Genomic DNA, 71,037 nt, shown 5'->3' with positions numbered 1-71,037 from the left:
TGCCGCGTTGTACCTGCATTGTACCTAATTTTTCAACTTTGACGCAGTCAGCAAATCCATTAAGGTTCCCTTCAACTAGCAGCTAGTTTACATGGAGCTACACTGCGACAAATGTTGGAAATAGGTGGAGGCTTCAAGTCAGAAAGTGCTATTTTGACAGCCATCAGAAAAATACACATGAATATTTGCTGTTTTCTGTAGTAGATGAACACAGGACTGCAGAGGGCTAGGTAGACTGTGATGAGGAAAGAGTTCTGTTGGTCTATTCACTAACGGCCGGACTAAGTTCAGTTTTATAAGTATTAGCAATATGCAGATTGGAGAGAGTTTGACAAAAACCTCAACATAAAACAATACTAGCAAAGTCTCTCTGAGGCATGAAGGTCAGAGGACCAGAGGTGTTTCGTAGGGAATTGAGAAAAACTAAATACAGCCAATAGGTGTTTGTTATTGAGGCTGGCTGTTAGGCAGATCCTACATCATAGAACTGCCATTATAACACACTAAGTTACAGCAGGAGCACATATAGATAAATGGATATGAAGACAGAATATATGAAGAGATGATAAGGTAATAGCTGAGGGTGATTACCATAAGCACATATGAAATCCCATTTCTTCCACAACTGCTGCTGAGTATGCAGAGCTGACTACATCTAACACCTTCTTGAAGTCAGTTCCCACGGTGACCGGTAGCTGGGTTACATATAGTTACATATAGTCAGACCCTGGGAATAGAGAGCAGGAGGAGGTCTCCTAGAGCCTGTGGCTTCTGTGATTGGTTGTCAGGGCCGTAGGGAAAGAAAAAAGTGCTGCTCTGGGCCAGCTAACTCCCAGTGACTGTGAACCTCTCCATCTATCTGTAGAGAGAGCAGGACTGACAGAGAAAACCTGCTTTTTCCATTAGGGCTTGATGCCTGTCCTTGCGGTCTCTCTCACTCCACCTGTCTCCATCTCTATCTCTGTCTCTACCTAGATGGGGATTTTTTTTGACCCCCTCTCTTCCTTATCATCCCATATGTTCCTCTCTTCCTTAAGCATCCCATATGTTCCTCTTTTCCGACACCCTTCTTCTAAGCTATCTGTTCTTTCTGTTGTTCGCCACTGACCCTGCCTCAATCCTGTCTCACTCTCTCTGTGTCTCACTCTCTGTCTCACACACACACACAGCTCCTAGCATGGCCTAAACACATCCCTCAGGGACCGTACAGTAAATGTGTAAATGAGACACTCCACACCAAGTGCTGTGTTTATCCGGCCTGTTGTTTTGCTCTTTTAAATAATTGACAAGGCTGCGCTGGTGAAGACAGGGACAAATCTGCCAAACTAATATGGCAGCCAGAAGTGCTCTAGAACCGAGCACTATCAATCCCCCAGCAATATAGAATCGTTACTACACTGACAGATCATAAATCTTATGTAACCCCGGCTCAGCAATATAACAAGTACACTCTGCCAGCTTGTTCTGCTTATTGTTTACTCAGTACAGCGAGGAGAGGAGGACATCTGTTCTGTAGTATTTACCCTCTCCATTCACTTTCATTCACCAGCATCGCTATGCTGTCAGCCAGGGTTTTGGGTGCAGGATCCGTGGCCATCCGTGGTGGGAGGGGACGTTGTTTCAGTAAGAGTTGGAGCTGTCAGGGCAGACGTTCCTCAGTCTGCGTCGGGGTGGAGGCGCAGCAGTGTTCCCTGTCAGACGGAGGCGTCTTGGTGTTCTCCTGGGCTCCCTCGGGAGCAGAGTGGTGCATGATTGAGACCTTGACTGGGAGCAGCAGCTCAGACACACAGTCTGCATGGCACTGACTATCTATTAGCCTGACAGGGGCTTTTTTGTCCCTGTTCTTTCTCGCTTCTCCGTTATTTTTTTTGATTGGAAGCAAGTCCCAATGCAGGCCCCTCTTTGAGGTCCCCAGCCAGCCAGTCAGCCAGTCAGTCAGTCAGTCAGTCAACCAGTCAGCCAGCTGTAGTTGAAGGGAGAAAGCCATCAACAGAAGTAAAAACAGTACAGTCTCTCTGCCAAACCAGTGCCTGCATGCCCATGCTTCACATACAGTTCCCTGTGACACCTTCTGTGCAGCCCCAAAACAAAACCTCCAGGTGGATGGATGAGAGAAAGGGAAGCAGTTATCTTATCTCCCCTCCACCGGTATTATCTTGAAGGGACTGTAGTGCTGTCTTAGCACCGGTGTACGGGCAGCAAGAGGCCTTTTGCTGGGATGCACAGCTCTGAGCTCAACAAGGCAGATTTGTGTGGAATTGTAAACAGCTGCTTTCCTGCTCTCACCTCTGCCACGCTCCTCTGACCTTCAGCCTCCACTCTGACCCGAGGGAAGCCCAAGACCCCCTGCTCCTGCACAGAGGTCAAGGTGCTGCTGTAGTCTGCTTCATCACCGAATCGACCCCCTCCCACACACACACACACACGCACTTACACACACAGACACACACATACACGCACAGACACACACATGCCCAGACGCACACACCGTATGCAGCAAACAGCATCGTTGTCACATAGAGCCCCGAAATCCTAACCCAAACTTTCTAGACCATACTGTATGGCATAGCTCTGCCCAATTTCCCTATCGTAGATGTTCTATCCCAATCTAACCAAGCCATCGTGGCACAGCATAGCCATGCCAAAACCATCTTATCCACTCTACCTAACCCAGCTCCGGCCAGCTACATGTCTGTGCTTTTAAACAATTACTAAACTAATGAACACCCTTATCTTTACCTGACAAAACAGCACCTGTTACCTTTGTTGTTGTTATTGGTGTGTGTGTCTGTGTGCGTGTGCGTGCGTGTGCGTGCGTTGTAACTCAATATTGCTGATGCCAAGGCAGGGCTCTACGCTAATGTTTTCACCAAGGAGTACCAACTCCTTCACCACTACTGTAACGGAGCTAGCTGCCATAGCTGGAAAATCAAACCTTTCCCGAACCCCGTGGGGAAAAAAAACACCTACAAAACTCAGCAAGGAATGTTCTTGCTCCGGCTTTAACTTATGGATATTCGGCAGCATTGCCACAACCGCAGAAAAACTTTGCTCGCATCTTTCTCCGCCGCCATTACTGAACTACTCAAACTAGTGCACGACCTTAACGTCATCGTTCTCAGCCACTCCCTCTGTTCGCTGATTGGACCTACAAAAAATTTGTTTCTGAAAACCGACTTCAGAGCCTAGCTCCCAGACCTAGTACTGAAGCAAAATCCAAATTGAGCGGAAATACGTAAGAGGGAAGAGCCAGGCTACCCCAGACCCAACTTCCCGACCAAAAGTTTTTGTGGGCGGGGATAAATTGGGCAGGCAGCCAGGCTAGCACATACCTATTTTTAGGCGCACGTGCGAGTGAAATGCTTTCACTGTAGAGCCCAAGGTCTTAATCAGCTGCCCCCAAACGGTGGCTAGGGAAAAAGTGAGTTAGCACCACGCTGAGCTGGAGTCAGAGAGCTTGTTAAGAGGAAAAATATTTTATATGGACAAATTGTCAAGCATTTTCTTTTGTAGCAGCATGAGCAAGAAATCCTGGACCAGGACTAGACTAATCAGGAGTGATGTCATGTATTAAAGCATGCTGGTAAACCAGCAGGACAGCCCCACACAGGTGGGTGACCAAGCAGAAGTTAATTGAAAAGCATAAAACCGCAATCTTTGGGGCCCTGTTGTCTGATCCCTAATAAGGTCAAGACATAATTCTACATCTAAGACTGCCTTGAAACAACTGGTTGGGATTTAAGTAAAGCATAAAAATATTTGTGAGTGTGGAACCGAGTTTGGCCCATATTCTATCATTACTATGACTCCATCTGTCTTGGTGCCCTTTCCATTTTCCTTATCTCCCTCTCTTCAGCATTCCAGCTGTATGGGCAAAACATGGACATATCTGGACTCCATATTTCATCATCCATACTAAAATATTTACAAGACATTCTCAAGGAATAATGTTCTATCTAGTGTATTCAAAGAACATACATTCTATAAAAAAAAATACTGCAAAAATAAAACTTAACTAAAATAAAATGTCAAATTGTTTGGAAGCTGGATCACAGCCCACCAGGATTAAAACCTCGATCCTGCAAGAAATCACTTGTCTGCGGTGTTGGGCTCGTCCCCTAGGTGGCGATGTGAGAGGAGGTGCGGAGAGCGTGCAGTACCAGCAGTTTCACCGCCTCCACGGTGCATACATTAGTGAGCAGCATTAATCTTCACAGGCTGTGTCTCAGCGTTGGGCTGGACCCCCATGGACCCTCCACACAGCCCTAGACCTGGGCCCCCATGGACCCTCCTCACAGCCCCAGACCTGGACCCCCATGGACCCTCCTCACAGCCTGGACCCCCATGGGCCCTCCTCACAACCTGGACCCCCATGGACCCTCCTCATAACCAGACCTGGGCCCCTGCAGAGCCTCCAGCACAGATTACACCCCCTGAACACAGGCATGTGCCAAGTATTACAGCCACTGTTTGCTGTGGCTGTTACGACATACGGCTTTTATACGGCAAGCGTGGGGTGGGGGGGTTGAAGTAGAGGAGGGGAGAAGGAGCTCAGGGATGGAGGCTGGAGAGGAGCGGGAGGCTGGAGAGGAGCAGGAGGCTGGAGAGGAGCAGGGGGCTGGAGGAGGGAGAGGAGCAGGAGGCTGGAGGAAGGAGAGGAGCAGGAGGCTGGAGGCTGGAGAGGAGCAGGGGGCTGGAGGCTGGAGAGGAGCAGGAGGCTGGAGAGGAACAGGGGGCTGGAGGAGGGAGAGGAGCAGGAGGCTGGAGGAAGGAGAGGAGCAGGAGGCTGGAGAGGAGCAGGAGGCTGGAGGAGGGAGAGGAGCAGGAGGCTGGAGAGGAGCAGGAGGCTGGAGAGGAGCAGGAGGCTGGAGGAGGGAGAGGAGCAGGAGGCTGGAGAGGAGCAGGAGGCTGGAGAGGAGCAGGAGGCTGGAGGAGGGAGAGGAGCAGGAGGCTGGAGGAGGGAGAGGAGCAGGAGGCTGGAGGAAGGAGAGGAGCAGGAGGCTGGAGAGGAGCTCAGGGCAGGAGGCTGGAGAGGAGCAGGAGGCTGGAGGAGGGAGGATCCTAAGAGACCTGCTTGCAGCAACGACACGAAGAAGACAAAGACTTTCTTTCTCTAATTCCCTAAAGCCTGTTTTTAATTTCACACCACTGCCAGCAAAGACACATTTATTTGAAGCCGTCTTAGAACCGCAATGCACTGGAGAATGAATCATCCATTGTTTTCATGTCAGACATCTCATAATAAATGAGTTCTGAGTGTGACATAGATGAGAGTGAGAGATGAATCTGAGGCATAACAAACACACTGGATCAATGCTCGGAGTGACAGTCAGTAAAGAAAGACAACCATTGGCCCACTGTAAAACAGTGGATTGCGCTGTGGGTTTGTGTGTGCTCAACAGATCCAAACAACCCGTAACATGCAAACCTCCGATCCACCTACTCCTCTTTGAGCCCAGCGAAGCTCTACCTGCCCCTGAGGGGCCACCCCTTCTCATGGAATTGCTAACTCTCAATGCCAAAAGGGCAGAGCTCGTCCCAGTGGTGGGGAAGCTGGATGGCTGTCGTCAGCACACACTCAAGGTGCCGAGGGGGAGTCGGGCCTGGGATAGGTAGAGCTGTCAGCAGGAGAACACCTGGGATTACTGTCAGCCTGCCTGCTGGACCCCCCCCCCCCCCCTCCCTTCATCCCTCTCTCTTCCCTCACCCCTGTCACGTCCTGAACTGTAAGATCAATGGCGCCTCCATTGACATTGACCTTTAAACTCCAATTAGCCACTTAATCAGAAATTAATTATTAATATTAGGAAAACCAACAGGGCACAAGTTGTTTGTCTCTCGCACCTCATTATCATCCGTTAACGACCAGACCTGCATCTCATTTCCACAACAAAAGGGAAGGAAATGGTGTTTTCTGAGGATTCAGGTGCTTTTTAAAGGTCAAAACGAGCTGGGAGATTGCTGCGATGGGGGAGATGTGTCCCCACCCCCCTCACCCACCCCTTGGCTCACTTTTTCGAATGTCCTCTGGATTGAATCATTCCTCAGCCTCTCCAGGCTGCATTAGTACAAGAGTCCTCAGTAGGGGAGACACTGGCGACACACACACACACACACACACACACACCCCTGGACCCAGGGCCCCTCAGACCTCAGCCTCTAATTTGGTGTGAAATGGATGACAGGTTAGTATGAAAGAAGCTCATGGACACAGCAGTTCATGGAATAAAAAGTGGCATGCACACTAGAAAAAGTAGTTTCCCCCCCTCCTGTCTGCACACACACTAATTATTTGTCATTCTTTGCTGAGTGTCATGGTGTTGAATACTGCCTTGGGGCCACCATGGTAACGCCATCCTACTGAAGAAATGTCCTTCTGGTTTGAAGAATCTCCTTTAGCTCCGGTAGATGAGCTGTTTTTCACTGCCAAAGACAAGGTGTGTTGCATAGCACACTAATAACATGACTCAGAGAGAGTCCATGTAAGTGGCTATGCCTCGTCAATGACCTCTAATGCCTGGTGTTCTGAGCTGGGTCTACATACCACAAATAACCATATCTAGCCTTTTTGAAATCTCACCCTGATACCCTGATTGGAATTAGGCTACAATTACCTACGGGACATATGTGCAGGTTTAGTGTGTGTTTGTGTGCGTGTGTATTACCGTGATATATTTTTAAGTTTCCTCTCCAATAAGAGTGCGGAATGTTTAAATATACATTTTAAAACAAGTGTCAGACTGATGCCTCTCTCTCCTCAGACGCGCCTCCTATTCTTCCGGGAGCTTAGTAAGATTTAAAGGATCAGTCGGAGCTTTATGTTGCTTCTTTACGCTACTTTTCCCGGCCTCCTGCTGGGGCCTCTACCCTACCAGACTGGCACCTGCACGCGCCAACACCACAGAAGTCAAACTGGTCATTACAACACAGGAACACAACCACATAGAGTGATGACATTATGCTGGGGATTAGAGAGAATGACAGAGAGAGAGAGAGAGAGAGAGAGAGAGAGAGAGAGAGAGAGAGAGAGAGAGAGAGAGAGAGAGAGAGAGAGAGAGAGAGAGAGAGAGAGAGAGAGAGAGAGAGAGAGAGAGAGAGAGACCATGGTCCCCACATGAATGGAGAATGACAGATATGAGGGCTTGGTGTCACTTTTGTGCAACTTCATGATGATATCAAATGATATATCTGCCTCGGGGTGCTGTCTGGTCGATGGGACAGCAGCTCCGTCTGGTACATCTGTCTGTCCTTCAGTGACACTGACATATGCAAATATCCCTGACACACTCCTTTGTTATAGTTATCTTAACTAGTAGCCACTAGTAGCCTGTAAGGCACCGGCTCTGGAGCAGAATTATTGTTTGTGGGAGAACAATGAAAGAGGAGGAATAGGGGGGAGGAGGAGGAGGGGGAAGAGGAGGAGGGCGAAGAGGAGGATGGGGAAGGAGGAAGAGGGGGACGGAGGAGGAAGGGGAAGGAAGCGGACGGGGAAGAGGAGGAGGGGGATGAGGAGGGTGGGAAGAGGAGGAGGGGGAAGAGGATGAGGGGGAAGGAGGAGGAAGGGGAAGAGGAGGAGGGGGAAGGAGGAAGAGGGGGGAAGAGGAGGAAGGGTTTTTATCTCTCAAAAGGATAACTTCAGGCTTATTTGATCTGCTCTCCCTTCAAAGTGAGTGGGAGCTTATAGTAGGCTAGGAGGGGTCCCCAGGAGCCCTGAGACACAGGGCCTTGAAGGTGGGCCCTGAAGCTGGGCCCTGAATGTGGGCCCTGAAGGTGGGCCTTGGCAGGTATGCTGGGCAGGGGAGCAGGGGCCTCAGGCCCCTTCCCCTGTACTGCTGTCCTCCTGTGCCTCTGAGCTCACGTTCGGAAAATCTTCCATTCTTGGTCCCTTCACACGACTGCAACGCACTGGAAAAGCAGCAAGTCATGAGCTCCACGTGCTGGCACTCTTTCACATAATTAGAGCTGATTTATTGAATGCGATTACTCTCTGCTACAGAATGTGATTGCTCAAACAATTATCCGTTGTATTTCAATTCGACGTAGATGAATAGAGAAACGGCCTTTGGTTCATCTCATGTTGTATAACTGAGAGTGTGAGTTATCATTACAATATTACAGAATGTAATTAGCATTCACTTAGTCATGTCTTTCTGCCAGTCTATGCAATTATGAAACCTGTCAGATCCACAGTGTTACACCAATACCTTTCTGTACCCTCAGAGACATGACAGAACCATATGTAATACACTGGTGATTGTTTACAATATTCCCCTGTCATTGAGCTAAAAGACTTTGCGGGATTAAAAAGGACTTTTCCCTTTGAGTGAACAACAATATTCTATATGCGACACTGTATGTGTGTGTGTGTGTGTTTGAATGTGTGTTTGCATGCGTGTGTGTGTTTGGATGCGTGTGCATGCACGTGTGTATTTGGTGTGGATGAATGGATGTGAATGTGTGTGTGTGTGTGTGTCTTGTGCGAATACGGTTGCGTAGACTGAGAGAAAGCAGGAGTTGAGCCGCGCTGTAAGCCTGAGTGACATGCACCAGCAATTACAGCACGTCACAGCATGGCAAGTGCAGTGGACCCATCGCATGCCTCTGCTCCACCACCACAGAGCCGCTCTGACACGGCCCCCCCCAGTGCCCGCTCTGTGGCTCGCTGGCCAGGAAAGAAACACTACACACGTAAGAGAGAGAGAGAGAGACAAAGGTAAAGAGAGGGGAGGCGGAACGCGAGAGAGGGAGGGGGGGAGTGTGTGTGTGTGTGTGGGGGGGGGGGGGTGGAACCACCAGCTGAGATTCTGCAGCTCAAACAGGGTAGGGTTGCAGACCGCTAACGCACACACGCTCATGCTCATACACACGTTTTCTGCACACACACACACACACACACACACAAACACAACCATACACATATTGACGCAGCAGCTTCGGTGCTCGGGACAGGGCCCAGAAACAAGGCCTACCAGCTTAGCCACAATATGCTGTTCACACAAAGATCCTGTCTGATGCTACACCTGCACCACCATGTGAACACGTCACAGGCACACGCTGAATGTCTAGACAGATTTCGGTTTTCGGCAAACTGTTCCAGGTTATGCATTGGCTTCCTTAAATATAAACACGTCATCTGTTTAGATTGGCCTTGCATACATGGATACGTGATGTACTGAGTCTGGCTGTGATGAAAGCATCCAGATCATCGCCACCTCTTCACAGTATGATTTAATCACACACTCACAATGTGATGCAAGGAGCAGTGCTTGTCTGACTGTCAGGGTGGACTTTTAGTACTCCGACTGAATGGTACATGTGACACACGCCAAATGTCGGGCCGGATGCCTTAGCCAGCTTCCAGAATGTGTTGTTTCAGGCGCTAAAATCAAAACACCACGAGAACTTTCAAACTTCTCCTGCCAAATCTGACACGTCGTCGTCTGCCTGTTCTGCGCGTAAAAAATGCTAACGAGGTAGTTCACCACAAACCATTTGACGTGAGAAGAGTGAGCAACATGGCACCGTCCATTAAACCAGTCAAATCAGTGACCACAGACAGTCTAAATAGATTGAAACATTCTCATGTCTAACCTGCACACGGTTCCACCCACTGTCTGAAGGAGTGGACTGACATTTTCAGACCCAACAGTGAGCTCCAGGTCCGGTTCTGATAGCCTGTTCAGGGGTGTTTTACATTTACATTGAGCAGACGCTCTTATCCAGAACGACTTACGATAAAGGGACATTCAAGTGGGGTGAAGTGCCTTGCCCAAGGACACAACGTAATTATGCACGGCCAGGAATCGAACCGGCAACCTTCTGATTACAAGCCCGGTTCCCTAACCACTCAGCCACCTGACTCCCTTTGGTGATTTTGGTGATAATGTTCAGAGCATAGTGGCTAGCATAGGGAGCTCATGGTGCAGGTGTCGTCTCCCCTTCTGAGTCACATATAACCCATCTGATGATTGTCTCAGAACAGCTGAGGGATCACATTAGGTGGATTCTGAAGTGAAAGAAGCCGTTAACAGAATGAATAGAAAAAAGGATGACGCTGAAGGAGTGTCTTGCTTAGGGAAGCCATTAACGAAATGAAGAAGAGTGATAAGCAACACACTTGAAAATCCCAACCAGTGGCTATCTGACAGTCAGACAGGTAATGGTGGATAAATAAAAAAAAAGACTTCTCATGTAACTCTAGGCCTGTGTGTGTGTTTGTGTGTGTGTGTGTGTGTCTGTGTGTGTGTGTGTATGTGTGTGTGTCTGTGTGGTCAGAAGTGGTGTATGTCGTGACATGACCAACACAAGTAAATGAATTACAAATCAAGACACAAACTGACGCATGAAGCAAATTCCCGCCTCTTCTCATATAAATCGCTCAAACTCGTTAAAAGAATATTGACGGACTGCCTTCAATACAGTGATCCGCTTTCAGTAACAGCGGGCCACCCAAAACGGCGTTTACAACGACGCCCTTACTTATTTGTGTCTGTCTAGTTCAATGTTGTTGTAGACCATAAGAGCTGCAGAGAGATTATTGCGACCGGGCACACATCATAAACTGCAGTGCGGCATCAGCCGTTAATATCGAGTAGTATTTCATGGTACGAGATAAATATTTCATTTTAGCCAGCATTACGCATCCGGCGCACACTGTGCAACTCAAAAAATCCATGCCACTGTCCCCACACATGTTCATTCCTTCCACGTCTATCACGCGGACAAATCATAACTATCCCGATATCAACACATCCATCATCATCATAAGCTGACACCATGATAGTCGTATTATTGGCTTTGGCGATGTGCTGCGCACCTTGCAATAGTCTATGATGGACTGGCCAAAAGCCTTCGATATGAAGGGTCGAACAGATAGTGAAATCACTTACCCCTTTTGAACATGATGGAAGTCTGGTTTACGTCGCCTCCTGTCCTGTAAGAAGCATCTATTCTTGTATTCCAGACCAAAACAACGCCTTGAAGTTATCAAGAGAAAGTTTCAATTGATTGATTTAAAAAGATTTGTCCAATGTCCCCTTTTCTCTGGTATTGAATAATAAAAAAGGCGATGTAGGTCCTTTTAAAATTGACAACAACCGCTATTCTCCTCTCATCCTGTGAAGTCTGTCAACAGTCCGTTTATGCAGGATTTAGACAACACCATGCATTGCAAAGAGATGCGCGGAAATGATCCTCTTTGAAGCATGAAACCAACCACTTCACTATTCCGTGGCACCAGATTCCTGCTTGGTTCAACTCTTAATCATTTAATAGGCTTCTCCATGGTATTAAATGAACGCAAAAAAGATATCATAATTGTTTAGATAAAACGGATGCAGCCGGTCTCTAAAACACGCAGACGATGATTTCAGAAGGTCGATCTAAAATTCCTTTCTTGGGTGATGAGAATGGATGGATGAGAGGCATATCACAAACGTTAAAATCTCTCATTAACAGAAGTTATTTGGATTCACATAACGTCTGATGTCGGATTAGAAGCCGGCTCCTCAAATCCTCCTAATAATGACTTTGATGATTTGGGGTTTGTTCCTTGAAGCCTCACATTGCATTCTCCGGTAGTTCATCCAAAAGTGTTATAACTGCAGTTACGAAGTCTCTTTCTTATCGACGGAAATCTATTTTTCGCCTCTTCCTCAAGGATGGAGACTTACGACACGCGCTCAAGACAGAAAAAGTAGATGAGGTTGGCTCCGATAACTCATCGTCTGCAGGCTACCAGATCTCCTTCTGCGCAGTTCCGTCCTTTTTGTTGTCAAAGTAAAAATTGTTTAGCCCTTTTAGGCAATGCATTGGAATGTTGCGTTTATCTCTGGAGGACTATTTTAAATAATGTTGTTTAGTTTATTGATATCCGAGGGCTTGCACAATAATTTTACATTTGTTATGTTTTACAGAGTAGGCTATAGGCATATGTAGGTGTTTTTTTCTTGAATAGGCGTTCTAGTTTTAAAAATGTAACAGATAGTCTGACTTATGACTCTGCTGATGTTGAGACCCATGGTCATAATGTTGTTGACATACATACAGTTGAACCGCTCATTTCTTCTTCCCCAACCTCCCTCCCCTTCTCCCTCTCTGTCTCTCTCTCTCTCTCTCTCTCTCTCTCTCTCTCTCTCTCTCTCTGTGTGTGTGTGTCTCTTTGTCTGTCTCTCTCTCACTCTGCAAAAACAGATTTCACAATGATTTCATTTAATTCGGTGTGCAAATGTGTATATCATTTAGCGGTCAATTCAACAATCAATATGACTGTTTGTCCAGCAGACGTTTCCATTTGACCCGGGAAGGTCACAAGAGGAATGCCATAAACAATTGACAGATGTTTAAATATTATACACGTCTCAATAGTAGCAGGTCCCCAAGACAGTCATATACTTCACGCATAATTCAAAACACGATGTTCCAAGTGTTGCTGGTGTGACAGACACATGCGCGCACACACATTCCGCGCCGACGCATACACCATGTAACCTGAATTGACTCGCACATTCGGGAAGGCAGGGATGGGCTTTCAGGCAATTAATGCGTTCTTCATTCTACCATTATCCTTTCTTTCGCTTTTGCACTTGTCTCTATGGGATTAGTGTATGAATACACTAATCATTTATTTTTGTGCATCGTATTGTCATGTAAACAATTAGTCCTCTTTTGGTTCTAGCCTCCACAAAATCATTTCATGATTATCAGCTCTGTTACATTGTACATGACTTGAGCTCTTGCAAGTATTGTAGCAAATAAGACCTTATGAGTCATTTTTGTCACATCACTCCTTCATTCACAGTCGGATTCTCACTGAACAGCAGTAGCACAGGCATGAGGTGAACATGGCTGGGACGAAGATAGTTTATTCATAACTTGCTGATGAGTTATATGAAAAACAAGTAGTATAATATGGTGAAATGATAGCCCTAAGTATTATCAGAGCGACAAATATACAGTAGCCTAAATAAGAACATAACATTCCTGGACAAGCGGTAGTCTACGCCGTTCGACAGTATCAGTGTTTGACTGCTTCGACTACATTCTGCATTTGATTAGCCAGGTCTTTCTGTTTCCCACATGCAAAGTAAAAATGGCATCGCAGAAGGAAACGCAAGTTGTTTCTGCCAAAAAATCCACTGGTAAATAATGTCTCCTTTAAATACACGGGACAAAAACAAAACGTATATGTTGTGTATTAGAAAATGATATGTATTAGTTAACGATATGATTGTTAGCTACCTGCTATTAATTAGATAACCACAGCTAGCTAGCTTGCTGCAATCTTTGACACAGTGGAGCTGATATGTATTAAAGCTACGATAGCACCGTAGAACGTTAACTGCTACATCATTATTTAACTAAAGCTATCTTGGCTAGCTAGTTAAAATAGCAGGAATGCTCATAGGTGCAATTTTGTTTAGTGTTTTCAATTAGCGATCGCATGGATAGAGCCATCAGCTACAGTTTCTTGCTTTGATTCTAAAGTGCTGTGGTTTTTTAATATCGCAAATTAATTATTCTCAGTCTCTTCATTTAGTGACATTATATCCGATTGTTTCTAGGGCGAGGACCACGCAGAGTGGCCAATCAAATTCCCGATGACATTTTGCAGGACGTTGAGTTGCAAGAGGCGATCCGTGTCCTACCTGCAAATTACAACTTCGAGATCCACAAAACTGTGTGGCGGGTGAGACAGGCCAAAGCAAAAAGAGGTGAGCTTACATCTTCACACCCTAAAAGCTGTTAATAAAAGTTTAAACTAGGAAATCATTCTATAACTATTTCTATATCTAAACTTGACTAAAATACAGTTAGGCTAGTCTTCTAATGCCATGGGCAGTAGGTGCTTAAGCACGTACACATCCAAGTCTGGATGAGCAGGTGCAGGGCTTGCAACAAACTTTTTTCCTCACTGTCCCAGTACCGTCCCGAAGTGCAAAATTAACAGTCCCAAACTGAACTTGACCTGTCCCAAAATGTAATGATTTTGACATTCTGACTTGGGTCAAGGTTACTTGCAACATTATTTTAAGTAATCTATACAGTCGTGGGGCTCAAATCAACACATTTCTTGGTGTGGCTGTGGTAAAAATGTTTCTAAAGGTTTAAAAAATGTTTAGAATTTTTTGTTCTCTAAAGGTTTGAAAAATATTTTCTACAGTAAGTCTAGAAAGGTTGAAAATTATTGCGTTTTCTTAAAAAAAATAGGTTTACATCATTGATGAGGACTTTACTAAATTCTTCTGTAGTCTATTGTGCTCTGCTCTGCTTTACTCTACTGTTATAGGGTTCTCTGTTCTCCTCTCCCCTCTCCTCCTCTCTCCTCTCCTTTCACTGTGTGTGAAAAACAAGTTTAAAAAGGTTTTCGAAAAAAAATCAACAAAACGTTTTCCCCCAAAAGTTTCTGAAGGTTTGAAAAAAGTTTTAGAAAATATTTTTGAAAAATATTTTTTGAAAATATTTAAAAAATATATTTTTTGAAAATATTTTCTAAGATTGTTTTTGAAAATATTTTAGAAAAATGTTTTTTGAAAATATTAAAAAGTACAAGTGTCTAAGGGGAATAATTGAAAGCAAGTTTCCCTTTGAACCAAATACTGATATTTGTGCAAAGACCCATCCGTGTGGGTATCCTAGCTTTACCAGAAGGTCAGTCGCTTTAATGTTGACTACACTTTTATGAGAATGTGTTTTGAATCTGTTATAACCTTTATTTCATTCGGTGGTTTGTGTCACTTACCTTGAAAAACAGGAGCAGGTTATAAGTCATTGTTTCGAACATGCAGTAAAATTGAAGGTACAAATCTAAATGATCTCTCCCAGCTGCACAGTGAGAAAGGCACAGTCCTGGCTGGACACCCGGACAGTCCTGGCTGTCCCAAGTCATCCCCTGCTCAGTCAGTTCGGGTTGCTTCATCTGGTCGCAGATATTATCTGCCACAATTTTCTGTCATCTGTCATGTTTATCTGTTCCTGCTTTGGCTTTGAGCCTCTCAGCCTCTTCTTTTTGTGCCCCCTTCTTTTTAATATCTTTTCCCCAGTATTTAGTCATGAACTTTTGTCACCCTTTCCTAACAAATAGGGATTTAAATAGATATTGCAATGTGCCTGGGAGGACTATGTACAAGTTAATCCCTCTTTAGAGCTCCACAGTGAAAAATTTGATCTAAAAAAATCTCACCTTTCTTTTCCTGTTTTGTTTTTTTCTTCATATGACATATCCAGCCCACCAGGTTCAGACTCTGTACATGTTTTGCACAGTACACAATATGTGGAAAAACCTAGAAGGATCTGAACCAAGATGGAGACAGGGCAGGGAGACAATACAAGGAGAAACTGAACCAACTCTGGAGCAACGATGAAACCATAACATGTTTTTACTTCAGGGCTGTGAAATGTATACCGGGAACTACAGCTCTGAAGATTTCCCCAAATGAGCACAGCCAGTAATCAAACAGGTTAGCATACCAGGTGCAATTTTGTTTTCTCCTTGAACTACTACCAGCACAAATGTGCTATGTTTAGCATCTCTGAAACTACCCTGTTTTTCTCAACCAGCGCCCATTGAAGTGGGTCCAGCAGCAGTTGTATAGTAGAGAATTGTAGCAGCCTCACTGACAGCAGGTTTAGAGTAGGGCTGTAGGCCTAGTTCTATAACGGGGTGTGCAGTTTCAGTGAAAACACGGCCTGCAGGCCCAAAGGACAATGGCTTCAGATCAGACAGTTGCTGCACTCAAATGCAATTCCAGTCACACATACACATTTCTCTACTGGTGGCTGTGCACTTGAAGGAATTTGTTTGTGTATTCCAGCGTCTCCTGGTGACCTTTCCTCCCATCAGACGTTCCTCTCACCCACGCAGTCTCTTTAACTTGGACTTTTTCTCATCCACGAGGCAGTGTGTCTCCCCAGCCACCAGTCTCAATCCCAGTTTGATCCCTGTAGGTGTGGTATACACCTAGCAACACTAAAGAACAGCTGACACCAGAGAACAGCTGACGCCAGAGAACAGCTGACACCAGAGAACAGCTGACATTAGAGAACAGCTGACATTAGAGAACAGCTGACATTAGAGAACAGCTGACACCAGAGAACAGCTGACACCAGAGAACAGCTGACATTAGAGAACAGCTGACACCAGAGAACAGCTGACATTAGAGAACAGCTGACACCAGAGAACAGCTGACATTAGAGAACAGCTGACACCAGAGAACAGCTGACACCAGAGAACAGCTGACATTAGAGAACAGCTGACATTAGAGAACAGCTGACGCCAGAGAACAGCTGACGCCAGAGAACAGCTGACGCCAGAGAACAGCTGACGCCAGAGAACAGCTGACGCCAGAGAACACCTGACGCCAGAGAACAGCTGACGCCAGAGAACAGCTGACGCCAGAGAACAGCTGACGCCAGAGAACAGCTGACGCCAGAGAACAGCTGACACCAGAGAACAGCTGACACCAGAGAACAGCTGACATTAGAGAACAGCTGACACCAGAGAACAGCTGACACCAGAGAACAGCTGACATTAGAGAACAGCTGACATCAAACTTCTACGTGGGGTACGTGCACTGGTACGTGGCTGTTAGAGGGTGAAAGACACGTACACTCACACACACACACATGTACACACACACACACACACACACAAACATACACAGATTTGTTTGGTGGCCTGTGTCTAAGCATGAGTGCAGATATATGCTTTAGTGACAACCGCGCAAACAAGGTTCCTCACACACACAGAGAAGCATTTGAACACACACACTTCACACACGCACAGACGTGTACACACTCCTTTCCACACACTGCACACACAGTACTATACGCATCCCATCAGCCTGCAATTGCCTCACCTTTAGCCGTGAGCGCAGATGAAGAGAGCTCTTTGGCTCTGTCAGCAATGGCTGTTGTGAGCTCAGAAACCTTTCTCTGTTAATAAACTCGCCCTTTCCCAGATAATGGCCTGTCTGCCTCTGTCTACATGGGCACATGGTGATCCTTTAACCTTTTATCAGAAAGACACTCCTCTCTCTTTTCACTCTTCTCATCCATCATTCTTCATGGCAGTCCTTCTCTCTCTCTTTCTCCTTCGCTTGGCCTTTCTGTTTGCTCTCCTTTTCTTTTCTCTGTGCTGCCATTAAATACCTTGAAACAGTTAAAGCTCTGCTATTGTGGAATAATGGTGAAACCTCCATCGGGATCTTCAACGTGGCTCATCTATTTAAATATCGTAGTGCAGACCGTGTCCGTGAAAGGCCTTCATGGGTGCATGTCAGGCTGCACGTCACATGGTTCCATAGTGATAAATGGTCACCACAGGTCTTTGTTTCCAGCTTTAAGGTTGATCCACAAAATCTCAAGCCTTTGGGCTCTGTGTGTTCCACACTGAGGAACAGCCTGCAAACCGATACAAGCTCACCCTGAGGGAGAATCAACTGAGACAGCTGAATATTTTACTTCATTTGCGGCAGGAAATGACAACATTTAAAGGGATTTACTAAACAGGGGCTAGTGAAATGTAGTACGGGTTATACAATACCTAGCTATGATTTAATTACATTTTGAGCATCGACAAAAAGGCCAAGTGTTCATGCTGGATCATTTAAAATAAAATAAAAATAAGCCTTTATGTGACCACTGGCCTGACAATGCCCGTCTGTTTCCAAGACAACAGTACTGGATACTCAATTTGTGCAAGCATACTGGTGTGATTTTCAAAAACAAAAGTCCTTTCATTTTCCACAAAAGAATCATCAACAAAACAACATTTTAGGTGAAAGAAAATTACAGACAAAAATCGGGGATCTCATATTGATTTTCATAATGTATTTGTTGGTATGTATGTATGTATGTTTTTTTTAAAATGTATTAATTAGTATTACAATATAATTGTTTTTATAATTCTAGTATTTTAAATATATTCATAAGATTGCAGCAATAGTCATCCACAACAAACAACAAACAGTGTGTCTGGATCTTGTTGAGGTTCCTCCAGAGAAGTTCAGAGAATATCTTGTTTTCCTACGGGGTGTGTGCCGTTTCAGAGAAGCAGATAGGATATCCTCCTCATCTCCTTCATCCAGTCAATCCATCTCCGGCTGCTCTTCTGAAGGTTTTTCTGCATCCTTGCTATCCAGGACATCATCAATTAGTCAAGTGTTTGCTTCAAAGTACTTTCAAGGATGGACTCAAAAGAACCACACACATTTCGCCGCTTGCAATCCCGTCTGTGAGAGTGAACCAGCACAGAAGTCTTGCAGCATTACCTCCCGTTTAATACGGCAGTACATATCTCTCTGTGATCCACCAGTAAGGAGAGGGATTACGTTTTGACTTCCTCATTTCCGCACTGTCATGTCACCATCACGCATGCTGTTCTGGGACGGCTCTTAACGGCACAACCAGCTTCTGCGTCGACACACAAACCAAGCTCGTCTATTTAACTTGAGCCCCGGGATGAAGCCGGCCTATCTCCTCACGGAGGCGTTCGCATCGATTTGTCTCGGCTGGAGCTAGACTTTTGATAAGTTCCACCGGAAGTACCCGTCATTCGCCCCCCCCCCTCCACATCACCGGCAGGACCGATCCCGTCTTTGTGTGGCAGCCTGGGTCCCCATTTCACAGGGACTTTCATCCCCTTTCGCCACACTTTCTTACGCCTTGCCAGGTTCTGCGTTTCCTGATCTGCTAAGACCGGTGATGAGTAGGCTCGCGTCGATGTGGCTGTGTCTGCGCGTGCGTTCCGGTTGCGTAGGTGTGTGTATAGGTGTGTGTGTTTTAATCTGTGGGTGTGGATGGGTGAGAGTGAGACCGAGTGACGGGGGGGGGGGGGTAGCAGGGTGACTCATAAAGCTGTAGGCTGTCATTGAGAGAGACAGGCGAAGGAAGGGGGCCTTTAATGGAGTGTGGAGGGGGGGGAGGTGTACAGACTGACGAGAGGTGACACTTGTACTTTTCCTACAGTGCTTTTCCTACAATCCATCAGATAAACCAGGGGTAATGCAGCTGTGGGGAGAAAATTGCCTTGAAATGTCAGTCTTCTCCTGTCTGGGAGGCATCTTCAGCTAATAGCAGGAACAACAAGCGTTGCCGAGCTATATTAAATAACACAGAGCTGTCACTCCAGCGTGCCTATAGACTCCTCTTGCCCACCGTCTCATTCCTCTCTGTCCATGTCTGTCTATCTGTCTGCCTGTCTGTCTGTCTGCCTGTCTGTCCTCCTGGTTTCCAGTGGCCCTGCAGCTACCTGAGGGACTGCAGATGTTTGCCTGTGTCATCGCCGACATCGTCGAGAGGTAAGCATGCTGCCGCCTTTTTCCTACACGCACACACAAATGCGCACACGTGTTGTAGCACACAGCGATGCCCAAGTGTGATTTGTGAAGGGTCAGAGGGGGGGCGGGGGGGGGGGAGGAGCGGTCGTCCTTGGCAGGGCAGCCCAGGCTGTGGCTTGGCACTCAGACTCCAGCAGGCACTGCCCACCCAGCCCCACCCGGGGGCCAGTGAGACCGGTGGCACAGGCACGGCGAGGCCGTCACAGCCTCACGCGCTCCCAGCAGGAGGAGAGGATGGCCATTATTCTAGTGAACTCCATCTTGTTTTGGTCTGCTTAGGCTGCTGCACGCGCACACACACACACCGACCTGTAATGCGAAGCGTTCGATTCAGAGGTTCTAATCGATTATCTTGGACGTGCTGAGCTCTTGACCTGTCTAAGTTAGTGCATCATGGAAGGATTACACAAAGTACTAGTCCAAAGCACTACTAGGCCCAAGTGTACAAAACACTGTCATCGCACACAGATGTGGAGTTTCATTTGTGTATTCCTGTGGCTGTTTAACCCCCCCAGTCTCAAGAGGGAAGCGCAGGCCTTAAGTGTTTTCTAAAAGGAGACCATCTCATCATTCTACTCTCTCTCAGTGTATTCCTTACATGGGTGTCTAGTCAATACTAATGTTGTTGCTGGGTGCTTGGGGCCAGGGCGAGGGTATATGAGGTGTGGGGGGGGGGGGGGGGAGTCCACTTGGTTTTCAGGCAAATGGGAGAGATTTGATTTCTGACAGGAAACCTGCGTTGCACCGCTGGTCTTAAGCCGCGCCATCAACGGGCCCTCGTGTCGTTGCTCTTTGAAGGCCTCGCTAATGGAAAAGTTGCTGGATTGGCTACTTGGCACTGTGTGCTCCCTGGTCCATGCTGCCTCTGACGAGGGCTGACTTGAGTCTCCCTCGGCTCAACTGCTTATCTCCCTGCTCTCCTCCTCCCTCTCACCTCCATCCATCGCTTCACCAGAGCCATACCTCCCCCATTTAATCTTATCTGCCAATCGCTCCTCTCCCCTCTGCGTGGAGGGGGGCGGAGGAGGGGAGGGGGATGGGAGGGGGTGAGGACGACCAGTGATAGGGCACAGTCTTATCAGCAGGGTCTCTATCAGTAGGAGAGCTGCCTCTTGGCTATCTGGCCCCGAACCCACCCCATCCTCCATCACTCTGTCTGCCGCCCCCAACGTCCACCAGGCCTCCGCCACCATCCGATCCACGCTGATGAGAGCAATTACCGCCTGCTAATTGCTTTTCTCACTGTCTTCTCACCCCTCTCTCCCCTCTCCCTCTTCTCAGCTCTCCTCTCCCTGCTGTGACCTCCATCTCTGGGTGTTCACGAGGTGGCTACAGGTCTCGCCATATGGGCCAGGGAGAGGCAGAACAGCCTGGGTGTTATGCAAGCATCCTGTGAAAGAAAATTCTAGCTGGACTGTGTAGATTTGAACATAGTCAAAATGGCAGTTTCAGTTGAATTTATTTAGCTCGTACAAACTTAAGATTAAACAAAGCACTTTGTGATCAGTCATTACGAAGGGTGTGCTAGTCACAAATTGTTCGCAAGAGTGATATAGAACTATCACACATGCACTGCCTTATATAAACTTTAGATCAAATGGCATTCTATAATTTCAATCAATCAATGTAGCAAACTCTGTGATTGGCTAACTCAACTCAGTGACAGCTTGAAACAATATATCTCCATATCAATTGTCTCACTGTTCTTTGATGTGACATTTCTCTCCAGAGCAGTAGATAATAAAGCCCTAGAAGTTGGCCAGCCAAATGGTCAACTGTCCTTTGTGTGGTCATCTACAAACAATACTTTTAATTAACACAAACAGTGAAACAGGACACAGTCCTTCTCTAGCCAAAGTTCAGAGCAACTGCCTCTTTGACCTCTTACATTGACCAGGGGACAGAAGGCCATATAAGATGCTTCACCCATCCCCCAGGGCAAGCTGCCCACAGAGCCATCAGCACCTCACATTCCTTTGAACTCAACTTAATTATCTTCCCTTCCTGTCTCTTATTAATGAACATAGAAGCTTATAGATTTCATACACATACATATATGCAGATGACCAACATTTCGACCACAATCCCCGTGTCAAGTGTCTTGTGGCTTCTCAGTCCGAGGCGACATGGCAAAATGCTCCCACGCCACCAGCTAAAGACGTGAAGGACGTTCGGCTGCGGCATCATGCATGTCATGTATAATCGAATGATGTTTGGTGAGGGTACGACATTTGCGTGTGCACTGTGTATGTGTGCATGCCAAGGTCCCTTTGCTGATTCCCAAAATATGCAGCGAGACTTCCCGAGAGAGAGCCGGATGGTGGTGTCCAAGGTGGAGGACATGACCTTTGCAGCCTGACAAGATTGACAGGTCGCAGCAGGTCACAGTGGAGGGCCATTAAGCCATTAGACCAACCACTACATGAAAGCAAATACAGGAAACGGGCAGAGCCCCCATATAGAGGATCTTCAGAGGGATTGTTGGAGTGTGTGTGTGTGTACGTGTGTGTGTGTGTGCCTGCCCAGTAGCCTCAGGGTCCAAGGCCAGCGCGCTCGTTGACCTGGCCTCATCTTTGGGGGTGGTCTGAGGTCTCTCTTGTCACAGCCGTGCCCCCGGCACCCTGGCAGTACAGCAGGGTACGCCAGGGCCCAGGTCCATCCCAGCGTGGGGGATGAAGAGGCTTACAGTGGCTGCCCAGTGTGTAAGAAGCTTGGGTGGGATGGGCCGGTAAGCTCTAATGAAGTCAAGCTGCTCTGAATTAGAGACTCGCCGCAATTTAATAGTCTGAAGCGACCGTTATTATACACACCATACAAATGTGTTCCACGCACTCGCAGTCTCTCTCTCTCTCTCTCTCTATCTCTCTATCTCTGTCTTTGTCTCTCTGTCTCCCTTCATCTCTCGCCTCTTATCCTCTCTCTTTCTGTCTCGCTCTTCCCTGATCCTCTCTTTTCTCTTTGTCTCTCTCTCTCATCGCCCCTCTCTCACCCCTCATGGTCACCTGCAGTACAAAGGATCACTTGCTGTATAGTGTGTGCTGTAGTCATATATAGAACACCGTTGCCTTCACAAATGTGGGCTCCCTTTGTTCTTTTAAATTGCCCATGATTGGACCAGCTCAGTTGAGAGTGCTGCTTGCGGAGCTGTGTGGTGCATGGCTCCCTCTCTCCTTGTCATTACACTCCGTCTTCCCTTGGAAAGTCTGCTGACAGCTCCAGAGGAATTCAGACAGCCACAAACTCTGGTTTCACGAGTAAACAACCTTGTGGAGAAGGCGGAAAAAAAAAGAAAAAGATTACAGAACAACAGAAAGAATCTCTAACTCGGACGGGCAAATATGGCTGTGCTGTCTTCCTGCCATATGCTGCGTTGTCTCTGATGTGATGCCAGCTGTCACAGTGCTGCACTGAAGTGATCCTTTGATGAACTTCCTTCAGGACTGACCCTTGTGAGATGGGGGCGGGCTGGGTCTGTGCGGTGCCCACTCATCCGTGTTGTAATCCTGTGGATGGCACATCTTATGTCCCTCCTCTGTCACTGGATTTCTGTCCTGGCACTTAAATGACAGGTGTCCATGCGCATGTGGCACAGCAAGGGGATTTGTAAGGAAAGGCCATGACTGCAGGCTGAAAGACCTGATCTTTTTTTTTTTTTTTTTCGTCACAGTTCTGAAAGTGTGAGATTATTTCTCTCTCTCTCTCTCTGAGGCACACACTTTCACTTTAACACACTCGCTCTCTCACCTTAACACACACGCACACAGACAGAACCATACACACCCAGTCTCTGACACTTACACACACACACCTCAATTCCACCTCCAGACCTCTCCATCACTGCACTTAAGCCCCGCCCCCTGTTGTGCTGACAGGTTCTATTTGAGGCAGAGCCAGGACTCTGGAAACCAGTCAGTGGGAGGGTTTTTATTGGCTGGTGTGCAGAGCTGCTGCCCACGGCCCCCTGGGGTAAATGTCAGCTCTGCCCCCAGGGAGCGGTCCTGCTGGGGGCTAGCTGTGCCAAGAAGCCCCTACGCCATTCTTCCCTCGGCCCGCATGGCACCTCCTAGTGCTCACAGCACAGCTGAACAGTAGGTAGCAAGAGAGCCTGGGTGCGACTGTGTGTGTGTGTGTGTGTGTGTGTGTGTGTGTGTCTTTGCCTTCTGTCCAAACTTTTACATTAGGAACTCAGACTGGGCTCAGTAAGCAACAGGCTCTCTGTCTACACACACACACACACAGATAAAGTTGTCGTCTGACTAATGAGAACCCCTGCTAGCAGTCCCTCACTGTTTACCCCCACCTTCTCAGACCCATAGCTCCCCCTGCTCCTCCTCCTCCTGCTCCTCCTGCTCCTGATCCTCCTCCTGCTCCTGCTTCTCCTCCTCCTCCTCCTGCTCCTCCTCCTGCTCCTCCTCCTGCTCCTCCTCCTGCTCCTCCGCCTCCTGTCCGACCCAAATCCTCTATGAGTTTACTTTTCTGCTCTGTGATGAGAGAGGCCAGCACTCAGACACCGCCCCCCCCCCCCCCAGGAGTCCCTTGACACCTGAGGGGGTAGAATTGGCCCCCGAGGGATGAGGACTGTGGAAGTCAGGATGAAACCAGTCCCAGCGTCACAGGAAATGGGTTTGCAGGGTGTAAAGTGAACCACCCACACCTGTGTCCCCTGGTGACAGCCAAGGCCCTGGAGCATCACCGGCCCGTGTGCTCTGTTATATTGGCCAACCTAAATCACATTTCTCTCCCTTGAATGACTGGAGGCACGAGAGGTGTGGCTGATACACGGTGCGTAATAGAATGTCCTGGCACATAAAAGCTAGGAAATGGCCCGAGCTGTCTTGAAAATATACAACGCTTGAACCACGCCGTGTGCCTCCACTTGACCAAGGCTTCCCACACTGCAGTGTGTCGTGAAGGAGAGGACGAGCCCACGACGGCTTGGACCCCGTCTCTACTGCAAGTCTGCCCTTTCTGTCCAGCCCAGCTTCTAAATGGAGTTTGTGGAGAGGAAGAAACAGTGGATGAGAGAGGGAGGGCGAGAGCAAGGGTGTGAGAGAGCGAAAGAAGGAGAGAGAGAGAGACCGGATAAGAGCTAGGGAGTGAGGGCATAAGAGGATGAGAGTCAGAGAGGGAGGCAGGTTTAGTATCTCATTAGGCCGACACAGGAGGAGCCAGGTAGCCAGTGCCCTGTCGGTCTGACTATTTATGAAGTCCAGCCTTAAATATACATTTGCCCTGCCCAGTGGTGTGTGTTGGAGATAAGGAGGAGTCGGCACTCAAGGTTGCCGGCCCGTTCCAGCGTAACTTTCACTTTTCATCCGCCATGAACAGGCATAATCCTTCTCATTTCGGAGAGCCCTTTCCCCAGCACATGCAGAAATAATGAAATGCCTGCAATTATGCTGCCGTCTCAGAAGGATGTGCGAGTGTTGGATATATATGCGCAGTGGTTTTGTAAGGAGCTCTGGATTTTTTTGCACAGTGCTCCTTTTAGTTGTAATCGTTGTCACCGACGCCGGTATTGTTATGAACACAAAATGGAGGTGGGTGGGCAGCCGCGCTCGTCATTTGCAAGTGAAAGCAAACACTTAAGTGGGAAGATGTTGGTCACATTTTTTGAATATGTTAAATCCCATCGTCTCTCTCACCGTAATGGATGAACCCACGGCGGGGAACGCGTAATTGTTGCACATCTTTTATTCAAATGAGATTTGACAGTTGGCTATATTTCGACAACAAAGCAATGGTTGTGCCTGGCGGGCTGAGACGGACGTCTCTGGTAACGCTTATCAGTCGGACCCAGCCTTTTTAGCAAAGGTCACTCCTTGTTCTCTGCCTTTTTGTGGAGGGCGAGACGGCCTGAAGGGCACCGATGAAGGGATGACCTTACTGACTGAGAGAGCGAGTGGAGGAGAAGCCCGGCGAGGGGTGGGGGCAACTGGGGAAGGTTCTAGAAAGATGGTCGACCTTAGGCAGGCCTTAAGCAGCACGATGGTGCGCAGTCGTGGAGGGATGGATGGAGGGAAGCGGGAATTGAGGCCCTACGCCAAAACAAGCTGTTCAGCTAAAGGGATAGACGTTGTGAGGGTGGAGGAGGACTGTCAAGTCACAACAGTGTGACAGATCACCTTGGAAGGACGGAGGATAGATGAAGGGAGAGGGGGAGAGAGCGAATTGATGTTTTCTATTGCAGAGGAAGTCTAAGAGTGTCATCAATCTCTATAGAGATACGATACTTCCCTGTAATAATGTTGTCTCCGTCATGTGTGTCTCTTTGGGATTCATTGATATACTTACATCAAGTGGGTGCTTTGGGATATAAAGGCTGCAGAAGAGTGGCTTACAGTTTTTGAAACTAAAGCATTGTACATTGCTGTGCTTGCTTTGGTTTCTAAACTGATGAATGTAGAAGATGCTTTCTAGAACATTCATTTAATACCAGGGCAAGAGGTAATCCTCAATGGAATTGTTTATCCACCCTCTGGCTATGCTTCAATCCTGAAATTTCAGTCAGAAATACAAACTGCGACTTTATCTGACCTTGGTCTAGGTCTGAGCTTGGTTTTTGTGTAAACCAGGGTTTAGGTCTGGGTTGTCAACATATTGGTCCGTACAGCATGTTTGATAAGTGGATTCTGTGTTAAACAGTTAACATCATCTGTGTTTCTTCAGATGAGATGACCACAGGTGGAGAATCCATCTCCAGGACGACTGAAAACCTGGAGATGGATTCTCCACCTGTGGTCAGTCGCTTCTGTAGCCACTCACTGTGTGCTCTGCAACAACGCCACACTAAAAAGATGCTGGATCGCTGACCCCCCCCCTCCCCCTGCCACACACCCACACCCCTGATGGTTAAATATGATTCAATCGCACACTCATTTGAATGTGTGCTGAGCAGTTCTGGGGTCTTGTCTTGATAAAGCTGTGGGCTTTTCACATAATGACAGGGGCTCAGGGCATCTGACAACCTGCCCCAACAAATAGATGAGACCCAGTCACAGAAATAGTAGTAATGATCTTGTTTTAATATTTTATTTTGTGTGTGTGTGTGTGTGTGTGTGTGTGTGGGGGGGGGGGGTTTAAGAGATTATCTAATGGCATTACTGAAAACATCTGTCTAAACACCACGACGGCTGCACCGTCGCACGCTCACCGGTCCTGAGTACTTAACCACCGACTCACTCTCTCAATCACTGCAATTAGAGTGTCGCCTCTCCTCAGCTCTCCCTCTGCCGTGTGCTGCTCGTGGGAGATGGCTGGTAAAAATGGTCTGCGCTGAGCAGAGACGGAGACAGGGAGAGAGAGAAAGAGAGGGAGAGAGAGGGGGAGAGAGGGGGAGAGGGGGAGAGGGAGAGAGAGAGAGGAAACGTAGAAAACGTTTAATCCTCCACTAGGGTCCCCCCCTGCCAGATTTCTTTAGGGATAGAGGGAGGAGGGATGGAGGGATGGGGGGGGGGGGGGGGTTGAGGAGTGTATTTTTCTGTGTGCAAAGCAGATTACAGATATCAGATTTGTTAATATTACAAACCCCTGAGCACACAGCTCATCTGCCTGCCACTGTTCTCAGCTGCCAGGGCCCTCTCTCTCTGTGTGTGTGTGTTTGTCTGTGTGTCTCTGTCTCTCTGTGTGTGTGTGTGTGTGTGTGTCTGTGTGTGTCTCTCTCTCTCTCTCTCTGTGTGTGTGTGTTTCTGTCTCTCTGTGTGTGTGTTTGTCTGTGTGTGTGTGTCTCTCTCTCTGTGTGTGTGTGTGTGTGTCTCTCTGTGTGTGTGTTTGTCTGTGTGTGTGTGTCTCTGTCTCTCTGTGTGTGTGTGTGTCTCTCTCTCTGTGTGTGTGTGTGTGTCTCTCTCTCTCTGTGTGTGTGTGTGTCTCTCTCTGTCTCTCACTTCTTTCTGTTTTTCTCCGCGCCTCTCTCCCTGTCTCACCGCTATGGGTTCTTTTCTTGCTTTCCTTTTTTGAAACTCCCCCTCTCTCTCCCCTCCTGTCTCTCTCTCCCCACCCCAGCTTGATACGCCATCTTCATCTCCCATCACTCTTGTATTGTTTCCTACCCTCTGTCATCTTCCACTGTGACAGCAACTCTTCTCACGCTCTTTCATTTTTCTCGGCTCCCAAGTTCCTCCAACCCCCCCCCCCCCCCAACCCCCCCCCCCCCTCCCGTAACTCAATTCTTTTAAAGAGGAAATAATGAAGGTTCTTCTGCGTGAATGTGCCCCTGCCACCACCGGAAGAAGCTGTGTTCCCTGCACCAATCACCAGGCTTCCACCTCCCACTGTGGCTCCAATGCAGGGGAGCTAGTGTGTGTGTGTGTGTGTGTGTGTGTGTGTGTGTGTGTGTGTGTGTGTGTGTGTGTGTGTGTGTGTGTGTGTGTGTGTGTGTGTGTGTGTGTGTGTGTGTGTGTGTGTGTGTGTGGAGGGAGTGAGGGTGCTCCTGTCTGAAAGGTAATGAAATGAAAGATGAGCCGTCACTGGTGGGAAGTCTCAATATTTCACATGCACAACCCGATTTCATGTCCGAGGACAAGGTTGAGGGATGCACCTGCTTGGGGTTTTGTCGGGGCGACGCTGTAACACAAACCCACTTTACCCATCTGCGAGTCAGAGGAGCAGGCATGAACAGGTAGAGCACAGGCCAGCAGCGAGAGGGGAAAGACTCCGTCGTTTATACAGCATTGGTTATCTCCAAAGGCTTTTGAAATGTTTGTGGTTTGCTTTAAAGTAAATGTGTGTGTCACTCTGCTTTTATCGAGAGACCTCGAGTAACTGGTATCTCAGTTCCTTCAGTGGTCGAAGGCGGGCTTGGCCGGGGTTCACACGGAGACACTGAGTCAACACGCTGCGTGAATCCCACTGCACTTGGCTTCACACGGCACTGTTGTCAGGTGCTGTTGTGTTTCCAAAACCATTTTTCTTTGTCTCTGAATTGCTTCTCCTCGTCCTCCATTCTTTTGCCACCTTTTCCCCTCACACTCACACTCACACACTCTCACACACACACACACACACTCTCACACACACACACACTTACACACACTCACACACACACACACACCAGTCCTCGTGCTTGTCTGAGAGGTGCCTCAGATTGCTGTGGTGCACAGCTGGGAGATTATAATATTTTTGCTCGACATAAATCACCATGACAGCAGTGGGGCCATATTGAGGACTGTCTGAGTGTGCTCAGTAAGGGCCAGGCTAATTTGCAAAGAATTGCTTTCTTTCAGACATACTGTTTATTTATTTATTTATTTTTTTGTGTCCACACAAACTTTGGAGTGTGGGACCTCAATGAGCCTCGCAATCGTTCAAATGTCCCCTCTAAAGAAGCAACGTGATTTTGTGTGTAGTTCCTCTTTGCCTTCTAGTCGGACACATTCGTAAGAAAATAGGGCAACACTCTACATTAAGGCAACTACAACTTCTTTAATGTAACGGTAATATAAAGTGTTGCCAAAAATACAAATAAAAGAATCTAGACTGCAGCTGTGTGTGTGGCAACACTTGAATGTGCTAATAGCATCAGCCACGGTGTATTAGTTAATGAAGTGCTGGGTTTATCTACAGTAGTTGACTAGGAGGTAGCAACGTTTTTATCAATAGTAATTATCCTAGCTCTCTGAAGGAGCCTACTGAAAAGGATAAATGCTCCACAATACATCCATTAGATCTCAAAGCTTTGGGCATCATTCAGTTGTGCATATGCTTGTTAAACCGGTCCACGTCCGGTGTGTTCCGACTGCGGTCACACTGGATAACCATGTGCCATCAGCTACCAGTCCCAGATGATATCTGCACATGCAACCCCACTCATTCTCATCCAGGAGGAAGACAATGGGTGACAGGAGGCGTCCATATCCGATTGGGTGTGTCTGTGTCGCTGTGGTGACGACGCACTGGTTCACGTCTGTCACCCTTGCTGGAGCGTTGAGATGAGCAGGCGGAGAGAGGGGCGTGGCCTGTGGAGCCTTCTCTCCCACGATACACTGTGATCAAGCTCCTGTCAGAGCCGGGCAAGGCCCACCGCAAGACGTCAGGAAGTGGATGGATCTACTTCTAGGCTGTGCCACAACTCCCGAGCTGAGGCGGAGCTAGCGCTTATGTAAATGACCTCCTCATTGATCAAGAGTGATACTGCACTGATGTGTGTGTGTGTGTGTGTGTGTGTGTGTGTGTGTGTGAATAAGGAAGTCAGAGTGCCTCGGTGGAGGTGTAGCTCGTGTATTACGACCATCCAGGTATGATCAGCGGCATGTTTGTGTCTGTGTGTCAACTCCAAAATGGGTGAAATGACACGCAGTCACATCTGCGGGGTGTGTTCCACCCCCATTTATCAGTCTGCTTAAGAGGTCTGCTAATTAACCAGGCCTGTTATTGAGCTCCACTCTACGTCTCGTACATCTTAATTACATCTTAATGACATTTCAGTTCTGTTGTTTCAGCTGGAGAGAGCGATATGGAGCAAAACCACTGCTGATGTGAAGAGAACACTGGGAGGAGGGGAGGGGGAGGGAGGAGGGGAGGGAGGAGGGGAGGGGAGAGGGAGGGGGGAGAGGGGGGAGGGGAGGGGGGAGGGAGGAGGGGGGAGGGAGGGGGGAGGAGAGGGGAGAGGGGAGGGGGAGGGGGAGGGGGGAGGGGGAGGGGGGAGGGGAGGGGGATGTGTTATCTTTGTAGATTGTTCGTAAGTCCTGTGTGAGATGGGGCCTAAGGATTGGGTTGCAGTGAACACTGATAGCCTTCTCTTTCTCGTTTTCTACATCTCTCTCTCTCTCTCTCTCTCTCTCTCTCTATCTCTCTCTATTTCTCTCTCCTTTTTACTCTCCTGGACACTCCTTTTGGCCTTGATTTTCCTATCTCCACACAGTAGGACTAGAGAGGCTGGCTCTGTGTAACGACTGGTATCTGGCCCTGCAGCATGGCACATCTCACCCTGCTCCCTCATCACCTCCTCGATTACCAGCCAGCCAATTACCTGAGAGATGAGATGATGAACTGTGCCAATCAAAAGGCATGATTATATTGTTCCCACCAGACGCATCACTGATCAGATTCAGTGATCTTGTGTAGTGCTGTGGTTCAGTCGTGGTGTATTTTGCATTTGCCTTTTTTTTGCCACAGTATGACATACCTTTTCTGCAGCTTTAGCTAAGTGTCATTAAACGAACGCACACACAAAAACACACACACCTCAAACTAACAGGGATTATACTCGTTCTTATTTTCTCATTATGGATGGATTTCTCTATACGACACACACACACAGACACAGACAATCAAGACCTTGAACAAGAGCAAGGATAAGCGAATCAAATCTTCCAAGGCAAATATTTATTTGCCAGATGAGTTCATCCATCCAGGGTCCATGTTTTACCAGCCTCGGTTCGCCTGCCGTGTCCTTCACAGGAGAGCAGCCATCGGAGGGGAAAAGAGAGGGAGCAGCCAATAAAGAAAAAGAAAGCGAGAGAGAAATATATTGAGAGCAGGAGAGTTTTGTAGCTCTTTCACAAATAGAGGTCGAAGGTAGACAAGCATCAGAAAACGCGAGAGGTCGACCTGGTGAAAGAGCGAGGGAAAACGAGCACAGGGGACGGTGATGTAGCGTGTGAGAGAACGGAGAGAGGCTGGTAACGTTTAGGAAGTTAGTGTGCAACCATGCTCTAATTAAAAACCAGTACCAGGGAACTTCCGCAGGAGTAGGGATTTAAGATCTGTATGCTTGCGGGCAATGGATACATAGAGAGGGACACACTGAGAGGAAGTGAAGAGAGAGAGGGGTAAGTGAGGAGAATGATAACAAACTTCCAAATCTGACGAACTGAATGTTGCAACGGCACCCCACTCCCACATCCTCCACCCCTCTGAGTCCATCCGTCCATCTAGTCATTGTCCCATCCATCCATCCATCCATCCTGTCGTCTATCCATCCATCCAGCCTTTCATTTATCCATCCATCCAGTGCTTGTTTTATCCAGTCCTTGTTTCATCCTTCCATCCATCCTTCCATCCCTCCTCTCATACCTCCAATGTGTTCCTTGCCTCTCTCCTCCTCCTCCTCCTTCATGAGGTAGTTGTTCTCTTCCTGCTTCTCCTTCAGGAGGTAGTTTGTCTCTTCCTGCTCCTCCTTCATGAGGTAGTTTGTCTCTTCCTGCTCCTCCTTCATGAGGTAGTTTGTCTCTTCCTGCTCCTCCTTCATGAGGTAGTTTGTCTCTTCCTGCTCCTCCTTCATGAGGTAGTTTGTCTCTTCCTGCTCCTCCTTCATGAGGTAGTTTGTCTCTTCCTGCTCCTCCTTCATGAGGTAGTTTGTCTCTTCCTGCTCCTCCTTCATGAGGTAGTTTGTCTCTTCCTGCTCCTCCTTCATGAGGTAGTTTGTCTCTTCCTGCTCCTCCTTCATGAGGTAGTTTGTCTCTTCCTGCTCCTCCTTCATGAGGTAGTTGTTCTCTTCCTGCTTCTCCTTCAGGAGGTAGTTTGTCTCTTCCTGCTCCTCCTTCATGAGGTAGTTTGTCTCTTCCTGCTCCTCCTTCATGAGGTAGTTTGTCTCTTCCTGCTCCTCCTTCATGAGGTAGTTTGTCTCTTCCTGCTCCTCCTTCATGAGGTAGTTTGTCTCTTCCTGCTCCTCCTTCATGAGGTAGTTTGTCTCTTCCTGCTCCTCCTTCATGAGGTAGTTTGTCTCTTCCTGCTCCTCCTTCATGAGGTAGTTTGTCTCTTCCTGCTCCTCCTTCATGAGGTAGTTTCTCTCTTTCCTCTCAGTGGGGCACTTGTTATGTCTGGGTTTAGTTTAAGACACCAGCCCTGAGAGGAAGGACTAGAGCAGCCTGTTCCCTCAGGGAGAACGTGAACTTCCTGTAGCCCCCCCCCTCCCCTCCCTCCCTCCTCCCTCCCTCCCCCCCCCCACCTCCACCACAGCAGTGTGGAGGGGACCCAGCAAGCTTGTTTACAAACCGCCGACTCCCACTGTTAGATCAGCTGTCACCGAGCCTGCTCTGCCCCACTCCCCACCAGATGTGCCGCAAATCCAAAGCCAGGCCAGGCCAGGACAGAGTGCCCCACAGCCCCACTCTCTAATCTGCTTAGCGCTCCTCGTCCCAAGTGCCCTCCCCAGCTGGCCGGGGCATGGCGTGGTCGCCGCGCCCGCGTCCTGGAGGGCCTGGACTGACGAGCAGCTCCACGACACCCTGCTCCCCGCAGGCCGTTCACACGCGGGTGGCCATATGTCAATCAAAAAAGAATGTGCTGGACATCTGAAGAATCCCTGCCTCCAGTCCTCATATCGATGTGCCACAGTGTCTGAATGGAGGATGACAGGCGTCATCGATGGTACTTGTGTTATTATCAGAGCTCCCCCCCCCCCCTATGCACGACTTATTGTGTCAGGAGTATGGATCACCATGGTTACGATCCGGGAGATAAGGTGTGCTCGACCGCATATGCTTGGATACTGCTGTATAGCTGTATTTGAAAGCCCACGAAATTGGTGGATTTGTGGGTCCGTTCGTGTGCGTTTGTAAAATCTCCGATATACTGCGAGTTGGTGATCAATGGGAATGGGAGCGATTTGTGGATTCTAATGAAGCTTATAAAAGCCTGTGTGTGTGTGTGTGTGTGTGTCCAGGTTTACGGATGCAGACACCATCGTGATGGGCGACGTGACGTATGGGGCCTGCTGTGTGGATGACTTCACCGCCCGTGCCCTGGGAGCAGACTTCATGGTGCACTATGGCCACAGCTGTCTGAGTGAGTCTCTCTCACACACACACGCGCGCGTTCACACTATGACATTTGCCAAGGACACACCACTCGGTGTAGGTCACAAGAACAGGGAAGGAAGGACCTGTTGAGGAACCGTCTGTCTGCGGAGCTGCAGACGGTGCTTGGACCCAGCGCTAGCGCCACAAAAGCCCTTAAACAGGCTGGCCAGTGCATGCACTCAGCCGATCAATGGGGAACATGCATTAGGATTTTCTGCTGGTGGGTCAGTGTAGATTCTAAAGACCCTTCCCTCGCCGTAGACTGCCCTGTCTGGATATAGTACTACATGGGAGGAAATGCTAAATCAATACTTGTGATTGCTTCCTACCTCGCAAGCTCCTTGGCAAATACCAGAACTGACCAGCTGAATATTAACACCGTGTATGTGTGTGTGTGTGTGTGTGTGTGCGCGCGTGCGTGCCTGTGTGTGGTGTGAGTGTTTTTATGTTTAGACTCTAACTTCACTCAGTACAGAGTGACCTGTAACAATATGGCGGATGTCAGTTGGACGGCTCACAGCCTCATCAGGCCAAGCTAATAACCCTCACCGTTCAGGTCCAGGCTACTGTTCAGACCTCTGTATACAAACATCAAAGACTCTGAGGAGCCTGCCCGCTTTTTAGGGCTGTCAGCATTCAACCAATCAGAGCCTGCCGCCTTTTAAGGCTGTCAGAATTCAACCAATCAGACGCTAAAGAGGTAGAGGCAGTTTCAGCTCTGCGCAGGATGTCAGACACCTGTGGAAGATTAAAGAGGTTCTGGCTGTCTCTGGCACGCAGAGATGCTGTCTCATTCTCTCTCTCTCTCATTCTGTCTCATTCTCTCTCTCTTTTCCTCCCTCCATTCCTATCTCTCATCTATCTTCCCCTCCTCACAAGCTGTCATCTTTCATTTTTTCGGATTTCTCTGTCCCACCTGCTACAAATTCAACTTGTGTGTGCGCCTGTGTGTAGATGCGTTCGATGTTGGTGTGTGTGCGTGCATGCGTTTCTGTGTGTGTGTGTGTGTGTGTGTGTGTATGAGCACACGCGTCAGTGAAAGAAAAGAAGGCTATGTATGATATGGATACTAAAAGGAAGAGAGTGACAAGGAGGGAGGGAGGGTGGGAGGGAGACTGAAAAGAGACGGGTGGAGCGAGCGAGCGAGCGAGCCGGCCTCATGTCTCTCTGACAGTGTCTCTAATTGCAGTGACTAAGTGCAGTCTCAGATCCTGTTGGGCTAATGTGATCAGAGAAAGGATCGATGCCGCAGAGAGCTGCAGGCCCTTTTTGTGCACGGAGCACCTGTAATCGAGCGATGACCAGACAGACCCAGCGACCCTGGCCCGCTGTCTGGCTGGGCTGTCTGGAGGGGAGAAGGGCCGTCTGTCAGCCCCCACTCAGCACCCTGATCCATCCTCTGTATACAACACTCTCTCCATCTGTTTCTCTCCCTCCCTCGCTCTCTTTCTTTCTCCCTCTCTCTGTCGCTCTTGATATGCCAGCCTATTCATCACTCCGCTCAGTCTGTTAATTGACAAATCCTCCATTCTCCCAATCCCTCTCTTTTGGAATATATACAGTACATCAGCGATTCCCAACCAATAGGACCACTAGTGGTCCATTAGGGTAATGCAGACGGGCCGCCAAACCAATGAAAAATACATATATACTGTTGGTAAATTATGATAAAAATGTATACTCATTTTTGTATAGTATATTTAATATTTTAGTAATATTATTATAAACTCACTCAGTAAAATAAGCTAGCTATCACAAGCTAGCTATTGAACAAATTTGAGCAGTAACCTTTAAACATTGACATGACTATGAGTCACTTCCTTAATCATAGGACACAGTTTCCCCTGCTCTACAGTAGATGTTGTAATATTGAACATAACACGTTATGATTGAACATAACATGTTATGACAATGTACAGCAAAGATACCTTTGCCCTTAACACCCCATCTCCCCTCTTCTCTTCTTTTTCCCCGGTCTCCCTCCCTCCCTCGCTCCTTAACTCCTTTTGGCTCACGGTAGCCTGTGTCTGTTGCTAGCTACCTCTGCTAAGCCCTGGCATGTGGTAAATGGTCTGTGAAATGAATGGTATTAACAGTAAGTGCATGTGTCCTTCTCCTTTCCTAAATAATGGATATCTTTGCATCAGTGCCCTGGCGTATGCTGGCAAATCAGAGGCAAAGTGTTTCCACCTTAATGTGAGAGAGGGAACGTGTATTTTCTGACTATCACGCACACATTCACAGAGGCTAATCGTGAGAAAGCCCTCAGTGTTTATCCTTGATACATCAGCATGACTCGTGTGTTTTAGATGTAACACTGACCTAGCGCTGCATTATGTATTTCTCGCTGTGTCTGCAGTCCCCATAGACTCCACGGCAGGCATCAAGATGCTGTACGTGTTTGTGGACATCCAGATGGACAACGCTCACTTCCTGGACACAGTCAGGTTCAACTTCACTCCCGGAAACACTCTGGCTCTCGTCAGCACCATCCAGTTTGTGGCTGCTCTGCAGGTGACGTCTGTGTGTGTGTGTGTGTGTGTGTGTGTGTGTGTGTGTGTGTGTGGGGGAGAGAGGTGCCTGTTCCTGTCATTACCTAGGTTTAGGAAGTGTTTACATCTCTCGTCCTCATCCTGGATGGTGGAGGGCTCACTCCTGCCCTCCACCATCCAGACTGACTCACGCTTCTTCAAGAAGTTCAGCTCAAGTGTGGGTTTGAACATCCAGCTGCAGTTATTTTGGACTTGAAAGGCGGGAGGGAACTGTGCTAGTCTCTGCTCATGCACTGCTCATCCCCGGCCTTTACATAAGCAGAGCCTCTTCTGACAGACAAGATGGCTCCTCTCCTCCCCTCCTCCTCTCTTCCCCTCCTCCTATCCTCCTCTCCTCTCCTCCCCTCCTCCTCTCCTCCCCTCCTCCTATCCTCTCCTCCCATCCTCTCCTCCTCTCCTCCTCTCCTCCCCTCCTCCCCTCCTCCTATCCTCTCCTCCCCTCCTCCCCTCCTCCTATCCTCTCCTCCCCTCCTCCCCTCCTCCCCTCCTCCCCTCCTCCCCTCCTCCTCTCCTCCCTTCCTCCTCCCCTCTGTTCTCCTCCCCCTGTCCCCTCCTCCCCTCCTCCTATCCTCTCCTCCCCTCCTCCCCTCCTCCCCTTCTCCCCTCCTCCTCTCCTCCCTTCCTCCTCCCCTCTGTTCTCCTCCCCCTCTCCCCTCCTCCCCCCTCCCCTCCTCTCCTTCCTTCCCCCCCGGCCTCTTCTAATATAACAAGTGTTATTTATACAATCGCTGGGATAATGCAAGCATATGTTGTTGAGGAAGAAACGGTGTGTGCGTGTGTGTGTGTGTGTGTGTGTGTGTGTGTGTGTGTGTGTGTGCGTGCGCTCATGTGATGCTGGGTTAGCGCTTGCCTCCTCTCACAGATCAGAGTGTGTAGGTTTGTGTAGGATTAAGACGCTATGCTAGAGTCAGGAGTTCACCCTCCATATGTAGTGTTTAGCTTCAACTAGAAAGGGCTCGCACATCACTCGCACACCTCTGAGCCCACTACTGCTCCTTTCTAGCCCTAATTGTCGGCGCCTCCTTTCCGCGCCTGCTACCGCCAACAATGTAGGTGTGCTTGGAAAACAGCTGCTTTCTCTCCATTTTTGAAAACGTACTTAACTTCAATGAGGTCTTTTTTTTCTTTCCTTTTCATTCCTGCATTTGCCTCCCTCCTTCCTCCGGCTGGTCTCCAGGCGGTGAGCGACGCTCTGAAAGAAGACTTCCAGGTCCTGGTGCCCCAGTGTCGGCCACTGTCACCGGGGGAGATCCTGGGCTGCACGTCGCCACGGCTGGATCGCCACGTCAACGCCATAATGTAAGACCCTGTCTGGGTGCCGGATCGTTCTTTGGAAACCCCGCAGGCCAAGGGTCCCGAGGACAGGGATTGAGAAAGTATGATTTGCATCATTTGACAGATTCCCCCGCCCGCTCTGTCTGCTATCACATCAGCTGTTATCCCGTCTGCCGTTGAGTCAGTACTACATACATGTTATGTTATATATATACATGTTATGTATGCATTACATATGTCCAATGTTACGTACAATATTTTACATAACGCTGTTGTATAACCGTACCTCCAACCTGCAATCAGAGTGCAATCAAGAACTTGGCAGCCAACAAATCAGAATGCAGAACCAATTAACCTGTAAAGAACCACAGTCACCTGGCACAGGAGACTGTCTCAGTCCTGGAGCTGCAACTCAAATGCCCCCTGAAGGGTTAAGCTCAAACCCAGTTAAGAATGATGAAACAATGAATTAATGATATAGGTGTTGAAATAGTCTTTGTCATCATTTCTGTATAGTGATTCCAGTGAGTGGGAATACACAGGCAAATTGGGACCAGCAGTTGTGTGGGCAAAGGCCAGGTCCCTCGTATAGACGTGTGTGTGTGTGTGTCTAGGCTTCATCTGTTTCACCCACTAAGTGGAGTGTCTTTGATGTGTGTGTTGGGGCTGGTGCAGGGGTTGGACTGAATTGATTACCTTGTCTTAGAATGACCCATCCTCCCTCTATCTCCCCTGTTTCTCTCCCTTTCTCTCTCTGTCTCTCGTTCTTCTCATCTTAGAACTGCTCTCTCCTCACACACTTTCTGTCAACTGGGGCTTCACCGCCACTCACACTCTGCACCAAGCACACACACACTCACACACACACACACAGATTTAGGCTACCTTATTTACTGATAAGTGGAAATAATTGGCCTTGATGAATCGTATGTACCTTCAGTGCTAGACTTGTAGAAAACTTTATTTATATTTACCTCGGATCCCTGCCCTGAGTATCTCCTGAGTCTGTTCAAAGCACTAAAAGAGAGCATGGGAAGCACCTAGCACTCCATCCACCACAGTGGGTTTCAGTTGCACTTACTGGAGAGGAGTGTTTGGGACACGGGGCAGCAGAAGAGCGACTGCCAACAGCCTGTGAGCTCGGGAGCTCTATTCCAACCTCCTCATGCTTCATAAAACCAGACTATCCATCTCATCACGGCCATGGAGAGATGCGTCTTCTGAGGAGCCAGGAGGAAGGTGCGGCTCGACCAGCCCTGGGCTTCCCCCCCCCCTGCTCCCAGACCAATGTCCCCAGGCTCCAGGCCCCCCAGCCCCCCTGTCAGAGCCCTCGTCTGCTCGGGGCTGGAGCCCTGGCCAGGAGGGCCGTGTGTTGCGTCAGACAGGAGCCGCTCTCATCCTCTCTCTCGCCGCCGCGCCCGGCGCTTCACGCGGAGGACAATACAATGTGGATCCTTTGTCTCACATCTCTGAGAGAATGGATCCCTGAGAGAATGGGGGGGGGGGGATTATAGGCCTGCTCCTGTGTGCTCTTTGGCTCATTATTACTTTGTCACTCCCAAACATCCCAATCCCACTGTGTGGGCTTATTTCTGGCCCTTTGTGTGTCATGTCGACCCCCCTTCTCGCCTTCACTTCCCTGTGATGTCACTTCCCTGTGATGTCCTGTGTCATTACCTGGTCTCTCCCAGTACAAGACTCCTCACAGCAATGTCGACCTGCACCCCCCCCCCCCCCCACACACACACACACACATTGCCCCTGCCACCATCAAGTGACAGAACCATGGCCCCTCATCAACACCTTCTCCTTTGACCCTAGGGACTGGATGACTCCCACAAGGGCTAGTGACAGGCAGGGTTCTCCCCCCCCCCTCTCCCCCCACTAGCCCATATGAGAGCTAACTATCCGCCTGGGTCAAAGGAGAAGGTGTTGATCTGTGTAAACAAAACGCAGTGGTCATCAGGGTTGCGATTCACGACAGCCGGCCCCTCCCCCCCAGGGCTGTCTGCAATGATGCTGCTCTTCCTACAGAGGCGTGGGGGTGGGGGGGAGGTGGGAGGGAGGGAGGGAGGTGTAGGAGGAATATCGATCAATGTGGTTAAGTTCGAGGTAGGTTGACTGAGGGTGGCTTGTGCTCTGCTTTGTTTTCAGTGCCCTCCCCTGACCCGCTGTTGCCGTCTTGTATTTCCAGATACCTGGGAGATGGACGTTTTCACCTGGAGTCCATCATGATCGCCAACCCGGACATACCTGCCTACAGGTACGCACGCCACGGTGACCCCCCCCCCCCTCTGTTCCTGCTGCGCGCCGGCGGCTAGAGGATGAACAAGAACCCCCGTCTCACCGCGGCTTAGACAGGACGCTTCCAGTGACAGGATGATGAGAGTGGTGGAATATGAAACGTGTTGGAGGTCCTGATTGAGGACTAAGTGGAGCTGCGTTGTGTTCATTGGCTTGGCGAGGCTCGGCGCACACTCGGGTCGTTCGCACAAACAAGATTCTAATCTCCAGTGAGCTGCTGCCAGAGAGAGCAGATTAGATTGCGTGAAGCGCCTCTGTTTTCTCCAAGATAACCGCCCCGATACTTGACGGAGTCCTGATTGGGTTTTCTCATCTCTTTCTTAGTTTCACTCCTCAAGACAGATGGCTGCTTTGTAATGAACAATTCAGACTAATGTGTGTAATTATGTGTGTGTGTGTGTGTGTGAGTGTGTGGGGGGGGGGGGGGGGTGCACATGCGCACTTGTTTGTGTGGCAATTCTCTGCCATTTGTGGTGGAATTTGAACTGTGTGTTTACTCTGGTCCTGTGTGTGTGTTTTCAGGTATGACCCATACAGTAAGGTGTTCACCAGGGAGTACTATGACCACGAGGCCATGCGGAACCTCCGGATGCAGGCCATCGACAAGGCTCGCTCTGCCCAGACATGGGGTCTGATCCTGGGCACCCTGGGCCGGCAGGGCAGCCCCAAAGTCATGGAGGTAAAGACCCAGTCTGGAGCCTCTCTGCTCCACACATCCCACCAGGGCAGGGCTCTGGGTTTACACCTGGAGCGGGGCTCTGGGTTTACACCTGGAGTGGGGATCTGGGTTTACACCTGGAGTGGGGATCTGGGTTTACACCTGGAGTGGGGATCTGGGTTTACACCTGGAGTGGGGATCTGGGTTTACACCTGGAGTGGGGATCTGGGTTTACACCTGGAGTGGGGATCTGGCTTGAGCGTCAGCACCTGTGGAAAGGGAATACAGCTGAATGAATACGCTGCGTGTTTTAGATAGTGTAAAAACATTTTTTAAACACAAATGACTCTGTGTGGGAAACACAGGTTTAACTTGTTCACTGTTGCGTTTGTTGGTTGGCATGCTCTTGTAGGGCTGAGCAGGTGTGTGTGTGCGTGCGTGCGTGCGTAGGCATGCGTAGGGATGTACATGATCTAGTTTGATACTTTTCCTAGTTTTGTGCTGGTGGTGAGGTGGGTCCTTATCAAACGGGTCAAGGATCCACCCCACTCAAGTCTCACGGCTCTCAGCTGCAGCTGTGATCCCACCACCACCTCGACCCCTCCTCCCCTCCACCCCTACACCCCTCCTCCCCTCCACCCCTCCTCCGTCAGTTCTCTTCCCTTTGTTCTCTGCGTTTGATCTGCCTGCTTTTTGTTTTCTTTCTTGCTCTGCATGGCTTTGCTGGGGAGGCTCCTCCCCATCCTATCCTCACCCTCTGCCTTTAATTGGAATAGGGGAAGGAGGGGGGGAGTAGGGGTGTAGAGAGAGAGAGAGAGAGAGAGAGAGAGAGAGAGAGAGAGAGAGAGAGAGAGAGAGAGAGAGGAGAGAGTGAGAGACGAGAGTGAGAGATGGAGAGAGAGCGAGGATAAGACCCACGAGGTGGAAAGAAAGCGAGAGTGCGAGAGGGGAGGAGGCAGGGAGTGACACAGAGAGAAGGAAAGAAGGGGAGGGGGGAGGCAGAGAGAGAGAGAGAGAGAGAGACACTGATGGTTGTGATGCCAATTTTGGCATCACTTTCCATTCCCGTCAGAGAGAGACTGAGAGAGCTCCATGTTTCAACACCCAGCTTCACTGCTGACGGGCCTCATCTCAGAACCCGAGGAGCCTGTCTCGGGGCTTAGTAGAGGGGATGAGAAAGAGGAACAGGGGGTGGGGAAGAAGGGGTGAGCGGATGAGAAGGAGAGGGAAGATTGTGACTGAGAAGTGTCGATGAGGCGGAGAGGATGAGGAAGAAGGGGGTGGACAGAAGTGGAGGAGAGTGGATGAGGAGGAGAGGATGAGGAGCTTCTTCGCTGGCCCTGGCAGGGGCAGCTCAGGAGGAGGAGGGGGAGGAGAGCGTGGATGTGAACAGGTCTGCCCTCCAGCACTGCTGTGGTGGGCCAGCGGTGTAGAGAAGTGGTGTTGTGGTTGGAGATAACCCCTGAGTGGAAGGACAGTATCGCGTGTGATCAGAAGGCTGTCAGAGGTCTCTGTCTGCAGGGCCTCAGAGCTCCAGGGATTCCCCCTGCTTCCTCCAGATTCTTTCTCCTCTGTTGGAAGTGCAGCTTACTGGCTGCCACGCCTTGACCCTTCCAACTCCCACCCTCTTCACATCTTCCTCTGGTCTTCCTCATAGTAACCTTAGGTCTGCCTGGCTGGCCAACTTCAAAGAGGGGGGGGGGGATGGGGGGGGGGGAAAGGAGTCCTTGAACCCTCTCGCTCCTGTGTTAATCCAGTGAATTTACCTCTGTGTAGATTTAGTCACATACACAATATTATTCTGCAGATTCAGTCACACACACACTTTAGTTCTTGGTTAATGAGCCAATCTCAGGAGATAGTTAACTCAGTAGCACAGCTCACTGGTTTGTGTGTGTGTGTGTGTGTGTGTGTGTGTGTGTGTGTGTGTGTGTGTGTGTGTTGAGTAAGATTCAAGAAATTAGCCACTGGGGAACCAAAGGCAGGCTAGGGGAACTCATATCAATGTTAAATAACCTAAAGTGAACATTTCATGTCATGGGATGGGACCTTTAAAAAAGTTTTGAAAGGTTGGAAAAAAAATAATTATATATATATATATATATATATATATATATATATATATATATATATGTGTGTATATGTTTTGAAAAAAGATTTGGAAAAAGGGTTTTCCAAATATTTTCTACAAAAAGTTTTGAAATGTTGAAAATATATTTGCGAGGTTCTGACTCGGAATATGTTGACCTGTCCTCCTGCTCCTCCTGCTCTCCTCCTGCTCCTCCTGCTCTCCTCCTGCTCCTCCTGCTCTCCTCCTGCTCTCCTCCTGCTCCTCCTGCTCTCCTCCTGCTCTCCTCCTGCTCTCCTCCTGCTCCTCCTGCTCTCCTCCTGCGCTTCTCCTGCTCTCCTCTTACTCCTCTTGCTCCTCCTGCTCTCCTCCTGCTCTCCTCTTGCTCCTCCCCCCTCCTCCTCCTCTCCTCCCCCCTCCTCCTGCTCTCCTCCTGCTCTCCTCCTGCTCTCCTCCTGCTCTCCTCTTGCTCCTCCTGCTCCTCCTGCTCTCATCACACCCTCCTCCTCTGTTCCTCTCCCTCCGTCAGCACTTGGAGTCCAAGCTTCAGGCTCTCGGCAAATCCCACGTCAAAGTGCTGCTGTCTGAGATCTTCCCCAGCAAGCTGGATCTGATGGCCGACGTGGATGCGTGAGTCTATGACACACACACACGCTTGTATGCACACTTTAAACACACATACACTAACACGTCTCCCATCGCAGACACACCGTACAGAGCAGTCTGAGAAGAGCTTTATCATCCGGTCCTGTCGTCCACGCAGATTAGATCATTAAGGCTGTCCAAAAACGTTCAACTTTCTAAAGTTACTGTAAATGTCAGCTGCTTTTTTCTTTTCTCTCCAGTCACTTAGTAGTTATCAGATAAATAGACTGTCTGGCTGGCTGCAGAAGCATTAGTTATAAAGACACGGATATACAGCAAGTCTCTTGAAACACACATACAGTAGGATGCATGCACCCACACACCAACACACACGCGCATGCACACACACGCATGCATGCGTGCACACACACACACGCATGCACACGCAGGCCCTTGCTCTCCGTGCTCACAGTCCCGCAGATTGGCTTCTCGCTGTGGAGTAATGAGTAGCGCTGAGTGTGAGGGAGGAGTGGGTGAGAGGAGGACAGAAGGTCTGAGAGAGATGGAGGGAGGCGGAGAGCGAACATGATAGATGGAGGGAGGGGGAGAGGGGGTAGTGGAGGGCTTCTCGGTTCGACGCAGAGGCAGCAACGTGTTTAAAAAGCACGTTTGGCTTCTCCTGGTCTTTTGGCTGTGTTCCTCTCCTAGCCATGTTTTGGGAATACTGATGGACAGCAAACACAGAGCCGGTGTCTTGGGCATGTCGTTCTCCATGAGCTTGAACCAGGCGTCTGTCTGGGCAGCTCTTGGGCTGCAGGGGATCCTGGGAGAGGAACTGCTCCAGTCATGTTTGGTCCATCAAGACCAAAACCTCACGCCACAAGAACAGTTCCTTCCCATCCGCTGTTGGCCACTTTAACAAGGCCAAGGACTCACACTGACTTTAAATCACAAGCTGCACAATGACACCCTGCACATTGCAGTTTGCATTGCATCCTTGTATCCTTCTTTGCACTATCTGTATTTTTAGGTTAGATTGTAAATTATGGCTACTTATATTTTATTTTTTATTCTAAATCCCCTTAGTGTTAGCTAGACTTTGCTCCTTTTGTAAAGTTAGTCCACATATTTAAGTTTCAATGTTTAATGTATGCACCTCCCTGCCAAAGTAAATTCCTTGTTTGTGCAAACATTCATGGCGAATAAAATCCCTTCTGATTCTGATGTTCTAGAAATGTCCCGATAGGGTCAGGTCTGGTGGTGGGAGCCATACTGGTAGTAGCTAGGAGCTAGGAGTACAGATACTGGTAGTAGCTAGGAGTACAGATACTGGTAGTAGCTAGGAGCTAGGAGTACAGATACTGGTAGAGGCTAGGAGTACAGATACTGGTAGTAGCTAGGAGCTAGGAGTACAGATACTGGTAGGAGCTAGGAGTACAGATACTGGTAGTAGCTAGGAGCTAGGAGTACAGATACTGGTAGGAGCTAGGAGTACAGATACTGGTAGTAGCTAGGAGCTAGGATTACAGATACTGGTAGTAGCTAGGAGCTAGGAGTACAGATACTGGTAGTAGCTAGGAGCTAGGAGTACAGATACTGGTAGTAGCTAGGAGCTAGGAGTACAGATACTGGTAGTAGCTAGGAGCTAGGAGTACAGATACTGGTAGGAGCTAGGAGTACAGATACTGGTAGTAGCTAGGAGCTAGGAGTACAGATACTGGTAGTAGCTAGGAGCTAGGAGTACAGATACTGGTAGTAGCTAGGAGTACAGATACTGGTAGTAGCGGCATACCGGCAGGCTACTCAACGCTGCAGCCATTTTGTCGTCGATCAATCATCTATCCCTTTGCCCACCCCCGACCCATACAGGACAGGTCTATCAACTAAATGGAGGGAAAGTACTTTGCATGTCAAGTCCGTATTTTACTTAATTGCATTGTCTTTATCCTCGTCTGTCCTAAGGCGCCCTCCAGTTCACTGGAAAGAAATGTATTAAGGCTGCCTGGCTCCAGGTGACAGCATCAGAGTTGACTTCTCAGTGGGGTCCTCCCTAACGAGCCTGAGGCTGAGGTGAATAATCAGACGTGACAGCCGTCCAGAAATGGCCCAATCACAAGTGCGCAGGGGTCCTCTGAGTCAGAGCGGCAGCACGGAGAATTATGTCTCATTGTTATAACTTCCCATGTTTGTTTGTTTTCTAATTAGATTTTTGTTAGATTTCTATTTTATTTTTTTCAATACACCAAAAAAATGCTTTTTGCTTCAACTTTTCACAGTTTATTAAAAGTGAGTTTTCCCTCCACGGCCGTCGCTTTGCATGCCAAAGAGAGAACACGAACACCCTACAGCCAACAGAAATCGAATTCACGAAGGAAAGGTCACCTTAAGCGGCAGACGTTTCCAGTAGTTTGGGTCGGTGATGAAGTTTTGCATGCTTCCTGACCCCTCTTTAGGGCCACTGTTTACCTGTGGGCATGGAGCACACTGACTGCAGCAGCTCAGTTTAGCTTTGGCAGAGAGAGACTGAGAGTGAGGGGGGGGGGGAGAAAGGGAAGCAAGAGAGAGGTGTATAGAGAGAAAGGGGGGGGGGGGGGCCAGAGAGAGGGGGAGGGGTGATAGTGGGGAACTCTCGCCCACACAATGTGACATAGCACACCCCCCACAGGGCTTTTCTCCTCATCAGTGAGATAAACACGCTCACACACACACACACACACACACACCGAAACCATTAGCGGCCACTTTAAAGTGTGTAATTAGACTGTCCCCCGGCTGGTTTTTAACCATTGTACAGATACAGTGTCTGCACACACACTTATCTCAACTGGATCGCAAATACCCCGCTATGCATTCTGGGTTTTCCGAGGGAGATTTCTGCTCTGTTTCCCTACATACCACACCAGTGAGATTCCCCGTGATCTTCATCCAGTGGAATTCTGTTATGAAAAGGGCCGGTGGCTGGCCATTCTCCCGCCGCGCCGAAAGGTTAATTGTTTTAGTCCTCCGTGGGTCGTGGTTGGAGGTGGGGTGGAACCCCAGCTGTGAAAGAAGGTGTGCAGGTCACCCTCCCCCATTTCCCTCCTCCTCCAGCTAATGGACCACACAGGCTAACAGGGTTTCCTGCCTGGAGAGAGAGAGAGAGGGAGTGAGGTAGAGGAAAGGGGAGGAGAAGGGAGGGGAGGTTGGAGAGGGGAGGGGGGGGAGAGAGGAGGGGAGGGGAGGGAGAGTGAGCTCATTTTTTATTTTCTTCCCTCTCCTACCAGTCCTTCCTCTCTTTCTTCTCCCCTCCCCCTCTCATCTCCTCCCCTCCCATCTCCTCCCCTCCCCTTCTCCTCCCCTCCCTCTCTCATCTCCTCCACTCCCCCTCTCGTCCCCTCCACTCCCCCTCTCGTCCCCTCCACTTCCCCTCTCATCTCCTCCACTCCCCCTCTCGTCCCCTCCACTCCCCCTCTCGTCCCCTTCACTTCCCCTCTCGTCCCCTCCACTCCCCCTCTCGTCCCCTCCACTTCCCCTCTCATCCCCTCCACTTCCCCTCTCATCTCCTCCACTCCCCCTCTCGTCCCCTCCACTCCCCCTCTCGTCCCCTCCACTTCCCCTCTCATCTCCTCCACTCCCCCTCTCTCTCTCTCTTCTCCACTCCCCCTCTCTCTCTCCTTCACTCCCCCTCTCTCTCTCTCTCTCCTCCACTCCCCCTCTCTCTCGCTCTTCTCCACTCCCCCTCTCTCTCTCTCTTCTCCACTCCCCCTCTCTCTCTCTCCTCCCCTCTCTCTCTCATCTTCTCCACTCCCCCTCTCTCTCTCTCTTCTCCACTCCCCCTCTCTCTCTCTCTCCTCCACTCCCCCTCTCTCTCTCTCTTCTCCACTCCCCCTCTCTCTCTCTCTTCTCCACTCCCCCTCTCTCTCTCTCTTCTCCACTCCCCCTCTCTCTCTCTCTTCTCCACTCCCCCTCTCTCTCTCTCTTCTCCACTCCCCCTCTCTCTCTCCTCCACTCCCCCTCTCTCTCTCTCCTCCACTCCCCCTCTCTCTCTCTCTTCTCCACTCCCCCTCTCTCTCTCTTCTCCACTCCCCCTCTCTCTCTCTTCTCCACTCCCCCTCTCTCTCTCTCTTCTCCACTCCCCCTCTCTCTTCTCCACTCCACTTCTTCTCTATCACAGTGAGGGATCCCTTCTCTTATCCAGTTAGGGCTTTATTGTGTGTTTGTGTGTATGTGTGTGTTGGCCAGCACCCTGCAGGTTCCCATAACAGTAGGACAGAGAGAAGTGTCATCAGAGCTCCATTCACTCACTGATGACTTCCTTCAACTCTTCTGAATGGAGCCCTCCTCTGTGAGACCCCCCCCCCTCTCATATATATGTGTGTGTGTGTGTGTGTGTGTGTGTGTCTTTATGGTATATAGTTTGCTTTCTCTCTCCCTCTCTGTGACAAGTACAAAGTTAGTATCCCCCAACCCCAGTGGCAGACATTAATCTGCACTTCATGACCTCTCTCTCTCTCTCTCTCTCTCTCTCTCTCTCTCTCTCTCTCTCTCTCTCTCTCTCTCTCTCTCTCTCTCTCTCTCTCTCTCTCTCTCTCTCTCTCTCTCTCTCCCTCCCTCTGTCTCTCTCTCTCTCTCTCTCTCTCTCTCTCTTTCTCTCTCTCTCCCTCCCTCTGTCTCTCTCCCCCTCTCTCTCTCTCCCTCCCCCTCTCTCTCTGTCTCTCTCTCCCTCTCTCTGTCTCTCTCTGTGCCCCTCCCTAACCATACCCATCTCCTCTCCCCTTGTTGTGGCAGGTTCTGGGCAGGCTTTCTGTTCTGTCTGGGTCCCATCAGTAGCTTTACTGCATTCAAGACACGCGGACACCAAGCCCCCCCACACACACACACGGACACCAAGCCCCCACACACACACACGGACACCAAGCCCCCACACACACACACGGACACCAAGCCCCCCCACACACACACGCGGACACCAAGCCCCCCCCACACACACACACGGACAAACAAACACCCGACACACACACACACACACAAATAGACATGGTAGCTCCTGTAATGAGGTAGCTCAGCTCCCCAGGGTTGGGCAGGGCCTTTCAGGGCTGTGTTTGCCAGGCTGAAAGGCTCAGGTGGAAACACCCACAGAGGGGGAGAAAGGTCAGGTTCAGATTCACATTCAACTTAATTTCGCCCATGTATACAGATACTAGGAATTTGATTTGGTATTCTCCATGTACTCCTGCACGAGATCTCCGCGGCCGCTACACAAGCGCCGCTAACCTTTGATAGTAACTATAGCTCAGCTACGCTCCCTCAATCCTAGCCCACCCATTCTTTTCCGTTTTTTTAAGGGGAGGTATTTAAATAATCATTTTTGAATGTGAAAAAGGCCTGAGAAGGGTCTCAATATGTCTGTATGGGGGAGGGGGGAGGGGGTAGGGGGGGAAGATGGGGAGGGGCAGGGCGGGGCGTGGAAGGGTGGAGAGGAAGGTTTTGGGTGATTGAGGTGAAGCCCCAATCAATTGTGCAGTTCTGGCAGTTGTGATCTAAGATTGTGTCTGTTGCTAGGACAGAAAGTGAGTAGGAAGGAGGGAAAACTGAGAGTTTTTGGTTGGTTTAGGTAAATTATGTCGTTTCCTAAACTATTAGTGTTTGTGTATATTGCTCCGGCATTTTTGAGCAGTTTACCACATTTTTGTCTCCAGCATTGCACCTGTGCACTAAAACCAAATTAATGTATATATTGTTATGAACCTACATACATGATGGGCTGGCATGAGCAACTTTATTCATGTGAATAGATTGATACCGACTGCATTCGTAAATGTCAATATGACTGGCGGCTGTTTATCATACAGAACAGGGAGTTCTACAGAGACAGTGAGCCAGCATCGATAACATTGATTAGCCAACATTGACCCCTTCAACCACCTCCCTCCATCTCCACCTCCCTCCATCTCCACCTCCCTCCACCTACACCTCCCTCTATCTCCACCTCCCTCCATCTCCACCTCCGTCTCCACCTCCTTCCACCTCCACCTCCCTCTATCTCCACCTCCCTCCATCTCCACCTCCCTCCACCTTCCTCCACCTCCACCTCCCTCTATATCCACCTCCCTCTATATCCACCTCCCTCCATCTCCACCTCCCTCCACCTCCGTCTCCACCTCCCTCCACCTCCACCTCCTTCCATCTCCACCTCCGTCTCCACCTCCTTCCACCTCCACCTCCACCTCCACCTCCCTCTATCTCCACCTCCCTCCATCTCCACCTCCCTCCACCTTCCTCCACCTCCACCTCCCTCTATCTCCACCTCCCTCTATATCCACTTCCCTCCATCTCCACCTCCCTCCACCTCCGTCTCCACCTCCCTCCACCTCCACCTCCCTCTATCTCCACCTCCCTCCACCTCCGTCTCCACCTCCCTCCACCTCCACCTCCCTCTATCTCCACCTCCCTCCACCTCCATCTCCACCTCCGTCTCCACCTCCGTCTCCACCTCCCTCCACCTTCACCTCCCTCTATCTCCACCTCCCTCCACCTCCCTGTATCTCCACCTCCATCTCCACCTCCCTCCACCTTCACCTCCCTCTATCTCCACCTCCATCTCCACCTCCCTCCACCTCCGTCTCCACCTCCCTCCACCTCCGTCTCCACCTCCCTCCACCTTCACCTCCCTCTATCTCCACCTCCCTCCGTCTCCACCTCCCTCCACCTCCGTCTCCACCTACCTCCACCTTCACATACCTCCACCTCCACCTTCACCTCCCTCTATCTCCACCTCCCTCCATCTCCGTCTCCACCTCCCTCCACCTCCACCTCCCTCTATCTCTACCTCCTTCCACCTCCATCTCCACCTCCCTCCACCTCCCTCCACCTCCATCTCCACCTCCCTCCATCTCCTCCCTCCACCTCCACCTCCACCTCCCTCCACCTCCATCTCCACCTCCCTCCACCTCCATCTCCACCTCCCTCCATCTCCTCCCTCCACCTCCACCTCCCTCCATCTCCACCTCCCTCCACCTCCATCTCCACCTCCCTCCATCTCCCTCCATGCTCGCCCTTTTCTTTTTTTGTTTTGCTTGCCCCCAAAAGATGATTCCTTGCACCTTATTCTGTTGTCTTTTCCGTACCTTACTGTTTCTGTCCATCTTCCTCTCTTATCTCTCCCCACCCTCTCTCTCACACAGCCCCCCCCCACCCCCACACACACACACACCTCCTGTCTATCTTCTATGTAGGCTAGCTCCGTGGAGACCTCACCTCTCTGTTTTCTCCATTTTTTTCTTCTTTTCTTTTCCTTCTCTCTCCCTTCTTCTCTCTCCCTCCTTCTCTCTCCCTCCTTCTCTCTCCCTCCTTCTCTCTCCTCTCATGTTTTTTCCTTTCTGCTCCCTTCTTCCTTATCACTCTTCTCCTTTTCCTCTCCGCTCTCCTCCTCCTCCTGAATGCGGTCGGTGTGTTTGTGTCTGCGTCTGGTCAGATCCGAGCAGATCACTTGAACAGATGCGGCAGAGCAGGTGGAAGCCAAGCTCTGCACACACTGCACAGAACATGCTGTATTCACACGCTTCCTGCAATCAGACGTGTGCTTTGCCTATTTAATACCTTCTGTGTCGCTCTCTCTCTCTCTGTCTCTCTCTCTGTATCTCTCTCTCTCTCTCTCTCTGTGTATCTCTCTCTGTCTCTCTCTCTCTCTCTGTCTCTCTCTCTCTCTGTCTCTCTCTCTCTCTCTCTCTCTCTCTCTCTGTCTCTCTCTCTCTCTCTCTCTCTCTCTCTCTCTCTGTGTATCTCTCTCTGTCTCTCTCTCTCTCTCTCTCTCTGTATCTCTCTCTCTGTCTCTCTCTCTCTCTCTCCTGCAGGTGGGTTCAGATTGCGTGCCCGCGCCTCTCCATCGATTGGGGATCTGCCTTCACCAAGCCCCTACTGTCTCCCTATGAGGTAAACACACACACACACACAACGCCTAAACATCAGCGAACACATCTGCTTTTGTGTTCTGCCATATGCCATCAAAGCAAGACAAGAAGACATAAGCACACACACACACACACAGACAGACAGTTCCCCACCCGGCCCCACTCTCCACCATACAGAGCACTTCATCCTCCCACGCCCCCCACTTGGAGCCGGGCGGGGTGGGGTGGGGGGGGCAGGGCGGGGGCTCCTTGGTGAAAGTGTGTGTGGGGCGGGGCGGGGGGGGGGGGGGGGGGGTGTTGACAGCAGCGGCGGCAGTTCATTGGGCCTGTTTGTTCTGGAGGCTGGCATGCAGGAGGACAGGCTATCAACCAACTAGCTAGGAGGCTTCTGCAGAGAGAGCCTCTGTCTACTGCTACTCCTGCTGGTGTTGCTGCTGCTGGTGTTGCTGTCTTAGCCTGTATACACACACACACACACACTTTTTCTCAATCTCTCTCTTTCATTCACACACACACACACGCATACTTTTTACCCTTTCTCTCTCACTCACTCGCTCACACAAACTCTCTCTCTGTCTCTCCATCACACATACATACACACACACTCACACACACACACACACACACACACACATACACACACAGCATCAGAATTGCAGCAGGGGCACAGGAGCCCAGCTCCCCCTACTGACAACATGGCGACACTACACCTCAAACCTGTTAGCTTACTTTTTTCCAACGAGAGACGGGGAGATTGGATAGCACATTGAGATTCATTTCAAGGCAAGCATTTGTTTACCTACGGCTATGTCTGTATGACTCGAGAAAACTGGCTTTTTCTGTGATTTGTTTGGCAGAAAAGCAATATAGTTGTGACTAAGACTGTATTTGCAGTTAACTATTACAACCATCTATCATTTTGTCCTTAAAGGAAAAAAATCATTTTCAGGGGAATAACTGCCTTGGATAAGTGGGTGTCTTTCCGTGGAAATGCTTGCTGATGTATGTAGGAGGGTTTTCACTGCTAACACAGCCATTACACAGACCTCCAAGGTCAGCGCTTGGTTCTCAGCTGTCTGACCGACGCTCTGGAACCATAATGGCTGAATAATGGGTCAGGTAACTTCACTTCTTGGAGTTACCATGACGATAAGCACCTATTTTGTTTGTGGTGATTGTTGTTGCAAGCCCTCGGGTCAAATCAAACCTTTTTGCCTGACAGGCTCGGTGCGATGATAGCGATACATACAGCGATTTCCTTCGTAGTCTGCGCCCCTTGTGGTGTTGTGATAAGTCTTAATTCACCTCCTCTCATCCCTACTAATGTTCTGTATTTGTAACCCCCCCCCCCCACACACACACACACTACTGTCTGTGGCATTTGAAGGAAGACGAGGGAGAGAGGAAGAAGGGGGGGCAGTGGTTATTTTCAGTGTCTCTCATGTTATATTTATAGTCAATAAGACACAGTTGCCTTTGCTGTCAGGGCAGGGATTAGCAGGATCTGCTAGCTTCCAAAGAAAGAGACATGAGAGAGAGAGAGAGAGAGAGAGAGAGAGAGAGAGAGAGAGAGAGAGAGAGAGAGAGAGAGCAGAGAGAGAGAGAGAGAGAGGCAGAGAGAGAGAGAGAGAGAGAGAGAGGCAGAGAGAGGCAGAGAGAGAGAGGCAGAGAGAGAGAGGCAGAGAGAGAGAGGCAGAGAGAGAGAGAGGCAGAAAGAGAGAGGCAGAGAGAGAGAGGCAGAGAGAGAGAGGCAGAGAGAGAGGCAGAGAGAGAGGCAGAGAGAGAGGCAGAGAGAGAGGCAGAGAGAGAGAGAGAGGCAGAGAGAGAGGCAGAGAGAGAGAGAGAGAGAGAGGATGGGGATCACAGACACAAAGGATAAAAGGACTAGAGAGAGGAAAAGCTCAGTAAAAAATCAGTCCCTCAATAAAGGAAGTCCTTCCAAGGTAGAGATTTGATTCCCCGGAAAGAACGTGAGCTGGATACCACACATCCAGATGTTCTCCCTCCCAGATGTACAGAGGGACACCAGCTCCTGGTGGAAGTGCTGCCTGTTCCCCCTGCAGCAGCATCTGGCCGCTCGGCACGTCTCACACGACGCCATCTCAGCCCCCCGCTCTCAATATGGTGACAGCTGCCCATCTTTTTTGAAAATCAGCCGTTGTCCCACAGGGCGACACTCCTGTCTTGCCGCCTCCTCCCCTGCCTCTCCCTCCTCCTCTGCCTCTCCCTCCTCCCCTGCCTCTCCCTCCTCCCCTGCCTCTCCCTCCTCCCCTGCCTCTCCCTCCTCCCCTGCCTCTCCCTCCTCCCCTGCCTCACCTCCGACCAGCCCTGGGGGCCATTGTCACGGTGTCGCTTTGTGGTATTGATTGGGAAGGATTGATCTGGCTCACTGCGTGCAAACAGAGTGGCGGTGAAGGTAGGCTTTCTGTCTGTCTTTGCTGAGTCCTCGTGGCAGTGGCAGTGGCCCGTGGTGGAAGGGAAAGCTGGCCTGAGGGCCTGGTCTGGAGGTCTGGAGGCCTGGACTGCTAGAGATCTGGGAGGACCAGAGTTCCCAGGAACCCATGTTGGCGGCCTCTCTCTCTACACTCTCTCTCTACTCTCTACACTCTCTCTCTACTCTCTACACTCTCCCTACTCTCTACACTCTCTCTCTACTCTCTCTCTACACTCTCTCTCTACTCTCTACACTCTCTCTCTACTCTCTCTCTACACTCTCTCTACACTCTCTCTACTCTCTACACTCTCTCTCTACTCTCTCTACACTCTCTACTCTCTACACTCTCTCTCTACACTCTCTCTACACTCTCTCTCTACTCTCTACACTCTCTCTCTACTCTCTCTCTACACTCTCTCTCTACTCTCTACACTCTCTCTCTACTGTCTACACTCTCTCTCTACTCTCTCTCTACACTCTCTCTACTCTCTACACTCTCTCTCTACACTCTCTCTCTACTCTCTCTCTACTCTCTACACTCTCTCTCTACACTCTCTCTCTACACTCTCTCTCTACACTCTCTCTACTCTCTACACTCTCTCTCTACTCTCTACATTCTCTCTCTACTCTCTCTACTCTCTCTCTACACTCTCTCTACTGTCTACACTCTCTCTCTACTCTCTACACTCTCTACTCTCTCTCTACACTCTCTCTACTCTCTACACTCTCTCTCTACTCTCTACACTCTCTCTACTCTCTCTCTACACTCTCTCTACTCTCTACACTCTCTCTCTACACTCTCTCTACACGCTCTCTCTACTCTCTCTCTACACTCTCTCTCGACTCTCTCTCTACACACTCTCTCGACTCTCTCTCTCTCTCTACACTCTCTCTCTGTCATTCTATGATCTTACTCTCGGTCTCTTTTGCTGTCTGTTTTCTCTCCATCTGTCCCTTGAATTTCGGCTTTTTCTCCATCTCTCTGTCCCTCTCCACATCTCAGGCTGCTGTTGCTCTGCAGCAGGTGGACTGGCAGGACGTGTACCCCATGGACTTCTACTCTAATCAGAGCCTGGGGCCATGGGCGCCCAACCACCCTGACCACCAACCAGCTCGGCCCGTCCGTAAACAGACCAAGGTGAGCGGATGAATGAGAGGAGGAGAAACAACGGGGAGGGGAGAGTCGCCACAAGTCTGTGTGAATGGTGTTACCATGGTGACACCCAGTGGCTCAGCTACAGTACATGAGAGCATGATCCCTTCTTTGAGTACATCATTGGATCATGTAACCTAGTGAGTGGTACGTCTGTGTAAATCGACACTGTACCTGTGGTTGTATAACCGCTCTGTCAGTGTGTGTTCCTAGCTCTGTGGCTGTTCTCTCACTGTGCCAACCTTCCTTCAGGGTGTTTATCTTCATCTGACACCTACTAAACATATCCCAGGTAGGCACTGTCAGAGTTTCTAAAGCTAATGCCTCCCCCCCCCCATCGCCTCCCAACAGAAACATGGCTTGGTGCCATCCCTGGACGCTCAGCCCTGCGGGCAGCAGGAGTGCGCCCCGTGTGGCTGTCAGGGAGAATGACAGGCACCCCACCTCCCGTCGGCCCACTGCTGGAGACGGAGCAGCCATAAAGAGATACAACGCTAACCCTGACAGCTGGGGTGCATTGCTTTTCAGGTTCCCTTTGGATGGATGGATGGATGGATGGATGGATGGATGGATAATGCTTCTGTGATTTTAGTTTTTTTTTATGCAACCAAATGGAACGTGTCCCTACTGACAAATTGTTAAAGGGGTTGTCTGAAAAACATTCAGAGATGCAGCGTGTGTGTGTGTGTGTGCGTGCGTGCCCGGGTGCCCGTGAGTGAATGAGTGAGAGCGGAAGAGAAATAAAGGAATAGTTTGCGCAAGGCTGAGTCTTTGTGAGGCTTGGAGAGGAGGAGGAATGGCCCTAAGTGGGGTCTGTGGAGCAGCAGGCTAACGCACGCACCTGCTTTCATCCCTGAACAGGAAGCAGAAGGTGGAGAGAGAGAAAGAGACCGAGAAGCACGGCCACACAGCCTTCTATTCACTGGTCTTTGGTGGGGGTTTCTCAACCTACCAACTACGACAAAAACAAAAAATCCTTTTTATTTTCAATGCGCATTGATATTAAGTGCCACCAAAAAGAGATTCATTCTTCTTTATCAGTTGTACATCAGAGCCAGGGATCAGAACCTGGCTTTTAATCAGCAGAGGAAATGTGGATGTGCTTTAATACTTTCAAAATGTTTTCTAATTTGTCATTGTTATCTCAACCATCTTGTATCTCAGTAACTCGGGTTACTCATCTTCTGACTGCATCAGAAGAACACGTATTTATTTAAAATAATGCACAAATAAACATAAACCTATGTAAAACAACCACCGTCTGGTTTTATTCTGCTGTGTTGATCAACATGAGGTTCAATGCAGTGGTTTTGTGTGGAACGGCAGACTGCGGCTTCCTGGACCAGTCACGACTCCTCTCCTCTCTCATCTTTTATTGATGGAGGAGGCTGTCAATGCAACATTCTACCAGAGCCCCTCTGCTGCTGCCGCAACTGATTGACAATTGTGTCATGGTGCCGGGACTGCTTCCTCTAGCGTATCCTTCCTCAGGTGAGAAGGCAAGGCCACTTTGATGTGTGGCTGCCTGCTGCTGACTGAGAACAGAGTAGAATGATGGCGAGCCTGTGTGTCGTCCTGTCAGTTAGTCAATCGCCCCGGAACGCCGCATCTCCTTGGCAACAGCGGGCTAGTGTGATGCAGCCGGTCCCGCCAGATGTCCGTGTTCTCCCACTGTCGGTCACGTGACCAGATCACACGTGTTGGCTAGAACCGCTGTTTAAGTATATGCTGTAACTGTTTGGTGTGGATGGGTTCAGAACCAAAGCTCTCTCTCTCCATCTGTCTCTTCCTCTCTCCAATCTTTCTCTTGTTTCTCTCCATCTCCCTCTCTCTTTCTCCACATCGATATGTTTTGGACTGTGGGAATAGGGGAGGCATTGCATTCGACAGCAAATAAACAATCTTCCCTCCTCCAGCTCCAGGGATACTGGTGGAAGCTGTGCATTTGATTAACAAGCCCAATAAACTTGCAAAACTATGGATGGCTCTGCTGAACTAAACAACTCTGTCTTTCTAGGGAGTCTGGCTCTCCTATCAGACTAGTCCCTGCCTGCTCTGCCTGGGTATCTACATTATTTATGACTTGAGGACGGGTTTGACAAACATCGTTTGAAACTATGTTTCCCCACAGTAACCACAGCACTGGGTAGCTCAATTAGAAAGGGTTAGCCAGAACTGTACTTGAGTCACCTGGGAGCGACCATGTTTTTCTGGATGTTGAAGACAGCAGGACATTCAACTGATGAGCAGAGCGCATCTCTCAGACCACCTCTGATGAGACTCACATGTCTGGAGTTCCTCCTGTAGTCGCTGCTCACTCCCTGGTCGGTAGTCAAGCAATCATTTGTAACGTAGCGTATTTATCCGTCGCTCATCCCTCTATTAAATCAACTAGGTGTCAAAGGACTTAAAGTCGACTCGTACATTTTAGGAGTTGTGTTATTGTCACACGCTGGACGTTGTGAAGCTGAGAAATACAGTCAAACGCTTTCCCTGTTCAGACTTGTACTTGTCGGCACTGGCCACTAGATGGCGATCTTAGCCCAGCCTGTATGCTGTTGCACGTCAACCACCTTTTGTTAACGCGGCGGCTGGCGGTGCATTGATTTAACCGTGTGTTTTGCATGGCAGTGGGTGAGTGTGCACGGGGGAGTCCAGGAACCCAGTGTACTCTCCTGGCTGGTGTGTATAACCGCTTCCAGATGTGCAGGGGAATGTGACTCCACTCTCCTCCATCTCCCTTGGCATCCCTCCCTCCCTCTCTCTCTCTCTCTCTCTCGCTCCACATGTTTTTACCATCAGCGCTCCCTCTCGGCCATCAGCGCCCGGTTTCCTGTCCTCGGGGCGAAAGGATGGCCAGGGAGGGAGTGCTTGAGTGGGGGTTCAGAGTGCTTCGAGCTACTTATGAGCTTTGCCCGCAGAGACGCAGGACTGTGAGTTAAGCAACAGGTGTCCAGGATGGCTTACTGTGTTGGCTGACATCAGCGTGCCTGGGGTGTGTGTGGTCAGCTGCTGCTCATTGTTTTTAACCGCACGCTCCAGAGGATCGGCCGTATCTCTGCCAGTTTCATCACCGTCAGTTTCCGTCACCGACAAAAGGCCTCTGATATAGAAGGGCGACTGACTCCAATGTTGCTGGCTAACGGGTTCACTCCCCCCTCCCCCATCTCTGAGAGGTATTGTTTTGGGAGTGTGTGAACCAACCTCTGTTGCCTGTGATTGAAGCAGACGGGGTGGTCCACTCGATGCGTTCGACTGGTTTATTACTGTGAAGAGGGAGAGAGTCACAGAGGGCCCCCCTCCCTCCCCCACTGTTTACTACCCCCGACTAAAGGTCACAGAAGTTTAGCGACCGGCATACAAGATAACAGCATCAGGCTCTCTGCTTTCTGTCGCTCCACTGTTTACTTTTTGCCTACGGTCAGAAATAGGTGAAAGATTTCAAACAAACTGATTTTCTGTTTTCTGTCTTCATTTCGTGACGCATAGAGCGGCGTCAGCAAATGAGAAAGTGGGGAGAAGCGATTGTGCAACCTTATTTTTGTCTGTGTTTTTTTTTCTTCTACGGAGGGACTGTGTGACTCCAGTCATCCACATGTGACGGGGCCAGCTTAGGGAGAGGAGTGGCTCTGGACAGCATATAAGACCCAGAACCAGACTGGTCAGCACATGGACTGTTATCCTCTCTCTCTCTCTCTCTCTCTCTGATTCTTCCTTTCTCTCTCTCTATCCCTCTATTCCCTTTGGAATACATACCTTAACATTTCTTCTCTACCAGGAAGCGTGGTGCTGCGGGCTGGATGAATATGAAGCCTGTCTGATGTGGGTGAGGCTACTTGGTTCAGTGCTACAGTAACAACACATTTGAAGTTTTTGTCGTTGTGGTGGATGGTGTTAGAAGCACTGGGAAGATCATTTAGTGAAGGTATGTACTATGTAGTGAAGAGCAATTTTCAGTGACCTGACATTTCAAACAGAAGGTGGCGTGTTATTTAACAACAAACACATGAGGCCACTCAGGTTTGGAGGTGTAGATGTATGGTCAGGTATGTTGTTCATTTGTCTAATAGGAGGATTGCAACAAAGCTTGTCTTAGAATGGTTTGGGTTTGGTTTACTCTTGTGTCTACCATCCCGACTAGGCTATTTGTACCCTGAGGATGGACTGAGCTGGCGCACTTGTGTTTTAATTCGATTATTGCCCACAGAATAAAAGCCTTTAAAAATGAAAACCCATCTGTGAGGGCTGAACTCTTCATGCCACACAGTTCAAACGGTGATATCATATTTGCATTCTTTTTTAGCGCCAGTAGTAGTCATCTCTGCCAACCTAACACCTGAAATTGTTTTGGATACATGAAGCTCTTCTGCTGCTTCCCTTGGATTTCAGTCCTGCCAGTTTGGCACATATGGTCCCGCATAAGCCCAGCTTGGCACCAGAGGCCCGGTGTATCCAGTCACATCTGGCCCCCTGACATCAGGCCTGCGGATAGAGGCTGGAGGCCACGAGACATTTTTGGCACGAGTACTAGAAAACAAACAAATCAGAGAGAGCATTCCTGAGGGACAGAAGGGAAGAGAGAGGAACTGGGGTTCAGTGTCAGGATTCAGAGTTGGCACTGGAACCCTCCACTTGATGGACTTTTGCGACTTTGCATTCTTCAACGCAACGCTCTCTTCAGATGAGAGTCCTGTGACTGTTATGATTATGACCATAGTTAAACGTAAACGTTCCATCGTCATCGTTGCAGAACATAACCTTTCCACAACGGTTAACGATTTCTTCGTTCAAGATAGAGTGAGACATGTGAGGAAGCTTAGGTGTGTGCGTGCGCGTGTGTGCGTGCATGTGCGTGTGTGGGCAGAATTTAAATGTGAAGGAAGGTTGAATAGAAAACGTGCAGAGAAGAAGAAAAAAAATGAAGTGGTGAAAAGCGATGACTAATTCTGCGTGGGAGGTCAGCCTGTCCCCAATCGTGCGGCCAAACGCCAACCCAGCAGCAGGCTGACACCACCACGCAGTCCCTGGACGGCCGCACCCCACAGCACCCCACCTTAACCGCGGCCAATTCTCCTCCAGGTCTCTCCCTGGTTATGCGGTCTTCATGGGTTCTCCGTCAATCTGATCACATACAGTGCACTCCCAGTTTCTCTCTCTTTTCTGTCTGCCTGGCAGAGCAGGTTACAGAGGAGCTTGGGCGGACGAGTCACTCTCACACAAAACGTGACTGCGAATGCTAGTTTGCACTTCTATTATTTATTTTGTCGGGGGTGATACGTTTGACTGGAATTGTCAGCTCCCACAAACACACACACACACACACACACACTCTCTGAAACCTTAATTTTCAGCGAATGCCTGTTGACTGGCTCAGCAGTAAAAATTCTGCACATTGAAGAATATCGTCTTAAAAAGACTGTCTCGGATCAACATGTTGACAGCGATGGCACCCCCTCTGCCACAACAACAGGTCTCCGCTCTTCACACACAGGGTTGCTGCAGCCAAATACACCATCTGAACCGTCCTCTCTGAACAGTAAGAGTTTATGTGCTGCTGGGCCAGAGCACCAGCATGTAGCCTCTTACGGTCCAGGGAGTCTGGTTACCTGCGACGCTCTGGCCTCAAGGAGGATCCCTATCCGGGCAGCGCTTCCCCTCCCCTCCCCTCCACACACCTGCAGGATCGAACCGTGAGTAATGGCTCCTTCAAGCCCAGCACCACTCCACATCAGACACGAGTGCTTGAATCAATGAAGAACAAGTCAGAGACGATGTGCGAAGGTACTCTGCCCTCCTTTCTCTCACTCTTTATTGAAAGCAGATTAAAGACATTGTGTGCAAACAGAACGGTACCGGTGCTAATGAGAAGCTGCTGATTAGGTGCGGATTAAAAGGCTCTTCTGAAGAAAGAGGACATATCAATCATGAGGTCAACTCTCATTCGTCCACATGACTTGAGCTGGATGAGCTGAATATTCCCTCCATATCTTAGGTAGATTTTTGGGTCTGGTCTATATCTTCGGTTGAATGCTGGAGGGAGGGTGGTAAGAGGGGGAAAGAGGGAGGGGAGGGGCGGGGCGTGATAGATCAGGCTCCAGGGTGTTCTCCTAGCTCCACCCCCGATCCTGTGATAGTGGGCTCAGATGCTGCCCACCTACGTCAGCCTGGAAGCCTGCTGTCTACTGGCCATGAAGCCCCACTCGCTCCCAGCATCCCCTTCATGTCATCCCCCAGGGATCCCCCCCTCTCTCACTACTCCGGGGGCGATGGTTTCACGGGCCTCCTCACACATACATATAAGGGTCTTTGGAAATGGCGCATGTACATTATTCAAGCTAATGCGATCTCTCTTTCACAGGCATGGTCATGTCAGTGGTCTGATCCTACAAGCTGGAGATACCCGTGTCTTTTAGCACATCTGAAGGGTGCGATGTTCTAATTTGCTGACCCAGCGAAGGTGTTTGACACACCTGTCCATTTGGAGTAGGTTTGCCCCTTAGCGACCATGGCTGTAGACTGTTACCAGTGGTGCTGTTGCTACAGTAACAATCTAATGCCACGGTCACCATGGAGACAGAAGTGTAAAGGACTGGCTGAAGGAGAGCGTGGATGAGAATCTGGTATAGATTCCACTTCCTGTGGTGCTTCGGGTTCACAGGGGGAACCCCCTGTCTTCTCTGTCAAGGTGGGGTAGAGTCACCGGCACACAGGGCAGAGTGGAGGCACCCCAACAGTAGGGTGTGAGTGGAGAGGCAGGGCGAGGCTTGCCAGGCATCAGTAGCCATGACTGTAGACTGTTACTGTACTGTACAAGAGTGTTAGCAGTAAGCAGTCTAGAGCCAAGGTAATGATGCACTGACTGTCATGATGAGATTTGAACAAGAACGCAGTGTCGTCGAGGCAAACATTAAAACGGACATTATTCACCGTCTGAAGAACACTTGATAACAGAAGGAAAATGAAAGACTGCAATAATGATTGCAACATAAATAATACATCAAACTATATAGATTCATGTGAGAGAGAGATACAACAAACTGTTACTTTGTCATGGCGTTCTACAACATGATGATGCTCTCCTCTACATGCTACATTTGAGATGCTGAGGCTGTCATAGTCAGAGAGCGGTGAACAGACCAGCAGTACAAAGACACATACAATACAGGCCAGCCAGTCAGCAAGCATGGGGACATGGCCAAATTCTGCTGATAGATGTCTATACAGATTATCTCGGCCTGAGTCAAAGGATATGGACCAGCCACATTGTGAGGTTATGCAAAGTATATTGAGTAACAATTGTCCGATGTGAACGTGCAGAGTGTATAACAGCCTTACATCCTAACTGGCCTTCCTAGTCTAAATATAAAAGTTGGATGTGTAGTACAAGCTAACTGTTGTCTTCCCGCCAACAGACTGAGGTTTACTGACTAATTATTATATTCGCAAGTGTGACCTTGCCGCTGGTTTATAGCCGAATCAAGTTATTGTGATACACGCAGCTGTGTTAATAGTTTATAGACGTAATTTTAACAATGTCTCACTGCAGTCATTCATCCTTTCTTTATAACAGAAATATTTTGTCTTGATAATAAAATATTAAATTTAATGTCTATGATATATCTATGTCATAATATTATGTCCGACTAAAATGCCAAGATTACAGTCGGCAAAACAGATTGGAGCTCCTCTTTGCCGCTGTCCAAGGTGCTGATCGGAGTCCACAACCCAACAAACTGCACTTTCCAACCAGGCTACAGCAACCGTAAATACCGCCATTAGAGTTGTACAGTATATTTGAATATATTACACGTGGTTGAGAAAGTGGACACTAACAGTGCAAAAGCTATGAATCCTTACAAAAAAAAATCGTGTAACTGTCATCCATTAGATGTTTCTTCCGGGTATCGCTCGTGTCTCGTGTAGGCTATTCATGAAGACCATGCGAAAGATGCGATCCATATGAAAGAGACTGACTGACCTCTGCCTAGTTAGCCTGTAAAATTGATTATAGAATAGAGTGAGTTGAGAAACTGATGAATAATGAGAACCTACGAATCAACTTACTCGTTAATCAATGTTGTATCGATAATGAGGGGGGCTTCGGCTATAGGTTACACTTCAACTAAGATACCGTCACATCTACTTTATTTTCCTGGTTGAGGTGTAGTTCTTCACTGAAGGCTGTATAATTTCAAATGCACAGCGGGAGTTAGCCAAATGCAACAGAGAAAGAGAGTTGGTTTATCCGAGTCTTATTCATTCAGAGCAGCAGCCTTCTCCGGGTTTTCCTCGGGGCATTCAGATCCCCAGGGGATCACAGCCCCCTCATCTAACTGCTCTCACATCAGGCAGAGCGAGATCGCAATGCAGCTGATGGACGTATGCACATCTCGTGCTGTTTCTTTAAACCCTTCTGGTGACTGATTGGGAGTCGTGTGCATGTGCGCAGGGATGACGCAGACTTGACTTCATCTCAGAACGCGTCACGATGTCATTTTGACAGCAGAAAAAGCCAACAAACTATGAGGAGAGCCCCTGCTGTCTTTGCAGTGAATAGACAAGTAGAGTTTACGATAAGTAGATTTAACCGCAAGCGCAGCAACGGACAGGCTAGCATCATGTCCTATTTGACTTTCATCAGGATTATTCTCTTAAAAGAATGTTCTCGGTCTGACGAATCTTCAATAAATGTCACTTGAAGATATAAAAAACAATGACAATATTTATCTCAATAAAGTTATGATTGGTAATGTTGGAAATACTACTAATAACTGTTAACGTGTGACTATATGTCACCGACAATGCAGACGAGTCTCGACATAAATGTCGTTTTCTGCAGGCGGGTTAACATGCAGTTAGCATACACCCAAGACATTCTCTTTTTCTCAACTGTCACTGCCCATGTGCGCCAAAGTGACTCACACTGCAGTAACTTTGAGCCTCTGTTCTACCGTAGTACCATGACATGGCTCGCACTAGGAAATAAAAAGGTAATTCGAGACAGAATAGAAGTCTGTGATTAAGCAGTTGGTAAAATTAACGTTCTGTCATCACGTGGTTAACAGGCTATTACAACGGTGCCAGAACATGTATAACGTCTCAAACTAATAAACGATAACTTACCCATCTCTACATAAGACTAATGCACTGTCGATATATTCGATTCCATGAGAGTTAATACAATGTACATTTACTTGTTAACATTTATCATATAGCCTTACATTTGTCTTTTACAGTAAACTTCTTTAGCAACGTTATCTACCTGATCCTCGGCTGGCCAGTTCTCAGAGCATCAACGCAAGGAAAAATATTTTCTCCGGTTATCCTCGCTTGCGTATACGCTGACCATCGCGTCTTGGTTACTCGTGAAATTCGGCGGGCTGTCCCGGCGATGTCTTCTTATAGACGTCCTGTGGTGCTAGTAATGGGAAGGGGAGGGGGACTCATTCATTGAAAGGCATCACCTACATGGACGACGTACGTGGACTCCTACGTCACTGAGAGAATGTAGTCAACAGGACGCTAGGGTTCCGTTAGAAGAGGGAAGAAGAAGAGAGCCGAGGGGAGGGGGAGGAGAGGGAAGAAGAGAAGGGAGGATGAGGATAGGAAGCTCTGGGGGATGGGGTGGCGGATAGGGACCTTCTATGGTATTTTGATATGTATATGAGACCATTTTGTTCCTTCTTGCCAACGTACTTCTCGTTTTGTTCAAAATTCAGTCTATCACGGGTCATTTTTTAGTGTGGCTGGCAGACAGACATTGGAACACACCACTGATTACGATATAACAGCAATATATATATATATATATATATATACACAGTATATATATATATATATATATTTCTGTACATAGTTGCTACAGCTCAATCAACAGCATTTAGCCTAATCTGGTGGTCCTCCATGTCATCCAGTGTGCAGATGAACAGAAGGGTTTGTGGCCACTAGGCCATGGATCTAACCCAAATCATTAGTGGGATCAAACACGTGTCTGTCACTCTCTGATGCTGGTAGCAGAAGAGACCCAGTAGCCTCCTGAGGACTCTGCCGACCTGGCTCACTGACAGATCAATGACATGGAAAGATTCTCAAGTAATTGAATAATTTGATTGCAGTGGGTGAGTTCACCTAGTAGAGTCCTGATCCACAGCTCTGATCAGACTGTACAGTCCACCACGCAAGGAGGTTGAAACGAAAGACTGATGTCGTTGTTCTAGATTATAAAATGATCGGACCTCAGACAAAAGGCTGTTTAATTTGAGTGGATTAAGACACGATGATATATCTGATTAATCAACAATTACAAACTGTCATATCAATCAATCACAGATTCACCAATAGCTAGACAACAAAAAAAGAAGACAAAAAAGATGATTTAGCGAGAGCATACAATGGATCTCTGTCTCTTGTCTTTGATCCCCACCCCACTCTTTCCTAAGCACAGACACAAACACACACACACACAAACACACACACAAACACACACTCATCAGCCCACTCAAAAACACCAGATTTTACCTGACCATTTCCTGCTGTTTAAAAAAAAACATTTTCTTCTGATGTGTCACTCTGAACTGCGACAGTGTTCAGTTAACATCCTCTGATAGTGCTGTCATTGTTTATCGATCAGTTTTTCTGTGTCTTCATCTTTTCTTGCACACACAATCTTGTCTATCTGTTTATTTTTTCTCTCATTCTGTCTCTCTCTCTTTTTCCGTACATCTAACTCAGACATTTTCTTCACTTGAACGTCTGCTACTGCAGCTTTGCCTAGGTAGGTGAGAGTGAGTAGTCTGCAGTCTGGAGGCAGAGCCAGATGAATCACTAGTAATGAAGGTATGAAGTGTCACTGAGGGGGGGTGGCGGTAGGGGGTAGCTGGTCTGGGACTGGGGGTGGTGGCGGGGTGACAGGGTCCAACACAGTTACAGCAGGACATTATAGGTGGCTTTAGTGCATTTATGTGACACAGGAAGTTAGATAAGCAGCACCGGGATGCAGCACCAGGCGACGCAGTGTGAAGTCACTGGGTTGCCTCCTTCCTGGTCCCCCTGCCCTGCTGCTAGGTAATCAAACCCCAGGACAGTCGGACGTTCCTTCTGAGACTCGACAAAATAATCAAAAGTGCCTTTTTTGTTGCCATCTGAGATGGAAATGATGATTAATTATTTACAGCCAAGATATTTAGCCAAACAAGAACAACGTTGGTTTTTATATGCTGTTTGTCCTTTTTGGTGCTCTGCGTAAGCCAGACTGAACTGAACCCTTCATTTTGAGACACAACATTCAGTTTCGAGGCTCTATTCGTCCCCTATCCCCCAACCACAAGAAAAGGCATTTGCTCCTCCCAGTGGATACAGTTTGGTCATCTGTTGGATATTTCAACCCTCGTGGCTCCTGATGCCCACTGGTCTCCCCTTTGGTTTCCCCTTGACCCATTTACCGTGTTCTCCGTTTCCCGCCCTCATTACAGCCTGCTACTCCACCCTCCCAGGGCTACACCGAGGCTGCTCCGGAAGACGAACCCAAGACTCTCCAGCGCGAGTGCTGAAAGACTAATGAGGCCGTCATTAATAACTTATACAATATCAAAGGTAGTCGTGGTCAGTGATTTTTCTTCTTACTCGTAAACAGGCTCTTGCCGATGGCCTCATACATGAGATCTTGTGGGGATTATGAACGAAGCATGAAAGGGATGAACGTCACTGGGACCCAGGATGCTTCCTCCCAGCCTTTGCTCCCCCCCCCCTGCCCCCCCACACACCTCCCCCTCACTCACCCTTAGGCCCTATTTGTTGATTCCCCCTCTCTTTTCACAACTCACCGACTGCCCCCTCTTTTGACTGCAGGTTTTATCGAGTCAGCCCCCCTCCGCACACACTCTTCCACCGCCTTTCTCGGAACACCCAAATCTCCAATGCAGCAACAATTGGATCCATCTCTCAGAGAGAAAGGGAGAGAGAGAGGCAGGGAGAGGTAGGCAAAGAGAGACAGAGAAAGCGCAAGATAGAGTGAAAGACGGAGCGAGAGAGAAACAGAGATGGGTTGAGAAAGGCAGTTAGAGACAAAGAGAGCACGCGGAGAGAAAGAGAGAGAGAGAGAGAGAGAATAGGGATGCCTCTTTGAAGTCCTGGGTTACACACACTAGTTACCCATCCAATCCCCAGTGTCATTTTTATTCTGGAGCACGATTGAATCCTACCTCTCTCCTGCTCTCCCTCCTTTTCTCCCCGTCTGTCTCCGACTCTCTCCCATCACCCAGGTTCTGTCCATCCCTCCCTGGTGCTGATGAAATGGATGTCATCTCTTAGAGTGAGAGAGATCCTTCATAACTTAACATTCTCCTTTACCCAAGGGCTCTCTCATCTCTCATTGCACTGCACACAGTCATCAGTATTCTGCTCTGCTTCTCTCCTCTCTCTGTCTCGGCTTTCTCTCTCTGACACACACACACACACACCTCCAATCCCTTGAGGTTTTACCTGCACTGAAGCCTTACATTGGCAGTCATTCAAGACCCACTCTCCAGACACACAACCACCCCCGGTGTTGATTTGAAGGTGTTATAGCGTCTTGCTAATCAATCGTTCTTGTGAGAAGATACCCCCAGTGTTTTCCATTGACACGAAGCCCCCGCCTCATGCTAATAACAGCAGGCCTCATGAATCTTTCATCAATCCCCAGCCCCCCCCCCCCGCTTCCCCTGTGGGTGACCCCCACCCCTCCTTTCCCGCTGTGGGAAGCCAATGTTGATGGGTGAGAATTAATTAGCGAGGATCACCTGAATGAAGCGTGATGCTGCAGGATGGGGATGCTTCTTCTGGGGTGCAGGTGTGGCGCAGAACAGCCAGCGGTCTCACCTGTCATCGCCCCAACTCACTCCTCCAAGTCTGGCTTCTCCCAGCGTCTGTCCAAGTCTCTCTGCTGCGTCTCTTGTTGAGTCATATCTTTAGCATGGATACAATGCCAGCGTACCACAAAGATCTGCGTAGGTAGCTTTGGTTACTGGTTCTGTAAAAGGCTTTCCACTCAAAGTAGAGGCACCTCTCTGTGACTAATGAAGACACAGGCCACATTTGGTGAATAATATTTGTGTGACTCAGCTGAAGATGGGGAAATTGTGCTCCAATCGGTGAAGTCCAAGTGTACACAAACTGCCCGACAACAGTGTTAGATCTCCACTAACTTCATGTTATTTCCGCGCATGCCATGTTTTTTTGGTTTTTTTGGGGGGGTGGGGGGTGGGGGGGGGGTAGCAGAAATGATGAACCATTCTCCCTATCATTAATGTATGAGAGCAGGGTGTAGGAAGAGAGTGATTGAGGGGGGGGGGGCGTGGAGAAAGAGGAGGCGGCATCAGGGAAATACGTCAGCCTTTCATGTGCACCTCTTCTCTAGGGGAAAGGAGAGATAGAGACAGGGGAGGGCGGTGGAATAGGAGTCGGAATGCCCTGAATGAAATGCAATATTGCACATTAAGTCCAGAGGAATACAAGCAATGATCCTTTATTCTTATCAACTCTGTCCACTTTCCAACACTACGGAAGCATACAACAGATTTAAACCCGTCTTTTCCATTTTGATATTGTGGCTATGACTTACTCTTTGCTCGTGTTATAAAATGATTGGTGTTTCTTTTAGAAAAACTGTAGTGCACCTGCTCACAGTAAATATCTTATACTAAGCTTTTGAGGTGCACACAAGCCTTGTGCTGCCTTCGGGTCACAACGACCCAAAGGGTCACAACGACCCATCATTGTGCAGCGACAACTTTACCCAATACAAAAACAAATAAAAAGCATTTTCTTTAACCTTTGCGCTGTGGGGGGTGTGAGACAGCCCAACGGTTAAAACAAATTTGACCTCATACAAAATTATTTTATCAAAATTAAGTTGTAGCAACACGTGAGACGGTCACAATGACCCAAAGATAACACAAGGGTTAAATTATTGGTTGAAAGCCTTTGTGGAATTCCCTGAATAATGCCAATGCATTTAAAAGGAGGAACACGTGCGGTGAAATGTTCCCGAATGTAAAAAGTCCATGTGTCTAAGATGTTGTCTTCTTAGGAACTGTTGCGCCAGTCGATCTGTGTAGTTGGTTTGTCCCTTCCAGGCTCCTGTATCCTCTCCTGTCTTGTGTCTTGCTCTGTGTGCTTCCACTGTGGCTCTCCCAGCAGTCCACTCTGGTCCCTCCCTCTCCCCCCTCCGCTCGCTGTCCACACACACTGCACATGACTCATCGAGATGACTCACCCCCCCTCTCCTCCACCCCCTGCTCCCCCACACGCACAAACACACGCTCACACATGTCTGTATTGTCTCCCCTGGCTAACCTTGACTGAGAAACAGGGACGAGAGGCGACGGTATAAGACATGGACGAGGTCTTCTTGTGTCTTGACTGCCTCCGTGTCGGTGCTGTGATCGTGTGGACCTACTCATCACACAAGCTCATCATGAACAGGTGCTGCTCTCCCGTCAAGATCGTCACGTCGACATCAAACATAACCGGAAGCTTGACTTCAGAAACCTGCAGCCCAAGTCCATTTGCGCCCGTCACAAAAACATTTACCTTCTCTTTGTATGTTATACTCACACAGAAAGAATGCTTTGTTTAGGATGTGCCACTACTGAATTGTGTTTATGTTCAAAACATCATGTCATTGACAGCCAAGCTTTGTCTGTCCAGTGGATGTGAAGTTCCCTGATTCACCAATAGATGTCAGTGTTGCTCTTGGGTGAAAATTCACTCTGCGAGTTCACATGCTTGAGAAATATTTCTAAAGATTTAAATGACAGAAACGTAGTCATTAATAATGGAGAATTTGACCTAGATAAATATTTTGTTGCATCATTACGCAACAAACATGACAAAAACCCTGACTTGTAATGCAAAAAACATCCCCTTCAATTACTCAGGGATGTGCTGAAAAAAAACGTAGATATTTCATACAGAGCCTTTCATATATACCACTTGTGTCAGTGATTCACCACAGAAAACATACCAACAAACTTCACAACAAGTTCTTCTCTTAATTACTCATTTATTCTCTTCCGGTGTGATCTGTGCCCTCGCGACTCGGCCTCACGACTCCCGACCACGCCACTCCGCCGTGACTCAGAGCTGGGCTTGCGTCTCCAGCCTCGGAGGACACAAGGTTACAATTGGCCAGCCTAGCTGACGTGTTAACTGCACAACACATAGATTATCATGATCAGTTGGTAGGCAAACTTAGTTAGATACAATTACAGCCCAGAGAATGAAATTTAACTACAATCGTCACTTCGTCTGAAGATTGGTTCCTGTTTTTAGCAACAACAATGGGCACAGTCTCAAAACCTTAGGTTTTTCTATTGTTCTTGAGGTTTTATAAACTGCACTCTCCCTTGTCAGTGAATCACTAAATTTGCCCACGTGTTGAAATTACGACTATCAGACATTTCTGTTGTGACAGTACTCTTTAAGATGGTGGCTCCTTTCAATTACCATGGGAACATCATGCGAGGGTTGTGATAGGAGAGCACTGGGAGGGGTTCCGATCCAGACCACTGCTAACTGGCTGAGGCCCACCAATCACCACAGGACCTGGATGTGGATCCCGCCTCTGGTCAGCCTCATGCAGGAAATGCCAACACACTCCTCCAACACTGTAAAACTCCCAACTGCGTGTCATAACATTGGGACTCACCTGGCACACTGCTGTGGTTCACGGTGGTGGAGCACAGGGGGTGTGAACATGGGCACAGACACAGGGAGGGTTGTACATGATGCACCCTCCGGTCCCCCTTGTGTCAGTGTGTCTCACAAGCCTCCTTTGTCTGCATGTCGTTTAGGAATGGCCACTGGAATTCCTCCCATCCCTCTGTCGTAAATCCTCGGGTGGTTTAGGACGGGGAGAGGACGCTCTGCGGCGTGGGTCAGAACCCGGAGGTTCGGCCACCAGTGACGGGTCAATGTTTGGTTGATCCATAGTTCCGTTCCAAGCCAGAGGAGTTGGAATGAGGTTTGGTAGGCAAAAGGGGGGGGTGGTTAGGGAGCGGAGAGAAAGAGAGAGAGTGTGTTTGTGTATGTGTGTGGGGTGGTGGTGGTGGTGGTGGTGGTGGTGGTGGTGGTGGAGTTTATGTCCAGTTCACACTTTAAAAATAAAAAAGTAATGCTAAATACAATGCCCCTTTCTACTGGTAAAATGTAAAACCCACAGAAAAAGTTTCACTTTGAGCTTCTTCTTTAAGGTTCCAGTTAAGTTCCGCGTAAGAACATTTTGAGTTCCAAAACGGTACTGAAATCTACCATTATTGTGCGGTTCTCTCTATTTACACAACATAGATGCACAGTCCACTCAGAAGGTCAGTTCTCTGTGCGCTGCAGGAAAGTACCTGGACTGGTGAGTCATCCAATGGTGTAACACAACATTGGTTCATTAGAGCCATGTCTGAGTAGGAAACGACAAACCTTTATCACTATATCAAGAACAATGAGTCATTCTTTGTACATTTCCAGCCCCCTCTGTGCCAGTTGGTATGAGGAAATTAATGTGATTGTGTTCATATGCTTGAGATGGAAATGCTGTCCTCACGGTCTACAGATGGACCCGAAGGTAACGCCACAAGCGCTCTGACCCGTCTGGACGCAGTGTGGCACTGTCGCCTCTGAGAACCTGAGATGTTCTCATAGAATCTTTTTTTTTCTTTTTTCTCGCACGTGCTGTACTTTTTAAAATCTGATATTGTAAGCAAAAATGGGTGTCGGTACACTACAGTATGTGCCTTTGCATACGTGTATGTGTGTGTGTGTGTGCGCACATCCTGGTATGTGGCTGTGTGTGTGCTTGCACCCCGTGGTTTGGCGAGCGGTGCGTGGCCAGAGTCACGTCCACAGGCAGGAGGCCGGTGGGAATGTGGTGAGCGTGGTCGAGACCAGCCCATAAAGCTTGCACCCTGGCACTGGCCCGCTTCCCCTGCAGACAGGGAACCAGCGACTGGGGTGGTGGAGGGGCTTTTCTGTCCCACATGCTAGGCTACTCATCTGACCCAGGGGTCGCGA

At 48.9% G+C, this 71,037-nt stretch overlaps 2 protein-coding genes and 2 long non-coding RNA genes across 6 annotated transcripts in view; 3 read left to right on the top strand and 1 right to left on the bottom strand.

Annotated features, from left to right (window-relative positions):
• Positions 1–10,957, bottom strand: part of rtn4rl1b (reticulon 4 receptor-like 1b) — a 103,369-nt gene extending 92,412 nt beyond the window's left edge. Inside the window, exon 1 of the mRNA XM_084674303.1 lies at positions 10,890–10,957. Coding sequence (XP_084530429.1) covers positions 10,890–10,902 — 13 coding nt within the window. The 5' untranslated portion in view covers positions 10,903–10,957. The remainder of the gene's footprint in view (positions 1–10,889) is intronic.
• Positions 10,958–13,065: 2,108 nt separating this feature from the next.
• dph1 (diphthamide biosynthesis 1) lies at positions 13,066–55,248 on the top strand. Of its 2 annotated transcripts, none has more exons than XM_084674898.1 (13): positions 13,066–13,139; positions 13,563–13,712; positions 19,235–19,298; positions 32,941–33,062; positions 35,436–35,590; positions 36,806–36,927; positions 39,098–39,166; positions 39,730–39,886; positions 42,463–42,563; positions 50,351–50,429; positions 53,845–53,979; positions 54,346–54,506; positions 54,856–55,248. In XM_084674898.1, the coding sequence occupies exons 1-12, from the start codon at positions 13,091–13,093 to the stop codon at positions 54,424–54,426; spliced, it is 1,284 nt and encodes a 427-aa protein (XP_084531024.1). In that variant the 5' UTR covers positions 13,066–13,090; the 3' UTR covers positions 54,427–54,506; positions 54,856–55,248. The 2 variants fall into 2 exon arrangements, with proteins under 2 accessions (XP_084531024.1, XP_084531023.1); XM_084674897.1 differs by having other exon boundaries at positions 54,346–54,522.
• A 2,418-nt stretch (positions 55,249–57,666) lies between these two features.
• On the top strand, positions 57,667–65,585 carry LOC146257683 (uncharacterized). Of its 2 annotated transcripts, XR_014729852.1 has the most exons (3): positions 57,667–57,816; positions 61,658–61,756; positions 65,466–65,585. It is a non-coding gene; the product is annotated as an uncharacterized LOC146257683 (long non-coding RNA). The 2 variants fall into 2 exon arrangements; XR_014729853.1 differs by lacking the exon at positions 61,658–61,756.
• On the top strand, positions 59,601–61,600 carry LOC146257684 (uncharacterized). Its single transcript, XR_014729854.1, has 2 exons — positions 59,601–59,684; positions 60,353–61,600. It is a non-coding gene; the product is annotated as an uncharacterized LOC146257684 (long non-coding RNA).
• Positions 65,586–71,037: the final 5,452 nt, after the last annotated feature.

This window comes from Hypomesus nipponensis, chromosome 15, assembly GCF_054491055.1.
Source record: "Hypomesus nipponensis isolate SF chromosome 15, ASM5449105v1, whole genome shotgun sequence".
Lineage (NCBI taxonomy): Eukaryota > Metazoa > Chordata > Actinopteri > Osmeriformes > Osmeridae > Hypomesus > Hypomesus nipponensis.
Note: the sequence above shows the minus strand (reverse complement) of the source record. Positions and strands in the feature narration are given on the sequence as shown.

What these genes read in the sequence shown, in the direction of transcription:
- dph1 (XM_084674898.1), top strand. Translation starts at nt 13,091, where the DNA reads ATGGCATCGCAGAAGGAAACGCAAGTTGTTTCTGCCAAAAAATCCACT. An exon ending in CCGGACATACCTGCCTACAG is followed by an intron (nt 39,167 to 39,729) that starts GTACGCACGCCA and finishes GTGTGTTTTCAG; the next exon opens with GTATGACCCATACAGTAAGG. An exon ending in CCCTACTGTCTCCCTATGAG is followed by an intron (nt 50,430 to 53,844) that starts GTAAACACACAC and finishes TCCACATCTCAG; the next exon opens with GCTGCTGTTGCTCTGCAGCA.